The following is a 69655-nucleotide window of genomic DNA, read 5'->3' as shown; positions in this document are numbered from 1 at the left end:
TTTTTTTTTCTTTTATCCATTCTATCATTCTTGGTTTCTTGACCAGTGCATCTAAAACATTTATATCCAGTGTGATTATCAATAGGTATGAATTTACTGCTGTCGTTTTGCTATGCTTTGTGTGTGTGTGTGTGTGTGTGTGTGTGTGTGTGTGTGTGTGTTGTTAACAGTTTCTTTGTTCCGCTTAATTTTCTGTTGAATTCTTTTTATGTATGGGTGGGTTTTTTTTTCCATTTTCTTCATTGCTGTTGATTTGATGTTTGTTGAACCTTTTATATTTTTGCTTCTTTATTTTGTTAGGTTACATTGAGTTGGTTCCCACTCATATTGTCCCTATGCAGAACTGAAGGAAACTCTGTCCTGTCCTGTGTCATCCTCACAATTGTTGTTATGTGTGAGCCCATTGTTGCTGTCACTGTGTCAATCTATCTCATTGGGGGTGGCTTTCTCTTTTTTGCTGACCCTCGACTTTACCAAGCATGATGTCTTTCTCCAGGAACTGGTCCTTGTTGACTACATGTTCAAGTACGTAAAATGAAGTCTTGCCATCCCAGTTTCTAAGGCACGTTCTGGGGATGCTGTCAGATGTCTTCATCTCAGGGTGCTGTGTGATGTCATTGGTTCTCTGTCTGCTGGACTCCCTTTAACATTTCTTGTACAAAGTCCCTCCATTTGTGTTGATCTGAGAATGTCCAAGTTTTGCTATATTTTAAAAGCAATTTTTCTGGCTATATGATCCTTGGTTGGCAATTCTTTTCTTCCAGGTTTTATATATGGCATCCCACGATCTTCAAGCCTACATGGTTTCTGCTGAGAAATCGGAGCTTAGTCCTATTGGTGCCCCTTTGTAGGTGACATTTCATTTTTCCCGAGTTGCTCTCGGAGGTTTTTCTTTGCCTTTGGTTTTGGAAAGTTTTATTATGATATGTCTTGTTGAGTTTCTTTTCGGGTCTATCTTATATGGGGTTTTTTGAGCTGCTCTGACTGAAAACATCTCATCTTTCTGAATATTTTAGAAATTTTTTGCCAGAATTCTCTCTGTGCTTCCCCCGCGCCCTCCGATTCTGGAATTCTAAATCACACATAAATTCTTCTTCTTAATAGTGCCCCATAACACTTACATTGTCTTTTTCATTTTTCTTTTTCCTGATTGTTCCTCAAATAAATTAGTATCAAGGGCTGTATCTCCTGTTCCCTTTGCTCTGTGTTATATTGATTCAATTCTACTGCTCTGTCCTTCTTTTGAGTTTTTATTATTTAGTTATACTTCTATTTTCTTTCTATTTCTGAGATTTCATTGTTGACCTTATGGATTTCTAGTTGTTGTTTTTGATTTTGTCATTTTGTTCTTATGTTGCTTTCTGAAGGCTTCTAAGGGTTTGTCTTTGTTTTCCTTTATCTCTTTGAGGATCCTATATGCAAATCTTTAAATTCCTAGTCCGGTAGTTCTATTGCCACCTACTCCTCAGAAAGGTTTCCTGCCCCTTTATTTTGCTCGCTTGTTTGAGCCATCATACCCTGTTTCTGCATATAATGGTCTCCCAGGACAATAAAAGTCAAAGGCCTTACTGTGGCCAAGAGGTACCCAGTCCCACCAAATCTACTTACTGGTGCCATGCAGGAAACACCTGGTGATATTTTCTGTGAGATAGCAAGAGTCCAGAAACCGTAAGCCTTATGGAGCACACTGGGTTCCTCTAAGTTACGATCGACTTGACAACAACAGATAAAGTCTAAATGGCAGATATTATCATCTTGTCTTTTATATTTGTTGAAAACAATGCCCCCAGCTTGTCATTTGACTTTTCACTATTTTGGTGGTGAGTTTTTTCTCTTTTGGCATGTAGAAATGTTCTATTTTGTGTTGTTAACGTGTGATCTTTCCCTTTAGGATTTCTTCCTTTACTTTTATCATGAAAAAGTCCTTGCCCATTTTGAATCATAATTATTAAATTATATATACACCTCATTTTTGGTTAAAAAGCTGTTTATGTTTAACTGAATTCTATTTAACTTTTGGGATAGGAAGAGAAATGAGGAGGGAAATCATTAACTAGAAACTAGACAGGCATCCTGGTGTAGCTCTGTAGAATAAGCACTGAACTGCTAATCGAAGGTCAGTGGTTCAAACCCACCAGCCACGCTTCAGAAACCCTATACAGGGTCACTGAATTGACAGCACTGAGCCATAACAGAGAGTTGTTGTTGTTGTTAAGTACCGTGGAGTCGGTTCTGACTCATAGTGATCCTGCACAAGGTTTCTGAGGCTGTAAATCTTTACAGGAGCAGAATGCCTCATCTTTCTCCTGTGGAACTGATGGTAGTTTCGAACTGCTGACCTTGAGGTTGGCAGCCCAACTCGTAACCACTATGCTACCAGAGCTCCTTATAACAGGGAGTAGACACATATTAACATGGGTGGAGGGAAAGGCAGGAGGCCCTAAGGGTGAGGTCAGCACAGCCGGACCACTGAAAGATGCACAAGAGATAAAAACGGCAAAGGTACACTATTACACACCATCTGACAATAATAGTGACAACAAACTGTGTCTGTAAGTAAATATGTTAGGTGAACACGCAAATGGAATCTGATTTCTTTCTTCCTTTTTCTTTTTTTGGTGGGGGATGTATAATGTGTATGATGTTCCAATTCAATATTTCCCCTTCAAAAGAGTCAAATTTTCAACCCCATTTGTTTCCAAAAGGCCTTTTAAGCTAGATATGAATTATTCCAAAAATTAGACTGTCTCCTTTCCAATTGGCAATGGGAAATTGGCTAGGATCAATATGGGTTGGAACAAACTCAATGGCACCTAAAAAAATGACTCACCAAAATAAAGACGAAAAATTAGAAAGACATAACAATGAAAGAAATGAAAAGAAAATCTATACATAAACAGAGACCAGTGCAGCTAGACTTAGTGTGGCGCTGTGGGTTAATGCTCAGGACTGCAAAGTCAGTTTGAACTGCAAGGTCGGTGGTTCAAGCTCACCAGTCACTCCTGGGAAACCCAATACAGGGTCGCTGTGGGTCAGAACCGACTTGATGGCAGTTAACAACATGTGGTAGTGGTGTAAATGGTTAACATGCTTAGCTGGTAACCAAAAGGTTGTAGGTTCAAGTCCAGTTAGAGGTGCCTCAGAGGAAAGACTTGGAGGTCTATGCCATTGAAAACCAAGTCTATGGAGCACAATTCTACTGTGACACACTTGGAGGCACCACAAGTTGGAGTTGCACAATGGCAAATGGTTTACGTGGCCACCCAGCTGGGCGAACCTAGAGAGTATGAGGGAGAGCCAGGAGTTTGAAGGGCTGGTAAGAGTATCCAGCTCAACTGAAGGAACAGAAAAGATCTGAAGGAAACGTAGACTCACAGATGTGGACTATATGTCTCTTAGAATGCCTTCTCCTCCTGGGTTGTTGCAAGAGCTCCCTGAAGCTGACCACTCTCACCAGCTCCCAGGATATCCCACTGCAGAGCTTCCTGCTTGGGAAGACCAATTGCCCACCAGCAACTGGGGGCCCCAGACTTAGTCTTAAGAAATTAAAACCAAAACAAAGCAAAAGCAAAACAAGCAACCAACCAATGGTCTCCCCTGAACCCAGGTCGGACTCTATTCCTTTAAACACAGCTGGCTCCCCCGCACGCCAGTGAATGCATAAGAACCAGCTGTCAGTAACAACACCAGCTCTTTCTATTCCCCAGGATCTCCTTTGCATTTGGGGCCCTTGGTTTTCTCATCCTTTGAATCTCTCTGCCCCAAGGTTGTTGACACCTGTTTGTTGCTTTTGCAACTGGGTTAGACTCTCTTCTCACCTCTTGGCTTGACACACCTCTGCTTTCAATGTCTCTGGAGCTTCAGATCAAAGGGAGCCTGGCCACTTCTGTCCCAAGGAACCTTCTTTACCAAGTGTCCGAGTATCCGTTTTGCCAAGAAAGTAGGCATAGAGGTTATAGAAAGACCTGTGTGAGAGTCAAAAACTGGGGTGATTCGCCTGACTTCTGACAGTTCTCCACCCTTCAACTCACCTTGGCCAAGTTACTAAGAAATACTACAGAAGAGAAATCAGATGAGATGCAGGGCATCTCTGTGTGGTGGTCACAGTAGCGCTCATTTTGTCATGGTGGAGGGATGCACAGGAGAAGCATATTTGTCTGACAAGCCAGAGGAATTGTCTCAACCCCAGGGACCAGGGCTTGCCAGATAGGCAGCTAATGCCTTGCAAATCCAGCCCCATCCTCATCGCTGATCTGACATGTGAGAACAAGGTGGGTGTTTCAGGGCACTGGAGTCTACTTTCTACACAAAGAAAATTATAGATCAAAAGTGGCTTAAAGCACTTCAAAGGTCAGACAATATCAAAGTCTTTTTATAAGCCATTATTATATAGGTATGGACATGGTACTGTTCTGTCTGGGATTAGACCCTGAGCAATTTTATAAAACTTAAATTAGAGTGGGTTGTTTCACTGCTCAAAAACCACCTCCCACTACTCGTAAACCCAAGGTCCTTGCTGTGGCTAAGTGGCATCCCAGCCCTCAGTTCTGGTGCTGGCCCTGCCCAGTTCTCTGGCCTCCTCTCCACTAGCCTCCTCCTTTCTCAGTGGCTCTAGCCTCTTGCTCTATTCAAGGTTCTGTCTCAACACCCCAGCTCAGGGCCTTTGCTCCATTTTTGCCCCTGTCTAGAATGTTCTCTCCCTCTTGCTCTTCCCTCGATATACCATCTCTAATGTTATCTCAGAGATACCTTTCCTCGTCACCTGACTTCAGCAGCAGCAGCTTTCTCACTGTTTCCTGCTTGATCTTTCTTCATAGCCTTCAACTCTGACATTTTATTCACACACACACATACACACACACACACACACACACACACACACACCCCAGTTTGTTGTTTCCCCCAGTTGAATGTAAGTTGCATGAAAGGAGAACCATTGATTTGTTCTTCTCTGTTTCTTCTTTAAGGACCTCTGTTAGTGTAGTGGTTACGAGTCGGGCTGCCAACCTCAAGGTCAGCAGTTCGAAACAACCAGCGGTTCCGCGGGAGAAATATGAAGCATTCTGCTCCCGTAAAGATTTACAGCCTCAGAAACCCTGTACAGGGTCACTATGAGTTGGAACTGACTCCACAGTACTTAACAACAACAACAATATTTGCTTCTTTGGAGTCCTGGTGTGGCTTTGCAGGATAATGCTGTGGACCACAAGGTATTTTTTTGAATCACAAGGTCGATGATTCAAACTCACCAGCCGTTCCTCACAAACACTATATAGGGTTGCTATGAGTTGGAACCGACTTGAGGGTACTTAACAACAGCAACATGTTTCTTCCATGGGAGTGCTGTGGCTCTGTAGGAAAAGCACTGAATTGCTAACCACAAGGTCAGAGGTATGAGCCCACCAGCTGCTCCCCAGAAGAAAGATGAGGCTTTCTGCTCCCGTAAAGATTTATAGACTTGGAAACCCTGTACAGGGTTGCTATGACTTGGAATGGGCTCAATGGTACTTAACAACAACGTTTTGTCCAGCGGCAGTGGGGACTCATTGATAGAATTCTCACTTTCCACGTGGGAGACCCAGGTTCAATTCTTGGCCAGTGCATCTCATGGGGTGCCATTGCTCGTCTGTCAGTGGAACCCTGTATATTGCTATGATACCGAGTAGATTTCAGTGGAGTTTCTAGATAAAGACAAGTGAGGAAGAAAGACCAGGTGATCAATTTCTTAAGATTAGCCAATGGACTGGCACTATGGATCACAGCTGGCTGATTTGATCATGGGACTTGGCAGCATTTTGTTCCATTGTGTGTGGGGCCACCATGTTGGAGGCTGACACCAAGGCACATGGTTCCACCATGCTGATCAATTTCTGACATAGAGTAGTTTGTCAACTGACAACTAAAAAATATTCACATGACAAAATTATAGTTTACACAAGTCCAGAGATAAACTCCATCCCAAGATCCCAACTATAATAACTCAAGTTCTGCTGCCTTGGGCTCTATGATTATTACTATAGGAAAATGGTTTTTAACTCAATCTGCAAAGGATTGTATGAGAAGAAAACTTCTGGAACATCAGAGTATTTAACAAGACTTATGTGCTATGGTCCCTGGCTGCCACAAATGGTTTGTCCTAGATTACTACCAGAAGGTTAATGGTTCGGATCCACCCAGCATCAACATGGAAGAAAGACCTGAAGATCTGCTTCTGCAGTGATGACCGCCAAGACACTGGTGGAGCTCAGTTCTGCTGGTAACACATCGGTCTGCCATTTGTCAACTCAAGGCCAAGGCAAGAGATTTTAAAATTTTGTTCCCATGCTAGATTTAAAAATTTTAATCCCATAGATTAGCTGATGAACACTCACCAAAGCGCTTTAGAAAAAACCCTTGCGGTGTAACAGTTGGGTGCTTGACTAACTGAAAGGCCAATGGTTTCAATCCAGCAGCAGTTTGGTGGATGAAAGACTTGGCTAAGCACTGGACTTCAAGGTCGGTTTGAACTACAAGGTTGGTGGTTTCAAAGTCACCAGCCACTCCTTGGAAACCACATACAGGCTCCCTATGAGTTGGAACAGACTTAATGACAACAGTCTTCTTCCATAAGAAAACCCCATGGGGCAGATGCACTGGGTCTCTACAACTCAGAACCACATAACAGCGCATAGAATGACACCACCACCACCACCACCAGGCAGTCACAGATGAAGACATTGGGCCTCTGTGAACTTGTGATTTATGATAATGTGATGCACATTAATGGTGACAGATTTAAGAAGTCACCTCTGACTCCAAATAGCCCAGCTCTGTTATGCTACACTTCTTTTCATGGGAAAGTGGCAGAAAAACGTAACTGAGTAACCTGGCTTTAAGAGCTGTATTTAACTTGTTCCAGGCTCTGCTGATACCCACCCAGCTTATCTATGTTGTTGTTGTTGTTAAGTACCGTGGAGTCGATTCTGACTCTTAGCGACCCTATACAGGGTTTCCGAGGCTGTAAATCTTTACGGGAGCAGAACACCTCATCTTTCTCCCGCGGAACAGCTGGTAGTTTTGAACTACTGACCTTGCGGTTCACAGCCCAGTTCGTAACCACTGCGCTACCAGAGCTTACCTATAGCAGCATAAAACAAATGAAACATAAAAAACCATGAGGCATGTATGCCTTTCCTTACACACTTTTGACTTCTACATCATTCTTTACCACAGGAAAGAGACATATCTGAAGTCTTCTCTTTCAAAGAAGGTGGAAGCTTTACCATTATTGAGAAGAAAACAGCTCCAGACAGGTTCTTATAAAAAACAATATTCACTTGCTCACTTAAATATATATTGAGTGATAGTCAAGGGCTAGATCCTAAGCTAAGTACTGAGGACTACAGTGATGAATAAATAGGGTAGATACTGTCTCTGCTCTCACGAAGTTTACAGACTAGAAAGGATCTCATAGAGCTAGAACTCTGCTGCTATCATAAACTCGGAACACACACTTTCATTCACTCAAGAAATGTTTGACCAGATGCATTGTGGAGGGGTAACTTTCTCATATGCGTGTAAATGCTGAACAATGAATAAAGAACACTGGAGAAGAACAGATACATTTGAATTTTGATGTTCACGAAGAATAGTGAATATACTAGGAACTTACAGAAGAATGAACAAGTGTGTGTTGATAGAAGTAGTAGAATGCTTGTTAGAAGGGAGGATGGTGAGACTTTGTGTTATGTACTTTGGACATCTTATCAGGAGGGGCCAGTATCTGGAAAAGGACATCATGCTTGGTAAAGCAGAGATCCAGTGAAAAAGAGGAAGACCCTCAACAAGATGCATTGGCAGCCACAATGGGCTCAAGCACAACGCTTGTGAAGATGACGCAGAACCGGGCAGTGTTTCCCTCTGCTATGCACTGGGTCGCTATGAGTTGGAACTGACTCAACAGACAGCACCTAACAACCTTTCTGAACTGTCCTTTCCAAACTGCCATCTCCAGTAGTTTAAACCCACAGATTTAAATTCTACCTCTGCTACCTGTCAATTCCTCAGCTATTAAATAAATGGCAATAAAAAATTTCCTTTTTAGCATACTTTATGAATTAAAAGATAACATCTGTGAAGTACTTAGCACTTAATTCATGGCAGATACTCAATACCTTGCTGTTAGTTACCATCAAGTTGGTTCTGACTCTTGGCAACCCCATGGAGAACAAAATGATGCTGGGTTCTATGCTGGTCTCACATCTTTGGTAAGCTTCAGACTTTCATTGCATTTTGAGCGTCTTCCAACCTGGGGGCTCACCTTCCTGCACTACAGCAGACAATATTCTGCTGTGATCCATAAGGTTTTAGGAAGTGGATGGTCAGGACTTTCTTCCTAGTCTATCTGGGTCTGGAAGTGCTGCTGAAACCTGTCTGGGTGACCTGTGCTGGTATTTGAAATATCAGTGGCAAAGCTTCCAGCAACACAGCAATCAGCAATCCCCCACAGTAAGACAAAGTGACAGATGGGTGTTGGGTGTAATAAACAGCTTTTATTGTTGTTAAGTGCTTTTGAGTCGATTCTGACTCATAGCGACCCTGTATAGGGTTTCCGAGGAGCGGCTGGTGAATTTGAACCGCCGACCCTGAGGTCTGGTACTTCTACAGCGTCACACCAGGACTCAGTAATAAATCATGTTGTTGTTGTTAAGTGCCGTCGAGTTGGTTCCGACCCGTAGCGACCCTGTACAGGGTTTCTGAGGGTGTAAATCTTTACGGGAGTAGAAAGCCTCATCTTTCTCCCGCAGAGTAGCTGGTAGTTTCGAACCGCTGACCTTAAGGTTCGCAGCCCGATTCGTAACCACTACGCTACCAGAGAAGCTGTTGTTTATTATCTGTATAACGGAGTCGGTCATAACGCTGGTTACCTCACAGAGATTTGACGATCTGATAAAGACACTTAGTGTAACAGGATGTTGTTGGGCCTTCTCTATTTCTCATGTTAAACGCCACTGTTTTCAGAACTGTTACGAAAGGCCGGCCATTGTATCTTGTGCGGTTGTACCCAAGAGCCTGATGTAGTCCTTTAAAGGCAACCTTTCACTGTTCTCTTTGTTCAGACTGCACGTTTCCCAGCAGGAGATCCCACCCCGCCAACGGCAAGAAAGCCAGTAGGACCGGTATCGAAGACTGACCCAGCCCTCTCCGCCGTGGGCCGGGCAGTGCTCTGCCAAGGGAGCCCGAGCACAGCGCGGCCGGCCAATCAGAACAAGTTTGGCCCTCTGCAGGCGCCGTCCGCTCACTAGGAGGCGCTCGGCCGCCCGCGGCTCGGGGACTGTCACAGGCCGGGTGGTTGGCCGAAGGCGGCGGTGGAGGCTCGTGGCCATGGAGTGGGGCTCAGAGTCTTCGGCCGTGAGACGGCACCGCATCGGAGGGGAGCGTCAAAAAGGCTCGGCGGCGCTGCAGTGCGAGAAGGAGGCCCCGGCGCCGGAGCCCCTGGCAGCCGCTGGGGGCGGCGGCAGCGCAAGGACGCGGAAGCGGAGCCCGGGCAGCGGCGATGCGGGAAGCGGGCTGTCTGAGGCGCGCGCCGCACTGGGGCTCGCGCTCTACCTGCTGGCGCTGCGGGCGCTCGTGCAGCTTTCCCTGCAGCAGCTCGTACTGCGCGGGACCGCGGGGAGCCACGGCGAGTTCGACGCGCGCCACGCCAGGTACCTGCCCGCCTGCGCGCGCCAGTCCGGGGGCGGCGCTGGCCTGGCAGCGGCGCTGTGCGCCTTGCCCTGCGGGACCGCCGGGGCTCGCTGGTCCCCGGCTACACGTGCGGCGGGCTGGCCCTGCACGCCCCTCCGGGGAGCCCCAACGTTCAGGGCGTGAGGCTGGCGTGACCCCCCAAGCGTGGTGTGCATTGGTTCTCCATTCTTTCTGTCCTCCCTGCGCATCGCTGGGTGTTCGCTCTCTCTATCTTTGGGAGCAACTTCCACTTTTTACCAGAGCTAGGCCTTCCTGCGTTTCGAATGAACTGAAGGAGAGTGAAATGTGTTTACCTAGACTTTCATAAATTCACTATTGGGGGCTGCTGGAAGGGGACAGTCTTTAACTTTTAGTGGGGGTGGTGGTGTCTCGGTACCCACATGCGATGCTTTGACATGTCTCCGTCCGGAAAACCTTCCACTCAAAATGTGCACACAATTTTGAGAAGTTTTCAGACCCCTTTAGTTTGCTCATGGCACCTGAATTTTTAACTGTAAGATTTTCCTTTTTTCTGGGGGCAAAGACACTTAAAGCTTGTTAGGAAATGCGATGAAACCAAAGATACTGTAAAGTATTTCAAAGCGTTTACAGTACTAGCAGGAGATTTTCCCCAACAGCCTTTTTTAAACGATTTCTTTGAATACAAAGTGCTGAACGTTTATTTTCTAAGGAATTTCCTGGAACACAGCCTTTCTTCCCTTTCCCCCCCTTAAACCTCTTGTAATTCAGTGAAAAGACAGTGTCGCCATAAAACAAAAGGATTTGTATGCAAAGCAGTAGAGTTCTTTTTAGCCTGAATTGAAGTTTTGGGGCCTGGTGTGCACTCAGTGGGGGTTGGGTCCACTCTTAACAGGCAAAAGTTTTTTCTTTGTATATTTAACCTCTTGATTTAGGTATATGCTTGCTGTCTTCCTCTATAGATACATGCTGTCCATAGAATTGATGAGTCACAGGGCACGTGAAGTTCTAGCCAGTCCTGTCTATAGCAGTCATACATTTTGAATGTGATCCTTCCTTAATTTTCTATTGGTTTGATGTGGGGATTGGGATAAATTCAGAATGGGGTAGATGGGGAAAACTCTGAAGGACTCTACTCTTGGGAGATGCATTGAAAGGATAAGCCGGTTACATGTGGTTTGCATAGGTTACTTGCAATGAGAGGCTGCGCTTATATGTATGAAGCTCCCTGGGTGGCGGAATTCCTTGGTTCCACGGAATAAAGATCTGGTGATCTTCCCTAACAGTTTCAGCCACAGTCAACACGGGGAAGCAGTTCTAATCTGGACCACATGGAGTTGCTATGGGGCAGAATCAACTTGTTGGCAAGGGGTTTGGGATTTATTTGGTTTTGTTCTATTATATTTAAGAGGTTATAGAAATCAACTTTTGGGGTACAGTAAGTAGACAGTTGCTGTGTGTTGAATGTTAATTTTAAGCATAACTGAGCCTTTGCTACTTTTCTTTTGGCTGTGCTCAGGAATTATCTTGAACATATAACATCCATTGGTCCCAGGACAACAGGAAGTCCGGAGAATGAAATTTTGACAGTTCGCTATCTTCTGGAGCAGATTAAAGTAATTGAAGAGCAAAGCAACCGTGTTCACAAGATTACAGTGGATATACAACGGCCTACGGGCTCCTTCAGCATCGATTTCTTGGGAGGTTTCACAAGTTATTATGATAACATCACCAACGTTGTTGTGAAGCTAGAACCCAGAAGGGGAGCCCAGCATGCCGTCCTGGCAAACTGTCATTTTGACTCTGTGCCTAACTCACCAGGTATGTACATGTCTTTTTGAACTTTATGAAGTCATTGCAGTGCAGAGCTTATTAACCCCAGGTTCACTGTGGGGCCCAATTTTGATGGAAGGAGGGAGGGTAGCTGGAATCTTAACCTTGTAGCTGAGGCTCTAACCTTTCAGCCCTCTGTCTGTGCGTTGGTTTCTTTTGCTCTGGTTTTAGCAGGAGCACCAGTGACCTCACAGTGGTGCCCGCATCGTGGGTTCTTGTGGCCTGGAGTCAGCTGCTCCATTTCATGTGCTTTCCTGATAGGTGGCACTTTGGGAATAGCAGGATAAAGGATAGTCGTTGTCCTTGAGGACTGGACACCTCTCCCGGCAGTTTCTGGTGACCTGTAAAGAGAGAATTTGGTCCACTGGGGGTGCCGTACTGTTAGATTACCTTATGGTTAAGAGTACTTCATGAGTCCATACTGCATACTTTGAAAATATTTTGGCAAAATAGAAGACTTGATGCACAGGACAGTGCCTGGCAGAGCAGATGTTGTTGTTAGTGTCATCGAAGCAGTTCCAACTCTTAGAGACCCTGAATAGGGTTTCTGAGGAGCAAATGGTGAATTTGAGCTGCTGACCTTGCGGTTCAGTCCGACTTGTGGTCCAATGCATTACCCCATAGAATCACACCAGGACTCCTCAATTGGACGTGTTGTTATTGTTAAATGCCATCGAGTTGATTCCGACTCATAACAACCTTGTATAGGGTTTCCATAGGGTTTCCAAGGAGCAGCTATTAGGTTTGAACCATCGACCTTGGGGTTGCAATCTTGTGTTTATCTTTGTTATTGTTGTTGCTAAGTGCCGTCAAGTCGGAATCCGACTCATAGCAACCCTGTAAAGGAGGGTCGTGTACAGGGTTTCCGAGGAGCAGCTAGTGAGTTGGAACTGCAGCATTTACAGCCCAACCTGACTTTGCGGTTTACCATATTAACCAGCAGTGCCACACTCACCTTACACCACCACAAATTGAATCAAATTTTTTTTTTACCAAAACATTCCTAGTTAACCAACAAAAAATCCACTACCATTGAGTCAGATCCAACTCATAGCAACCCTATTTAGGATTTCCAAGATTGTAAATCTTTACAGAAATAGACAGCTTTATCATTCTCCTGTAGCTTAGCTAATGGGTTTGAACCGCCAGCCTTGCTGTTAGGGGCCCAGCATTTACCCTACAGAGTCACCAGGGCCCCTTCTCAGTAGTTAAATAGTGGAAGCGCTCAGCATGTTAGAATAAGGGAGCCTTGGGATGGCATCTGGGTCAGCCCCCTCACTTGAAATAGGAACCAAGTGGCTGATGACCACTGAGGAGAGGCAGAAGTGGGACCAAATGCTGGGTTTCCTGGCTTGTCAGTACTTTCAGCTACATTGGAAAGTATGGTGAGTATTAGGGTGCCATTGGTAGAGCACATACACCCTTCAAAAATGTACTGAACCTGAGATTCTCGTCTATAAAATGGGGATCATAATAGTACCTTGGACAAATTATTTGACCTGGGTTTCTCATCTAAGAACTGGGGGTATTAATAGTACCTGATGAGGCTTTCTACTCCCGTAAAGATTTACACCCTCGGAAACCCTGTACACGGTCGCTATGGGTCGGAACCGACTCGACGGCACATAACAACAACAACACAACAACTGGGGTTAGGAAGGGACTATTATTGTCCCTATTTTTAGATGAGAAACTTGGGTTAGATGATTTGTCCAAGGGAACATGCGGGATTGAAATCCTGGTGTGGTGCTGTAGGTTAAGCCCTGGACTACTAACCACAAGGTCAATGGTTAACCTCACCAGCCCCTCCTTGGAAACCCCTACACAGGGTTGCTATGAGTCAGAACTGATTCGATGACAATTAACAACAACAACTACATTGCTATGAATACTAACTGAGGATAAAACATTAGAACAGTGCCTGGCATACACCAAAAATTACACACACACACGTATTTCACTATTAACTTCCTTCATGGTACAACTTCTGGATTGCTTGCACTGAAAACCAGTACCAATATGAAGGCCTGTGGGTGGTGGCTCTGTTGGATAAGCGCTGAACTGTGAATCGCAGGTCGGTGGTTTGAGTCCAGGCTTTCTGCTCCCACAGAGGTTTACAGTCTCAGAAGCACTTTACTGAATCTATGAGTCAAACCAACTCAGTGGCACTTAACAATAGTAACAACAAAAGTTACACAAAATATACAGTAAACCTTACTTGGTTTTTAAAAGGATTCTTAGTAAGATTTCTTTAATTAGAAAGCTTGCCAATTGGTGTTTACAATGCAACTTGGTACACACATCTGTTGTATAAAGTCAGAAAACCCTTCATGTGCTTGGGGGGAAACGGTGGTCTTTTCAAAGTAGTGATGGAATAACGGTCCCGTTCTAGCTTTAGGTTCTGGGACGGGACAAGACCCCAGGCTGCTCCACAGCAGTATCATTATATAAGCAAGATGTTTCTGTGAGGGGCTTCAAAAAGTTTGTGGAAAAAATTCCATTAACTTTTTGTTTCGTTTTTCCACAAGCTTTTTGAAGTCCCCTCATACACATAACGAGGAGACAACAAACAAGCGCCAGATGTTGCCAGTTACATAGCTGGAGCCTGATACAACAGAATGGACTTTCAGTGGGCCGTTGGCGCCCACTTGTCACAAACGAAAATTTCCTTAGTGTAAGCTACACCACCAGTGTCTGTCCTCAATAAACTGTTCACGGTAGTGTTTCACACATTTCTCCGATGAACTGTCACCTTTTAGTAGGCAAACTCACTGAAACATGAGTGGTTTCTCAAAGCTCTGAGCGAAGTATCCAGGACTTGGGAACTGATAGCAGCTAGAAGTAACAGTACCCACAGAAAGGTCTGAAATGTCTGTTTCACTTGCTATGAGGCTGAAGGTTGTTGGCAGAAGACAGGTTGTGTTTTTTGGGGGTGACTCCAATTTCAGGGTTAATTCTAAATGGAAAGGGTGTCATTGTCATTGTTGGTAAGTGCTGTTGAGTTGGTTCCAACTCCTAATGGCCCTGTGTAGGGTTTTTGAGAAGCGACTGGTGAACTTGAACCACCGACCTTGTGATTCAAACCAACCTTGCAGTCCAGCGCATTAACCCACAGTGCCATACCAGGACTCCAGATAGTACCCTCTGCCTGCCTTGCATTTGCTTGTAAGATGCTTGATCCCGCTAAGACACCCGAAAAAGGAAGATGAGGAAAGAGAAGTAGACAGCTAATCTAGCCTCAGTAAATGCATGAGGGGGCTTCCAAAAGTTTGTGGAAAAATGGAATTAAAAGATAATGGAATTTTCCCATGAATTGTTTGAACCCCTGCTATACCTTTCATTTTCCCCTCGTCTCTTACTCTTAATTTATAACATTCATTTTGAATTTGCTTTTTATTTTATAGCAACAGTCTTAACGTTAGGAAGACACATTTGGTTTCTAGGTGAGCGTGGTTACTGATGGCTGTAGTAATTGGACAATGATTGCTTTGTTCCCCCTTGATTACAATTCAATTCTGAAATCACAACAAAGACAAATAGAGCTAATCAAGCGGTTTTCTTCTTTAGCAAGACTGCAGTTGAACAGCCCAGTGATTCAGCTGGCTGCAGAGCCTGCCTCAGGTCTGCAGAAGGAAGGAGCAAGGACCCCGCCCCAGCACCGGGCACTCGCTTGTGCAGTCCTCACAGCAAACCTGCGAGGCTGGTGCCGCTGGCCTGCCTTCTAGAATGGGAAGCATCAGAACACTTAACATGACAGAGTCACCGTGTACTTCCAAGTCTCTCTGGCTCTGGAGCCCACACTAAACACCACAACTGCCGTGTGCACCCAGAATTGCGATCGTCTGAGTCAGGCCTGCACTCTAAGCTTTTGCTGTGGAGAATGTTAAATCACTACAAAAGCAGAAAGGAGTGTTTTAGTGAGCCCTCGTGTGCCTATCGGGAGTCCTGGCATGGTGCTGTAGGATAAGCGCTAAACTACTCAACGCAGGGTCAGCGGGTCAAACCCACCCGCTGCTCTTTGGAAATTATACAGGGTCGCTAAGTAACTCAACGGCATATAACAACAGTATATACCTGTCACCTGGCTTTGCGAGTTACCAACCAGTGCGTGGCCTTATTTCTCTTGTACTTCACCCTTCCATCAGTGCATAGTATTCCAGCCGATGCAGCTACAGGACTTGTTCAACTACATACTCACATCACCAGTCATTCTCTCACCTAAAAGAATGACCGCTAATTCCTTCATATCGCCAAATAGCCTTTAACCGTATCTCAGAGTGCTTTTAAATCGTCAAGGTGCTGAAGTTATCTTTACAGTCACCTTTAATATGTGAAGCTTCAGAATCAAGGAAAGAAGATGGGCTTTGACTAAATCCTCTGCTTTGTTGGTGCTGAGACCAGGGACACTGCTTACGCCCCTTTCCCCTTCCCTGTGTTTGATTAGACTAGGTGTTTTCTTCATACTTTTTAAGCCCATGATCTCCCGGGAGACACCTTGAAAAAACACACCACCATCCAGACCGACCCCTCTGTAGATGCAGTGTGATCTGCAGCCTTGAGGGTGTTGGCAGGAAAACAAGCAGAATGGGAGGAGGCAGTGATGGCAACAGTTGGAAGCTGTTAATTCAGGAGTGAGAAAGTGACAAGGATCAGGAATAAGGATCAGGATTCAGCACATGTCCTTGGGCTGCTGAGATACCAGTGCTTGATACTGTTTTAGGTGCTACATGGTCGATTTAGTGCACAGATATTAACGGAGTGGTTCTGGGCAATCAGAGGACATCACTGAGCAAACCAGAGACCCTGTCCTCACCAGGTGCCCTGCTGGCGGACATCATTGTCACCTGACGCCATTCCTAGCCACTATGGTTCACTGGAGAGACTGTAAAGCTGAGCAGCAAATCTGTGCTTCTCATTTAAAGGTGCCAGTGATGATGCAGTTAGCTGTTCAGTGATGCTAGAAGTCCTCCGGGTCTTGTCGACGTCGCCAGAAGCCTTCCATCATGCCGTCATCTTCCTCTTTAACGGTGCTGAGGAAAACGTCTTACAAGTGAGATTTTACTATTTTAAATGTGAGGCTTGAATGATCATGAGAATAATAATAATAGGATGAATAGCCAGCGTGTATGCTATTGTTTCGTTCTGCTGTGCATGGGGTCGCTATGAGTCGGTTCCAATTCGATGGCACCTGACAACAACAACAACATGCATTCCGATTAGTCGTTTGAGTGACGCGTCCTAAGGTGATAGAAGACACATTGTATCTGGTTGTACTTTAAAAAAATCCATAGCTGCTTACATCAGCTTGCTCCGTATTTGAACATCTCAAATCAAAACGGATGACTTGGCAGTGTTGGATTCCTAAAAGGGCTCTTTGATGGTTTAATTACTCATCTCCTTTTTTTAAGCTTGAGTTTGAGACATTTGGAGGCAGGCATACAACTTGAATGCCCAGCCATCTGAATCTTCCCTCCTCCTCCTCCTCGAGGTTTGCCCTTTCTTTCACACAGCTCCCTACCAAGGACACTGTCTGACACCGTACCCCGTGACTCCCCACTCAGCACTGCACTGAGCCAGTATGCATGGAGAGACACACAGGTTGCTTTGGAAGAAAATGATGAGTTTGGTTTCATTGCCTTCCGCTTCTTCAGGAGCAGATAGATCTGTCTTTAAAGAAAGACTGGTCGTTTAAGACACTCTAACTTGTATTTTCCATTCCTTCTCAATTAGGCCAGCCACGGCTTCATTACTCAGCACCCCTGGGCCAGCTCGATCCGTGCATTTATTAACCTGGAGGCTGCCGGGGTAGGAGGGAAAGAACTTGTGTTCCAAACAGGTATTGTGTTTTAATGTGCATTCTGTTTTAATGCCATTCTGGTTGTTAAAAAAGTGGAAATGTTTGGACCTGAGTAACTTCTCTAATGAAATGAACATTCTTTTTAAAGCTCAAAATGCTTCTTGTTTGTCTTGATCAATTTTTTTTTTTTTTTTTTTAGCAAAATAAAAACATCAATAGTTCTTAACTTTCATATAGAGCTTATTTAGCATGAGGGATAAATACATCTCTTGCCTCCATTTTACAGATGAAGAAAATGAGGCAGGAGAGATTGTAACTTGCCTGAAGTCTCACAGTTGATAAATAGCACAGCAGGATGAGAACATGGGCAGTCCAGCTTTGTAACCACTACCCAGATTGCCGTCTTGGAGCTGAGTTTTCTTTTACCCCTTATGGGTGTTGACAATACAAATGATCTTACAAGATTATCTTTCATGAATGGAAATGAGAACATTTAGGCTTGAAATTCATCAGTGACCTTGTATTTGAATGTCAAAAATGTCCATTCAGTCAGCCAGAGAAATATTTCTACATTCTTAGGATTAAACGTTTCTGAGGATGATGTGCTAAGTCCTCGGGCTGCTCCTGACTCCGGACCCTGTGGGACCGAGTAGAACTGTGTTCCCTGGGGGTTTAATGGCAGATTTTTCAGAATATGATTGTCAGGACTTGCTTCCAAGGTGCCGTTAGGTAAATTCAAACCTGCAGGTGCTTGGTTAGCAATTGAGTCCATTAACTACCACGTACAGATTCCTTCCTAAGGCTGGTGGTGGTGATGTGCCGTGGAGTGAGTTCCAACACAGTGACCCCATATAGGGTGTCTGAGGCTACAAATCTTTACAGGAGCAGAAAGCCTCATCTTTATTCTGTGGAGCACCTGGATTCACAGTTTCTGTGAAACTGTGGTTAGCATCCTCACGTTAATATGTGTCAATGTAATTGCCATTTTCCATAACAGAATTCAAAGCTCATCAATTTGTTCAGTCAGGGCATGCTGAAACCTGACTTTAGAAGTCCCATGCACCTTTCTCCCTCTGTTAGAAATTTGGATAACACTGCTATGCCAGAGACGTAGTATTTGTTAGAAGTTGTAAAAAGGAGAGGTGTGTGTTGGGAGATGAACTCGGCTGGGGAAAGTGAGGCAGGTGATGTGGGAGCTATTTTTAGCACCGTTTGCAGACATGATACTGCTTACGCCATGAAGATACAGCAAGTGCTAAGTGTATCTTTATAATGGAAACCCATGGAAAAGGACCGCAGTGGCTGGTTGTGACTCCTGGCACCCCCATGTGACAGAGTACAGTTGTTCCCCAGGGTTTCCTTGGTTGTAATCTTTACAGAGGCGTATTAGGAGACCCTAATATTCTCCAGTGTGTTTTAAACTTCTGTCCTACCAAATGAACCCTAGTGGCATTGCACTGCTAACTGAAGATCGAAAGTTCAAGCCCACCAACTGCTCCATGGGAGACAGATGAGGCTTTCTGCTCTCACAAACCCTACATTGTTGTTAAGTGTCATGGAGTCTATTCTGACTCATTAGTGACCCTGTATACGGTTTCTGAGCCGCAACTGGTGGGTTTGAACTGCCAACCTTGTGGTTAGCAGTCTGGTGCTTTATCCTACAGCCCCACCTCAGGAGTCCTGGAAAACCTAGAGAGGGTGGTTGTGACTTGGGATCAACTAAATAACAAGGGACTGCTTTACTTCAATCCTTCAAAATAAAGGCTGTTTTTCCTTCTTAAAGAATAAGAATCAAGTGCTTGGTGTCGAATATTTGCAGGAGATAGTAAATTCCCCTCAAGTTTTTGGCAGTCTTAGGATAGGGACACATAACAGCAGATCAGAAATCAGTGAGAGAGTGTTCTGTAGGTAAAGAGGACCGTGCGTTGTCTTTCTGCTTGGGTCGGTCTCAGGACTGGATGTGAGCGGGCAAGTGTCTTTGTGTATGTCACCTGCATGTTGAGTGTCATTATGCCCTGGCTGCCCTTTGTTACTGTAGCACCCTGCGCTGGACTCTACTGCCCCCTTCCTACCACCCCCTTCCTACCACCCGCTTCCTAACGCCCCCTTCCTGAATGGTCTTCGGTATATATATGAATGTATTTTCACAGTTAGAGTCCAGAGAGGGGCCAAACTTAAGGTAGGCCCTGCCAGACCCAAGGTGGATCCTTTCTTCATGGACACTTAGTGAGTTTCCACCTTAGCTAGATCTGGCTGGCCCGCTCCTTTCAAGAAACGTGGGTAAAAAATTCTGAAGTTGTATTCAGTTTTAGAAAGGAGTGCGTTATCGGAAAGGCTGTGAAACTGTTCGTAGTGGTCACTGCTGGATGGTGGGTGTGACTAGAGTGGTGAGTGAGGCGGATGGATAGAACCAGACTGAACTCACACACTGCTTCATGGGTTTAAGAAGACCAGAATTACCATTACTGCTTTACTGAGCATTCCTTAGTGTTTCTGGTAGTGTTTAAGCTTTTGTCATGCGTATGGTTACTTTGATAATTAAGCAGAAACGGGGTTAGGACTGGTTTTTAGCATACACCCATTGGAGAGAAAAAGCCTGTTGCCCTCTAATTGTAATCCTGTGGACAGAGTCGAACTGGACCTCAGAGTTTCTAAGGCTGTGATCTTTACAGATTTCTCCTGCAGAGCGGCTTGTGGGTTCAAACCACCAACCTTTCAGTTAAAAGCTGAGCACTCTAGCCACTGTGCCACCAGCAGCATACAGGGCAGCTCTAAAAAGTTTGTGGACGAATGGAATTTCTCTGCAAACTATTAAAGCCCCCGCTTTGTATATACAATTTAATTGTTTTACACGTTCTAAAATAAAATCCCCATATTTCAAAATTATTTTTTCTTGGGAGGCGCATCCTGCCAAAGAAGTGGAGAGATGATCAGTCCCTTTTCTTGGGGTTTTTAATCAGATTTCTTTACTCTTCTTTATTGATTTGCAGCAATTCTTATGGCTCATTTGCACACCGACATGCTTGCAGACATTTCAGTACTTTTCCCTGTCTCTCTCTCACTCCCAGAGCCTCTGTGTGTGAAAGACAAGCTCTTTTTCACAAAAAGATGGGCTTGGCTCTCACAAAGCTAGTTAATGTTTCCTTCCATGAAGTGGCTGAGGGGGCTAAGGCTCCCCTGGATGTGGGTTCTGTTCGTGCATGTTTGCCAGGCCTCTGTCCTCGCCCTCTCAACAGACCCTCCTTTTTGCTGCACTGTAACACTTGTCCCATCCCAGAAGCCTTTCAGTTAAAACAGTTTGTATTTAGTGTGCTCTGGTCACTTCAGAGAGATGCCCATTGGGGGAGTTTTTAGTAATCTGAAAAACTAGTATCTTCACTATCACACACAAGTAGAATTTTGCTGAAGATAATTAAAAAATGGTCACAGCAATGCATCACCAGGGAGCTGCCAGAAATTTGGGCTGGATTTACTCCGGGGTTGTATCATTTTACCATGCTTATTCAGTCTGTATGCTGAGCAAATAATCTGAGAAGCTGGATTACATGAAGAAGAATGTGGCATCAGGATCGGAGGAAGACTCATCAACAGCTTACAACATGCAGGTGATACAATCTTGCTTGCTGGAAGCAAAGAGCGCTGAAAGTATTTCCTGATGAAGATCAAGGATTACAGTGCTCAGTATGGTTTGCACCTCAGTATAAAGAAAATGGAAATCCTCACAACTCAGTCAGTAAATAACATCATGATAAATAGAGAAAAAATTGAAGTTGTCAAAGTTTCATTTTACTTTGATCCATAATCAACACTGATGAAAGTAGCAGTTAAGAAATCAAATAATGTATTGCATTAGGCAAATACGATCCAAAAAACATCTTTAAAGTGTTAAAAAACAAAGATGTCAAGTTGAGGTTTAAGGTGTACCTGACCTAAACCCATGTTATTTTCAAATGTATCATATGTATGCAAAAGCTGGACAGTGAATAAGGAAGACCATAGAAGAATCAATGCATTTAAATTATGGTGTTGGCAAAGATTATTGAAAGTACCATGGATTGCCAGAAAAACAAACAAACCTGTTTTGGAAGAAGTGCAGTCGGACCGCTCCTTAGTTGCGATGATGATGAAATTTGTCTCTGGTACTTGGTTGGGACATGTTGTCAGGAGGGGCCGGTCCCTGGAGAAGGCCATCATGCTTGGTGAAGTGAAGGGGCAGTGAAAGAAAGGAAGATGCCTCCTGCCCCAGCCTCACTGGTTGACACAGTGGCAGCGAGAATGGGTTCAAACAGAGCAATTTTGAGGATGGTGTTGGACTGAGCACTGCTTCATTCTGTTGTGCATGGGGTCCCTGTGAGTCAGAACACATTCAACGGCACTAAACAACAACAGCAGATACACCGATGCAGACATACGTGTATATACAGGTAGTATTTCTCTGTACAGCCGTTTATTCTACTGGTAATTATGCCATTTACAGAGTCTGACTACTATGATTGGCTCTTCTATGACCCGTCTTGTAAATGTTGCTTCATGGGTGTGGCACAGTTCTCAAATAAATTGCTGAGCATTAGGATATATATTCGAGGGGCTTCCAGAAATTTATGGAAAAATTCCCTTATCTTTGAATCCCCTTCAATGTTTACCTCTGATGGTGGTGGTGAGCTCTAACTCAGCGGCCATTATGTAAACGGATGAAATGCGACCTGAGTGTTGGATTTCAGTGTTGCAACTGTGTGTCAGTCCATGACTGAGTGTTTTCCTCACTGTCATTGGCCCCTACTTTCCCCAGCCTGATGTGCTTTCTAGTGATTGACATCTTTCTTGATGGTGTATCCAAAGTAAGCGAGTCCAAGTCTTACCTCCTCACTTCCCAGGCGCATTCTGATTGTGTTTCTTCTGAGACTGACCTGTTTTCCTGGAAGTGCATGGTGTAGGCAGTAGCCTTGGCCAACACCAGTCTGTATGCATCTGTTTGTTCTTCTGTCTTCCTTATTCTTTATCCAATTTTCGCATGTTTTCCAGAGTCCAGGTAGATGGAAAGTTCTGGGTGCTGCATCTCCTCCTCAGCGCCTGTTTCTTTTTTCCACTGTGTCATTCTGAGAATGGTGCAGAAGTAGCTCATGTTCATTTCTCTGCTGACCAGTCATGGGAAGCACCTTTTCATGTTTGTTGGTTGTTTGAATATCCTCTTGTGAAGTACTTCTTCAAGTCTTTTTCTCATTTATCATACTTTTGTTTTATTGATTTGTTGGACTTCTTAGTTCTTAGCACAAACTGTCCTTTGGCCTGTCTGCCTGTTCAATCTGAACAATTTCTTTTTATGAACAGAAAGCCTTAAATTAAAAAAGGTCACTTTCTTAATCTTTGCATCTGATTTCCTCCAGCTTCACTCTGAGTCTGCCCAAGGCCAGTTCCTGTGAAGCATCCCCCCTGCAGTCCTCTTTGCCTTATTCAGACACGGAACTCTCTGCTTTATGTCTGGGTTCGATAATCCATCATTGCAATGGCCACTCAGAACCACAGACCATAATAATGGGGTTTGGTAGGGAAATGAACCGGGCACAATTTGGAATCAGAAACAACTCGGATTGCAGCAGCTCTCTAGTCAGGAACACTTCCTCTCTGCTGTACGGCAAACATTCCTCCCAATCGTCTTCAGCCTCTCAGCCATGTGGCCCTTCAGCCTCTGCCCTACTCTGACAAGTGTCACAAAGCTCGTTTAGCCTGCCTGTAAATGCCCAAAGGGCACATTCTGCAAGCAAACCAATCCTCTTTTTTTTTTGTTTAAATGCCTTTGCACCATTTTTCCAAGGATCTCACGCTCCACTCTTCTTTCTTGATGGTCCTGGGATCACCTGTTTCTGTATTGGCTCCTTTTAAACCTAGCTGGATGGCAGAATTAAGCAATCCCACCATTATAGAGTCCTGTGCACTCTGTTTGCATGGTCCTACCCAATCATTTGATGGGAGGGAGTTGTGACTTCGATAGAAAAGCCATTTATCAAGTAAACTCATGGCACTACAAAAATATTACCATTTTTGTGTATATATTGTTGAATTCAGTTGGTTAGTATTTTGTTCAGGAAATTTTTGGGAGGAAAATTTGTTTATAATTTTCCTTTTATTGTAAAGTGTGACAGATTTGGTATGAAGGTTTTTATGACTTAACAAAATATGCTCAAACATAATTTTTTTCTGTCTGGGAGAGTTTGTGTAAGATTGGTATTATTTTTTTCTTGTCTGTTTGGGAAGATTCTAGTGAAGACACTTGCTCTGGAATTTTCTTTAGTAGATATAGGACTGTTAACAGTTTCTATTTCTCCTCAGGTCAGTTTATTAAAACTACTTTGTTTTTCGCTATGAGTTGGAACCGACTCCACGGAACATAACAGTAACAACTGTGTTTTTCAGGGAATTTTCTAGTGAAATATTATTCGTATGAAATCGGTATCTAAACTGTTTCGTTTCTGCGGTGTGTGTGTCATTTTTGATGTTGGTTCTTTAGGTCTGTCCTCTTGGTTTTCTTGATCGTCTTTGTCTTTTGTTGTTGTTCTGTGCTGTCAAGTCGGTTTCTGACTCAGAGCAAACCCTGTCCGTCTGCATGACAGAGCAGAACTGCTCCATCGGGTTTTCTTGGCTGCAGTCATCATGGAATCAGTGTGCCAGGTCTGCATCCCACAGAGCCACAGATGAGTAGCTTTGAAGCACCTGGACTCCTTCTAGCCTTGTCTGTTGGTGGTGTTGTTGTTGTTAAGTGCCGGTTCTTTAAGAAGAGCAGTAAAATGAATACATCCTTATCTAGGGATTCATTCATTTTCCTGGTCTTTTTAAAGAACTATTTTTTTTCCCTTGATGCATGTTACTTTCAATTTAATAGTGTCTGCTTTTCCGTTACTACCTTCCTTCTCTGCTCTTTGGAGAGCCCTGGTTATGCAGTGGCTAAGAGCAAGACGGTAACAGAAAGAAAAGTCAGTAGCTCGTATCCACCCACTGGATCTGTGGGAGATAAGATGGCAATATGCTCCCACAAAGACTGGTTGTTGTTAAGTGCCATCAAATCGATGCCAACTCCCGGTGACTCTGTATATGGTTTCTGAGGCTGTACATCTTTGGGGAAGCAGAAAGCCTCATCTTTCTCCCGCAGAGCAGCTGGTGGGTCCAAACCACTGACTTTGTGATTCATAGCCCAGTGCTGATCTTACAGAGCCACTACGCTTTCCCTCCATGAAGATTATGGCCTAGGAAATCCAATGGAGAAGGGCTAGCCTGTAGTAAAGGGTTGCTATGAGTTGGAATCGACCCGACAGTGTACAGCAACAGCAACAGTAGCATCTTCTTTGAAATTTCATTTGCTGGGGTGTAAAAAATGTTTTAGACTAACTTCTTGAGATGGATGCAAAAGTAGAGCAAACATGAGAATCGCCTAGAGAGGTTGTTAGAACACATTGCTGAGCCGCACCCATGGAGTTTCTGATTCAGATCAGAGATGGGGCCTGAGAAACTGCGTTTTAGCACGTTCCCAGGTGTGATGCTCTTGCTGCTGCTGTACCCTGGGGACAGCAGTTTGAGAACCACTGGCTTAAATCATGGCTTCTCAGCTTACCATTGCTTTCTATTCTTAGTGCCGTCAAGTCAGTTCCAACTCACAGCGAACCCCGTAGAGGGTTTCCAAGGAGCGGCTGGTGAGTTTCAGCTGCCGACCTTGTAATTCAGACCGATCTTGACGCCCAGTGCTTTATCCCACAGCACCACACCAGGACCCCTTTTTTCTAATGTGCATTTTTATTATCTTTCCAAGCACTGCTTTTGCTGTGTCCCAGAGGTTTGTATAGGTCCCAATTCATGATCATTCAATTCAAAACATTTTCTAATTTTCCTTGCGTTTTCTTCTTTGATCCATCATTTTTTGAGACGTGTAAGACTTAATTTTTAAGCATTTAAGGATTGTTTAGTTAGCTTTTTGTTACTGATTTCTAGTTTTTAATTCCACTGTGTTTGGAGAACGTGCTTTATACTATTTGGATTCTTTGGAATTGGTTACTGGTACTGTTTTAGGTACCAGTACTGTGGGTTAATGCAGAGTTGGTTTAAACCACAAGGTCACTAGTCGCTCCTCGGTAACCCTATCCAGTGTCGCTTTCAGCCGAAACCAACTCAGTGGCACACAACAACAACAACAACTCCTCACTTAATGGCTATCTCATTATCTGACATTTTGATTTTAGGAAAACTTTGAAAAAAATTCTTAGGTGGTGCCTCCAGTGCCCAGGCCCCATGTGGGGCCGTAGCTGAGTCCTGGGCACCTTCAGGTCACCCCGAATGATATACCTGAGGCCCCAGTGATGATGGGCCACTCACAGGATGCCTTCTCCCATTTGCCCAAGGAGGCCAGTGAAGTTGGTGAGGGGAGACAGGCAGGGGAGGGGGCCAGGAGTGGCTGCAAGGCTGACGCCGACAGAGACTGAGCAGGGTCCCTGCCCAGAGCTGGAGATGGTGGTGAGCTATACCTGACTCCCACTCCTCCAACCTTCTGGGCTCCACCGTGGGGGATGAGGCATGACGCACATCTTGGGATGTACCAGGGGTGGGGGGTGGGGTGGTGAGCCCTGGGTGTGACAACTGCCTCCCATGGCCCTGACTTCATCTGATGACCTGGTTTTTGGATTCTTGCCGTGTTGGTGAGTGAAGAGTGCATGCATTAAGAAATAGGCATGTTAAAATGGCCAGATGAACCCTGTTCTGTGGTGTCATGTTTCATTTCAGGCCCTGAAAACCCTTGGTTGGTCCAGGCGTATGTGTCAGCAGCCAAACACCCCTTTGCTTCTGTGGTGGCTCAGGAGGTGTTTCAGAGCGGCATCATTCCTTCCGATACAGACTTCCGTATCTTCAGGGACTTTGGGAACATTCCAGGTATGTTGTCAGTGGTTTTATGGGCTGATTGTGCGGCACTGATTTACGAAAACAAAGCTTTGCCTTTGGAATTTATATGTGAGTGAGATTTTCTCAGAAGATCCTATGAGAGCTCTGCTTTCGGACTCCACAGTCCCCCTCATGTTTTCCCTGTGTGTATGCACCACACTGTGGTCACTGCTTGCCTCCTCTAGAATACACCCTCTTGCCTGTAGGGTGACCACCAGACAGCAGGAGCTGCTTAGCACTCATCTCCAAACGGTGGTTGTTACTTGGCTTTGCCAACTCTCTTTGCAACTTGTCCTGTGTTATTTGAAACTGAACTTTAGCTCTTACTTGGCGCGGCTGTAGGTGGTAAGCTTTGGATGACCACCAGTGCTCCACATGCCTAGCCCTTGCTGTGTACATCCATCGTCAGTACGTCTTGGGCTGGGCCCTGCAGCTGTGGGTTCTCTAAGACTTTGGAAGACGGTCCTGTCACTGAACCAAGAATAAATAAGCCCAGAGCAAAGTTGATGTTTAATGCAAAATCCCTTTGTTTGTTCCCTGTTTATGTTGTAGGAATTGACTTAGCTTTTATCGAGAATGGATACATTTATCACACCAAGTATGACACGGCAGACAGGATACAGACAGATTCCATTCAGCGAGCAGGTTGGTTCCCATTTAGACTTTGATACACAGTAAAGCTACGTACGAGACAGTGTAGGGTGTGAATGAACCAGGGCTGTGGAGTTGGGGGTGGGGTGGATGTTAGCCTGCCATCTGCTGGTCCAGCTAAGAGCACTGGGGAGCGAGCTGACCCGAGTTGTGCTGGGCTTGCTGAGCATTGAGAAGGGCGGCCCAACTGAAGACCGTCTTCTCTTCACACACGTTTGAACAACTTCCTCCAGTCTAGAAGGAAAGGAAACCATGTTGACCCAGGTTAGGTGGTGAGGGTAAGTGACGTGGCTATTGGGCAGGTGATGAAGGAGGACAGTAGGACAAGGAAGTTAGAGGTGCTTTCCAGAGAGATCTGAAATAGTCTAAGGACGTGCATGGTTATCACTCCACACAAGAGCATTAGCAGGGGTGTGTGTGTGTGTATGTGACGTAAGTTGCATTTTCAGAAATACAGGGAATTGGGGAAAAGGAATGGGCAGAGACAACCATAGAAGGCTTTGCTGCTCTGGGAACTAGGTCTGCGTGCATGCATGGGTGAAGTAGGCACGATGGTTTTGAACTCTGTTTGTCTGGTGCTGCCGTGGGGGGTGGGGGGGGCTATAGGAGGGCCAGGAGGCAGGGCAGGTCTGGACACTCCCGCAGTGATCAGAACTAGCCCAGCGATACCAGTAGGTGGACAGGAAAGGGAGCCAGTGGTGGAGGAGACATACCTGGCTGTACGTCTAGGAGGACCTGTGATGTGAACCCACTGGCGTGAGTGTAAGGACCACTGACCATGGTGGTTGTGGAGACCGTGGACTCCGGTGGACTCACCCAGATGAGCATGAGTGTGCTTCTTGGCCGCCTGCACATGCAGGCTTAGCCCTCCTCTAGAAGACACGTAAGGGCCTCGGCTGCAGAATGGAGGTGGATGTTGCCAGAGTGAAGGGAAGGAAAAGGCTTAAGACTGAGCAGATGGAGACACCGTGGAAGAGGCAGGGCAGAAGGCCATGTGGTATCTTAGAAGGCAAAGGAAGAGAAAGTCAAGGATGGCTGAGCATCAGGAAGAAATGCACATCGGCCCAGGCTTCCAAGGTACTCATTCCTTGATTGACGTAGCGTGTCTGCCTGGCATGGCTCTGCACGTCCTTCCAGCTTCAGTGCTGGCATGTTCTTATCCAGGACTTTTCTCTTCCTGAGTCGTGTTCTCACCGTCCACAGCCTCTGTCCATACAGTTGTTTCAGACCACAACTCAGTATGGCTGGTGTCTACTCATCCCTTAGTTATTGATATCACTCCTTAAGGGGTGCCTCCCGACTCCTCTGCCTCCATTAGTTCCCTGCCTCACTGTGCTAACTCCGCACACTTGGAGCTTCATTGAAGGCTGTTGTCTCAGCTCACCACTGACTGGAGTGTCTACAGCAGTGCCTGCCACCATCGCGGTATATGGCACTGAGTTTCTCAGTGGGGAGTTGTACTTATCATAGGCAGTGATTCTAGAGGAGGGAAAAGGGCCGAGGCTGTGCTTACACATGGCGAGGCAGTTAATACTGAGCACAGGCCTTACTGAAGACATTAGGAAGTAAAGGAGGAAGCTAGGAAGCTGTTGTCTGTATGGAAACAGAGGCTGGCTTCTTTCTGCTCTAAGTAGTGGGACCTGTTCAGACTGCTCCGATCATTCACTGGCTGGTGTTGTCTGCCTTTTCTGTACCAATAGGTGATAACATTTTAGCGGTTCTTAAATACCTAGCTACGTCCGACATGCTGGCCTCTTCCTCCAAGTACCAACATGGAAACATGGTCTTCTTCGATGTCTTCGGCCTCTTCGTCATTGCCTACCCCTCCCGTGTTGGCTCGATAATTAACTACATGGTGGTCATGGCTGCTGTACTCTACCTGGGCAAAAAATTGCTGCAGCCCAGACGTAAGAGTAAGTATTGCGCTCTGCAGCTGTAGGTGCCGGCCTGGGTAGGGGATTTCCCTGAAGTTGCTAAGTCATTCTGCTTCTACCATTGCAAATGAAACCCAAACCCACTGCCAGGTGGGTTTGAACCACTGATCTTGCAGTTAGCAGCCTAACGTTTAACCCATAGTGCCACCAGCGCGCCTTTGTATCATTTCAAAAAGTTAAGAATCTGAAAACATAGCATTTGACTTGTAGTTCTGAGAAATGTCTGAGTGACTATCAGGAATGGACGTCCCAGTGTGAGGCTGTAGGAGAGCGCACTGGACCTCAAGGGCGGCTTGAGCCACAAGGTCGGTGGTTCAAACTCATCAGCTGCTCCTTGGAAACATTCTGCAGGGTCGCTATGGGTCACAACCGACTCGACAGCACGTAACTATCCAATAAAGATGCTCATTATGCTTTGGTCTTAGTGGAAGCAGGTGATTTTTATGTGCTTACACACGCCGTAGGCGTACTGCACAGGAGTTACTGAAACATGGACTGTACAGATTTCTAAGGAAAAGTCCCTATAAAAAGTCCCATCCATGCTACAGACTAATAGCACCTTGGAGTGTAAGTGAACAGCTTTTGATAGAACTGTTTTAATCGTTCTCCTTGAAATGTTTCATCGTCTTCGTTAACATCTCTGTTACAAGATAAAATACTTAGCAGTGATTTAAATAATCCTCTTCCCTCATGATTTTCCTATGCTCCTTTCTCTTTCTGTGTTGGCTTCTTTTGACAAAGTGGTACCTGGGACTTTACCTTCTGTTCTTGCTGATACTTTAATACAGAAGGCACACTCCAAGGTTGGTGTGCTTAAGACCACCACTGTGCTTGCCAGAAGTGAGTCTGAGCCATTTCTGCAAGCAGGGTGTCCTTACTGTAGACATCCACGCAGTCAGTACTGCTCACGGATGCGCTTTGATACCTTCCCTGCGGCCTCTGCTAGAGAACCCTAGGAAGAGATGTACTCCAATCAATTTGGAAATCTAGAAGAGATGGATACAGTTTTAGAAACGTACCCATCAACATTTCTAGAAGCTGCATCCATGTCAGCACTGGTAGGTTTCAGTTTATTCAATTGATGAATTTCCAGTTGATGTTTGTTGTGTTGATTCTACTGACTTAATCAGAGATTTCCTAGGATTCCTGCTGACACAGTGGACTAAGTATCGGGCTGCTAACCCTGGGGTGACCGGTTCGAGCCCAATACCTGTCTACGGGAGAGCGATGAGGCTGTCTGTCCTCATAAAGAGTTGCAGCCCTGGGAACCTTGGGGAGCAGTTTGACTCTGCTCTGCAGATCCCTGTAAATTAGAATCCACTCAACCGACGGCAGTGGGTCTGGGGTTGGTTTTGGTAGTCCAGTGGTTAAGAGCTAACCAAAAGGTTGGCAGTTGAGACTCCCAGGAGAAAATTGGGGCAGTCTGCTTGCATAAAGACTTACAGCCTTGTCCACGCTGTGAGCGGGATGGACCACAGGGCTGTGGGTTTGGCTCTGGTCTGCCCCATGTGACTGACTGCATGAAGGTAGTGATGGCAGCTTTTGTCTTCTTTTCATCAGCGGCTCACTACACGAAGGACTTCGTCTGTGGGCTCGGCATCACGCTGACAAGCTGGTTCACCAGCCTCATCACCGTTCTCATCCTAGCTGTACTCGTCTCTCTTACCGGACAGTCTCTCTCATGGTACAGCCACTTCTATGTGTCCGTTTGTCTCTATGGAACTGCAGCTGCAGCCAAAATCATATTTATACACACCCTCGCAAAAAGATTTTATTACGTGGTAAGTGGGAGACACGTCTGTGGATTTCCAATGCTGCTTCAAGGATTGAAGACAGACTCCAGACGGAGTCACTGCATTTGGCCTTTGGAGCCCTCTAAGCTTGATCTCTGGTAGCGTAGTGGTTATGAATTGAGCTGCTAACCGCCACGTCGACAGTCCAAAACTACCAGCTGTTCCGCGGGAGAAAGATGAGGCTTTCTGCTCCCATAAAAATTTACAACCTCGGAAACCCTATACAGGGTCACTATGAGTCGGAACCGACTCCACGGCACATAACAACAACAAGAAGCTTGATCTGCCTGGCTACAGAACACTGGCTCCCAGGGCCGAGTTGGTGTTCTGGAAGGTGGCTTGTGGGGTGGCTTGGGTGCCAGCACTGGAAGGAGGTGGAATGAGTTTGCTGGCTGTAGGCAGAGTTGGCAGCGGTGGCAGCTTCCGGCAGCTATTCCATCTGCTGTCTCTGTGGTGGTACCCCACACCCACCCTGGGTCACCCAGGAATTGATGTCGTTTTAACATCTTCATTCCCTACTGGACAGTAAGCTCCCTGAGGCAAAGCTCGTTTTGTTCGTAGCTGTTCTCCCCCTGTGCTCAGGCACGTCTGACTCACAGCACGAGTGCAGGGGCCAGTTTCTGCCTGAAACAACCTTGCGCTGACAGGATTTTCTCTTGGGTTTTCCTTCATGTTTTCTTTATACGTGCACGAGGGGCTTCAAACAAGGTGTAGGAAAATTCCATTATCTTTTCATTCTATTTCCCACAAACTCGTTGAAGCTCCCTCATTGCAGATTCTGACCCTGTGCACTCATTGCTAAAGAAAAAAGCAGGAAAGGAGATAGGGTTTCAAAATGAAGTACCAGTGCCCATTTACAGACTACTGCCTTGGAATGACTTCTACTGTGTAAGTTTGCTTCTTGTTGTTAGCTGCCATTGAGTCGGTACCAACTCATAGCAACCCTGTGTAGGGATAATAGGACTAAAACAAAAAGAGAGAAAATTACAGTGCAAGAGAGAGCCTTGGTTTCCGAGCTTACAGGCAAGCAAGTTGAAGGGTTTATCTTTTTTAGTGGCATTACTTTCCAAACAGGCCATGTCTACTGGCTTGTTCGCTGGCTTCGCACAGGCTATGAGGAAGACCCGGACCGCTAACCCACTAAGAGCATTTTCCACAGGATGGCTTTGGTTCCCAGACCTGGCCATGGCTTTCATTTATGTTGGGGTGTCTGCATTCCCTTCCTGGTTCGCAGGCCCAATGGAAGAAAGGCTTCCTGGGGCTGCTCACCCTGCTTGTGATTGAGCTAATACTTTAATCCCGGTGCCTTCAGTCTCTAGAGGAATTAGCCCACGGGGCTCAATTTCACATGCTTATTCTCCAAGCATCTGGATGTAAACCGAGGGCGACTGATGACTCTGACCAATACTAAGAACGCAGTCATAAAGCCTCGTGCTGAAAGCAGCCTTGAAAGAGGAGCGTGTTGGATGTCCAGTGCCTCAGTCACGGGGCCCTTAGGGACTGCAGAGTTCCCGAGGGAATGAGGCAGGGTCGAAGGTGCACAGTGTGGGGGCATACAGAGTCAGGGAGGCTTCATAAAGGGGGTGGTGATTCCTGAACTGAAGCAAGCTGGCCAGATGGAGAACATGCCTGTCTGGACACCTTTCCCCAGGTTGCCTCCTGTCCTGAGGAGAGAAGGTACAGGCTCCGTATAAGCGCTGTTCTTGCTCCATTCCAAGGTAGGAAAGTGTAAAACTAGGGCCTCAGTGGCAGAGACACACAGCTGGAGAAGTCGGGCAGGACCAGGTGGGAGCTGGATGATGAGCTGGATTCCACAAGACGCTGCCAGCCCTGGGGACAGATGGGAAGTCGGGTTAGGAATGTTCTATCCAGAGTAAGAGCCCCGGCGCTGTGGATTAGGTGTGGGGCTGCTCAGAGATTTAAGGTGTCGGAAACCGTATACGGGGACGCTATGAGCTGGAGTCGACTTGATGGTAGTAGATGCATCTTAGAGTAGGAGACCTAGTGCTTAGTGGTTAAGGATTCAACAGCAAGTTGACTGCACTACTGTTACACCAGCACCCCACAGGAGGAAGATGAGGTAGTTGCTTCTATAAATATAGTGGTTGTAGTGGTTATGTGCTGTGGAGTGGGTTCCAGCTCATGGTGACTATGTACAGGGTTTCCGAGGCTGTAAATCTTTTGGGAGCAGAAAGCCTCACCTTTCTCCCATGGAACAGCTGGTGGTTTTGAACTGCTGACCTTGAGGTTAGCAGCTCGACTCGTAACCACTACGCTACCAAATGACAGCCTCGGAAACAGTGAGGCATTTCTACTCTGCCCTGCAGGGTCGAGATGTGAGTCAGTCAACTCAGTAGCAAGAGTTGTACTTGTGTGTATATATTTATGTAAAACGTTGTCAGTTGTTACAGTTTTCATGGTTGAAATCTTCGTTTTTAAATGTCAGAGTGGTGTTCCACTTCTAATTGACTCTGAAGAATTCATTTCTCCTTTGAAAAAACCAAGTTTCCGGGTCCACAGTCTGTTAAATATACTAATGTCATCGTCCTAGGGAGGTTGGTCAGGCAAACTTGAGCTTGTTTTGAAACCGTGAGCACAGCACTCTTGTAACACACATGCCCTAGGGCCACGAAGGCAGGGGAGAGGAAAGCACCAGTATTCCTATTTCACTTATGGTATTTCTGGGCTGAAATTGTGGGTTACACGTTTGCATGAATGAGGCATTCGTGCAGATGTTAAAATGTAGTTCGTTCACAGAGCTGCTCTCCTCTGCGAGCCCAAGGCATTGCACAGCAACCCTCAAACTTCAAGTCTTAGGATTGTCCAAATTTTATAATGTGTGAGTTCCAGGGATACCCATTGGGTGGAGCCCATGCCAACTCATGGCGACCCCAGAGCACAGAGGAGGACTGTCCCAGGAAGTTTACAAGGCTGTCATCTTTACCAAAGCAGACTGCCTGTCTTTCTCCTGTGGTGAGGCTGGTGGGTACGAACCACTGACCTTTCAGTTAGCAGCTAGGCACTTAACCACTGTGCCACCAGGGCGCCTCTCTAGGAATACAGGGAGGTGTAAAGGTGTGCTACAAAGTTGGGGGCAGAAAAAACCCAGAGCTAAACCCACTGCCATCAGGTTGATTTTAACTCATAGCAACCTGGTGTAGAGTTTCCAAGGCCACAGACTTTACAGGAGCAGACAGCCTCGTTTCCCTCCCTTGGAGTGGCTGCTTGGTTTGAACTGCTGACCTAGCCCAGTGCCTAACCAAGCCAAATTGCCTGCCATGTGCCCTGGAGGCCCTGTGTTTTCCCAGGGTGCTGTGGCTGGGAACATGCTTTCCAGGGCCATTTCCCAGCATGCTCCACAAACTACAGAGATGAACGCCTTTAGGAGAGGCATGTGGTTTTTAATTGGTCTTTTTTCTTATTTTAGAACATTTCCAAAGGTTACTTTTAGTCCTCTGGAGGAGAGGCACAAATGGAATGCGAGCGATGGCATGGTTTTTATATTCCCCCTTGCTAACGTGGACTTAGGTTGGTTTGGGTTTACTTGAAAAGTGTGACGAGTAGCTCTTAGATCTAAACAAAGCACAGCTTTCCTATGTGATGGCAATCAGACAGCGGCGGCGGCAGGTCCGTCTGAATGCCCTGTGAACCAGACTGTTTGTTCTTTCTTCCAGAACTCCAGCAGTCAGTACCTGGGCGAACTGTACTTTGACATCTCGCTGTCTGTGCACTGTGCTTCCCTGATCATGCTCACGAGCCAAGGCCTCTGCTTGGCGTTCATCAGTGCTGTCTGGGTGGGCTTCCCACTACTCACGAAGCTCTTGGTTCACAAGCATTTTCAGCAGCATGGTAGGACGTTCATTGGTGCTTTTCATACAAAGGGGAAACGTCTTTAACATATTTTTAGGTAGCGCTTCCACGGATGATTTGTTGGGTGCATTTCCTATACTCCTGGGTTTTTCTGTTTTACTTTCGTTTTCAGACCACAAAGACTTTTCTCTCATACCTCATGCTGTATTCCTTTTTCATGTTTGATCTGTTCATTCATGTGTGTAGTTGTATACAGATTCACATCGTATTTACAAGTGGAAGTGTCTTATCTCCTGAGGGGATGTGTACCAAAAGGACAAATGTCCCCGTCTCACCTTTTAATTTTTCTAACTTGTTTCAATTGAGACTGCACACAGTAGAGCATGTGTCAGTTTAGTGATGGTGACGTGTACGAGTCGGTGACACCAATGACATTTTTTGGTGTGTGCCACCATTCTCACCTCCTTTTCTGAGTTGCTCCTCCCTGGGGAAACAAGCTCCCTGTCCGCTAACCTTCCTGTGGCATCTTCCCAGTGGCTGTGGTCACTCTCATCCCATAGAGGTCGTTCTGAAAAACACACAGCGCTGGGGCAGATGTCTTCTATAAGTTATGCTGAACTGATGTTTTATTGGGGCTGCTGGTGTGGTGTTGTAGGGTCAGCAGTTCAAATCTACCAGTTGCTCCTCAGAAACCCTGTACAGGGTCTTTCTGAGATGGAGTCGACTCGACGATACTTAACAACAATGACAACTGTTGATTTTAAGATGACTTCAGGGGCTATGCCTGGTTTAAAGGGTTAGAGAGTATCTCAGGGCCATAATTTTGGGGGTTCAGCCAGCTTCTGTGGCTCCAGAGTCTGAGTTCCATGAGAGTTGATACCTCTGTTCTATATTTTGTTCCTGTGGTCAGGAGCAGCTAATACAGGGTGTCCTAGCTACCAAGGTGCACGAGGCTTTTAGGACTCTGTGCACAACTGTAGAATTTCATGTGTGTGTTTCCTCTTCCCTAGGTGCTGGAGGAAAATTCCTGGTGGTTTACCTTTTGGGGATGTTTATCCCTTACCTGTACACGTTATATCTCATCTGGGCAGTGTTTGAGATGTTCACCCCCATCCTCGGAAGGAGTGGCTCGCAAATCCCACCTGACGTGGTGCTGGCTTCCATTCTGGCCGGGTGTATAATGGTCCTCTCTTCCTTTTTTGTAAGGAAAATGGTTTCTTCTTTATGTTTAGATGTGATGGTGAAGTAACTGTATGCCTCCTCCACCACGACTCATGGACACTGAGTCCATTCCGATCCCAGCGACCCTACAGGACGGGGTAGAACTGCCCCCTAGGACTTCTGAGACTCTCAGTCTCTATGGGAGCAGACAGCCTCATCTTTCTCCCAAGGAGTGGCTGGTGGGTTTGAACCGCTGACCTTGTGGTTAGAAGCCTCTCGTGTCACCAGGGTTCCTTTTAACCAGACTAGGGTCAAACCCACCGGCTGCTGTGCAGGAGGAAGATGTGCAGCCTTGGAAACGCTGTCTCTGGACACTTGGAGTGGGAATGGACTGGACAGCGTGAGAGGGAGGGTCTGTGAAGCAGCGCTGCCGTTCCCTTACCTACAGGCTCTGAAGTCAGAGATGCCGGGGAGAGTGGGGGGCAATCTGGTGACAAAATGTCGACTGGGCCTTGTGGTTCCTGGGTTGGTTTTTTTCTTTCACTTTTTATTGTGAATTGAGTGAAGGTTTACAGACAAGCTCATCAGTTTTATAGTCTACCAATCATACCCTTGGTTTCATCTCAATGATTACAGTCCCCTCCCTGCAACAGCTCCTATCCCACTTCCTCCCAGTGCTTCCTAGTCCAGTCCACCCTCCTCCCAGCCCTTCTCACTTTTGTCCTTAGCTCAGTGGTGCCCTCTCGATTCTGAATAACTGACCATTCCATGGTGAGCAGCCCTTACTAGTGATGTTGTCCCCCTTTATAAACCTCTCTACTGTTGGCTGAAAAGTGGGCTCTGAGGGTGTTTCTTTCCAGATCTGAAGGGTGGTCGAGGGGCATAGTCTCAGGTGCCTCCAGTCTCCTTCTGACCAGTAAGCCCAGTCTTCTTTCATAACTTGAGCTTTGTTCCACATTTTCTCTCACTCTATCTGGGGCCGTCTCATGTGATCCCTTTCAGAGCAGTTGTTGGTGGTAGGTAGCTGGGAACTGTCTAGTTCTGCTGGTCTGAGGTTGTAGAGATTGATGCTCACGTGGTCGGTTAGGGAGCGCTGAGCGTCAGGGGAGGGTGATGGTGTGATTGGGGAGTGGATAAGGGTGGTGGGGAAACAACAAATGAGCAGGATTCGTGTCCCTACTGATTGTGTCAGTGACACGTGGTTTGTTACATACGTGTTTACCTCAGTAACAAGACAGTGAGTAAGGACACCACACCTGGTCAACAATACCCACGAAAATCCCTTCAGCAGCCTGCCAGCCCCGTGTGCACTGAGCTCGGTGGTCATCTTCTGCCCACTGCTGTGTGGGTTCTGCTGACCGTGGCCTGCAGTTGGGATGTCCCAGCAGGTTACCTCTCAGAGAAGGATGAAGTCTTAATGGTATGTCCAGGGCTGAATGGAGAATTCTTACATGTTCCCTCTTGCCTGCAGGGTGTGTTTCTCCTGCCTCTATGTTAGCATTAAAGCCTTGGCAGGAGCTCTGCTAGCCATCTGGTAGCGTAGTGGTTACGAGTTGGGCTGCGAACCTCAGGGTCAGCAGTTCGAAACTACCAGCTGCTCCACAAGAGAAAGATGAGGTAGTCTGCTCCTGTAAAGATTTATAGCCTTGGAAACCCTGTACAGGGTCGCTGTGAGTCGGAACCGACTCCACGGCACATAACCACAACCTTCTATATATGTAAACAGGTAGGTGTCCCAGCGCCTGTAGGTTAGGTTCTGATCTAAAAGTCAGTTGAGGTAGAACTGGGTCCCCCAGCGTACATACTAATTGAAGTCAGTGAATGGACACTCTGAATGCCCACGAAAAATGACCATGACATGAGATGTTTCTAGTCGATCCCATGATCATGTGGACGGGACAACACTGGGCGCTTGCTCTGTGGACACTGAAAATGTCTCCAAAACGTGAAGGCCCTGTACACCTGAAGGAGGATGCTGCTCTGGGAAGCGTTTTGGAGAGAGTGCGTCTCGGGGACCTGGGAGAGCCTTGTGGACCTCTCATTGTCACCTGAGTGGCTCTGCTGCCCTTAGTGCTTGTGGACGTCTCCACATCGTCCCCCTACTGATGGTGGAACCACAGCACATTGTCTCAGTTCTCGGGGGCTGATCAACTACCTGCTAGAAAGCAGTTAAATTCTTGTCAGTGGTCAGCTCAATGGTACCACTAGTAGGAGCAGCACCTAATTCAAACCCACCCACCACTGCATGGGAGAAAGAGGTGACAGTCTGCTTCTGTAAAGACGACAGCCTTGGAAACACTCTGGGGCAGTTCTGCTCTGTCCTGGAGTCGGAATTGGACTCAGCTGTCGTGGGTTTGGTCTGGTCTTACATTAGTGGCCGCCTTGATGCCCTACAGCTGGGCCACCGTTGCACACCCTCTGCTGTGCACAGGTAACTAGGCCTTGATTGGGTCGCAAGGAAAACTAGGTAGTGGTTGTGGCTGGCTTGCTCACTTTCCCTTGGCTCCACGGCCAGCTGCCAGGCAGACAAGGCACTGCCTGGGCAGGTCAGAGGCATTGTTATCGAGGCGCAGGTGTGGGCAGTCCACTGTAATGGGGGGTGTTGACGAGTGTCGGAACAACCTAATGCATTCCTTCATAGTCTGTTAGGTGATACTTGTAACAACGCAGGCAGGCACTTCTTCAGAGAGCTGTCTTCCCCTGCCATGTTTCCGTCTCTGTTTTGTGTTTTAGATTAACTTCATCTACCTTGTCAAAAGCACAAAAAGGACCATGGTGACTTTGACTTTGGTGTGTGCGGTGACCTTCCTGCTGGTTTGCAAGGGAACATTTTTCCCTTACAGCTCCGATCCTGCTAGTCCAAAGCCAAAGAGGGTGTTCCTGCAGGTAAGAGCATCTTTGCGATTCGGGACAGGAAACCTGTGTGTGTTGAACGTCACGAGTTAACAGGAAACCCAGAGGACTTTTCGACTGCTGACCTTCCTTGCTGAGTTTCTCTGTGGCTGTGTGTGCAGTGATGAGGGAAGGACAAGACTGGCTGCCATGAGGCATTTTTACCAGCTACACAGCCATCTCCCAAGAGGCAGACTCAGAAGGTGCCCCTTGTTGGTTTTTTTTTTTTTTTTTAAATGTTTTTATTTTGGATTGAGTGAAAGTTTACAGGGCACATCATCAGCTTCATATTCAACCATTCATATAGCTTGTTTCATTACATTGATTATTATCCCCTCCATATATCATCAGTGTACAGTGTTTCTCTCTATCCTCTTTAGCTTTTTTTTTTTTTTTTTCATGGGGCGGGACTTTGCCTTTTTGGAATTTACAGTCTCAGCTTTTAGGGAAGGTTTTTACATTTGTCTGTGGATATCCAGGGCTCATGTATGAGATTACTAACAAGCATTACTGAATAATCAGATGAGGGACAGTTTGCTATGTCTGCTAGGTGGCTAGAGTCTGATCCTCAGAGCCTATGGTTTGGACGGTCAACAACGCTTGTGCCCTGCCCCTTGTTTTTGTTACCATCCAAGTTAAAAGAATGTACCTGGGAAACTAAGCACAAATAGGCATGCGTTGTCGTGGTTGTTTAGGAAGACAGGTGTAACAATACCTGTAGGCCGAGCGGGAAACCAGAACCCCACCAATGGGCAAAGTGAGGCAGGGCATTCAGTGTTCACAAAGCTGACCTTAGCTGCGATACTGTGTCACAGTGGAAAAGGTAGTGCAGAAATGAGGTCTAGAGCTTTCTCTAGATTTCAGACTTTGCACCAAATGGGCTCCAGCCTGTGCTGTCCAGTCATCTCAGGTAGACGAGATGGAGCGGCCAAAGAGAAAAGTCAAAGGAGCACCGGTTAACTGGTCCCAGAAAGTGGGTTATCATCAAACCTAACTTAAATACCAGGAGGTTGTGAACAAGGGCCGACGTCTATGCATGGATAGTTTTAAAAGACAAACGGATCGCTTTTTAGATTTTTAAGGTGAAAATCTAGACAATTTTCACACAGTGCATGGTTCCAGCTGTGCCAACATTCTCATTGTTTCCATTCGGTTTGCTCTGTTTCCTTTGATCTAACTTCCCTTCCCCTTTGCCTTCTCATCTTTGCTTTTGGGTAAATGTTGACTGTTTGTGGGAGCCCATTTCTTGTGGGTGACATTGTTTATTTTAGAAGCCAGTTTGTCATTTGGTTGATAGATGACCAGAAGAAATACCCTCAGTTCCAAGTACAAAGGGCATCTTAGGGTGATAGTCTCTGGGGTGGGGAACGTGGAAGACCCTCAGAATAATTTGATCTGGCCCTGCCAAGGCAGCCTCAGTTCCAGCCATCATGTTGTTGTCAAGTGCTGTCGAGTCAGTTCTGACTCATAGCCACCCTGTGTAGGGTTTCTGACGAGTGACCTGGTGAGCATGAACCACTAACATTGTGGTCCAAACCAACCTTCCAGTCCAGTGCATTAGCCCGCAGCTCCACACCAGGACTCCAGCCATCATGTTGTTGTTGTTGTTAAGTGCATTCGAGTTGGTGCCGGCCCAAAGCGAACCTGTATCTATTAGGGGTGAGGTACTTAAATGTTTGACTAAAATGTAGCAGGCTAATTTTTTTTTTTAAGGTTTTTATTGTGGATTGAGTAAAAGCTCACAGGGCAGATCATCAGTTTTACATTCAACAAATCATACACCTTGTTTCATTACAATGATTATAATCTCTTCCATGTACCATCAGTTAACAGTATTTCTCTTTATTCACTTTAGGTTTTTGTTTTTTTTTTAAAGAAACAACAAAATACTCAGGCATATATAGTAATTCACAGCTCCAAAGGGCACGTTCTGCAAGTCTGCCTCCTGGCCACCAGCTCTTAGTCCCTCTCTTCCTATGAATCTAGAGTCCTCAGCCACTCCCCCTCTCCAGAACCCCATCTCTGCCTCCGTCTGTGGCATCGAGCAGCAGGTTAATTTTTACGTTGATCATTGGGTGTGGCCTTCAAAGGATGCTATACATTATGGTAGCAGCAAGGTGCTCCACTCCTGCACTCTTCTGCGGTTTCGGACCAGTAAGCCTGGCCTCTTTTCGGAATTTGAGTTTTGTTTTATATTTTTCTCCCAATCCACGCAGGCTTTATTGTGTCCCTGGTAAGGACATTACGGTAGTGAGTGGTAGCTGGCATCGTCTGGTTCCGAGCTCCTGGTGAGGACGTTACAGTAGTTACTGGTAGCTGGCATCGTCTGGTTCCGAGCTCCTGGTGAGGACGTTACAGTAGTTACTGGTAGCTGGCATCGTCTGGTTCCGAGCTCCTGGTGAGGACGTTACAGTAGTTACTGGTAGCTGGCATCATCTGGTTCCGAGCTCCTGGTGAGGACGTTACAGTAGTTACTGGTAGCTGGCATCATCTGGTTCCGAGCTCTGATTAGAGGAGGCTGTGGTCCGTGTAGGCCATTAGTCCTATTACTGTTACTATTTTTTGAGCCGTTGATTGCCTTCATTCTCTGTTGCTCCGTACAGGTAGAGCCCAATAACTGTATCTTACATGCCCGCTCACAAGCTTTTAGGACTCCAGACGCTACTCATCAAACTGGGACATAGGACATTATCTTTGAAATGTGTTAAGATGCCAGTCAATTGAGTTGTCCCTTGAGACAAAGTGTGAGGCATTATTATGTTAGAGATTTTACAGCTTGCCAAACTTAGTGAGGCAGTTAGGTTACAGGAAGTTCTTTGTGTTTTAAGTGACTGTCTCATGTTTATGTCAGGAGATTTTCAGTCTTAAAAAAAGTCCTTTTCTTGTGCTATATTTGGGGTGCTCTTCTTCCTCTAGGCCAAGAGTTGGCAAATGTTTCCTCTAAAGGGTCAGCCGGTTACTCTTCAGGTGTTACGCTCAGCAGTCTTCTGTTGAAGCTGCTACTTTTGGAGTTAAATTAATGAGTGTGGCTGTGTTCCAAGAAAACTTTATAAAAATAGACAGGGTCCAGACCAGGCTTGTGGGCTATAGGTTGTCAGCTCTTGCCTGTGCGAGTCTTTCTTTCTTCTTTGTTTTTTTCTGTCTGATATTCTGATTTCTGCTATGAATAAAGTGATTCCAAACGGACCAACCGCGTCCCCTTTTCATAGACTCCTGGTAGACACTCGCCTGCCACCTAGTGGTGAGCTGTGATTCCTGTTTCTCTGTGCACATTTAACACACTGAAAGATGAATGTCTGTGTATTTAGGAGGTTGGGGTTTTTTTTTAATCCTCATCTAAAAATAGTAGGGTATTCATTTTTGTTACATGAAGTATAAATATAGTTGTGAAAAGCAATACGACAAAACCTCTGTGTATCCTTTATCCAAGTTAAAACTTCGGAAGGCAGAGTGTACACTCCATCCCAGCTCTCTGTCCGCCTCAGACCCCAAACTCTGCAAGAAGTCGTCACTGTCTTGAAGTTTGGGTACCACACCGTGTCGTCTACAACATCGTGCAGTTCTGCCTGCTTTTGAACTGCTTACAGAAGGGACCAAACATAAATACTCGTTTGAAGTTTTACTGCACAGTGTGTGAGAACCACTCACACTGGATTGTGTTCATTATTTGTGGCGCTGTGGATTAATGTGCTGGACTGCAAGGGCGGTTTGAACCACAAGGTCAGTAGTGGTTCATGCTCACCAGCCGCTCCTCGGAAACCCTACACAGGGTCTCTGTGGGTCAGAACTGACTCGACAGCACTTAACAACAACAACAATAGACTTTGGCTGTAGGACGCTGCCCCATTGTGTCATCTACTTTTAGTGGACACTTAAGGAGCCCTGGTGACGTAGCGGGCTAAGCATTGGGTTGCTAACTACAAGGTTGGTGGTTCAAACCCCCCAGCCGATCTGCAGGAGACACATGAGGTCCTGTGCTCCTGTAATGAGTCACAGTCTCAGAAACACCCTGGGGGCAGTTTTACTGTGTCCAGAACACACCAGGTGGCTCTGAGGTGGAACTAGCTCGATGGCACTGGGTGGGATGGTCAGCTGGCTGGGTTCTCGTCGCTCTGTGTCAGCATGCGTGCCCTTGGGGAGGGTTTCCCCAGGCTCTGTGCTCAGGAGAAGACTTCTGGCTGCAGAGCGGGGGATGCCCCACAGCTTGTGCCTGCAGCTGTCCATACACAGCCTTCCTGGGTCTTGTCAGATGGACGCTTTTTCACTAGTCTCGGGTGGGGAGGTGAGCAAAATGGTGGAAATGTCAATTCTTACCTCATCAGTCTTGTACTGAGAGTCCTGGTGTGGCCCTGTGGGTTAATGCACTGGACCACAAAATCAGTTTTAATTGCAAGTTGGTGGGTCAAGCTCACCAATTGCTCCTAGGAAGCCCTATACAATGTCGCTATGGGTCAGAACCGAGTCGACAGCACTTAACAAGTCTGTTCTGAATTTCAGCATGTGACTAGAACGTTTCATGGCTTGGATGGAAATGTGGCCAAACGGGACTCTGGCATATGGATCAATGGATTTGATTACACTGGAATGTCTCACATAACTCCACACGTGCCTGAGATCAACGACACCATCCAAGCTTACTGCGAGGAGACAGCGCCCCTGTGTGGTTTCCCGTGGTACCTCCCCGTGCACTTTCTCATCAAGTGGGTTCTCAAGTTCCCATCATTAGATCAGTACTGTATTGTTTCAACTGCTATCTTAGTGCAGAAGTCAGGTGCCCTGGGCAGAAGTGTGTTCGATCACCACAAAAGTTGTAGTTCTCTAGTGGACCCAAACCCTCACCAGAGTAGCTTTGCTTTTTTCATTTTGCAACTTTCTTCAGAATTTTGTGGCTTAGATAGGGTGGTACTTCAGACAAATCTAATAGGCATCAGTTAAGCATCGTTCTCAAGGAGCCCTGGTGGTACCATGGGATAAGCACTGGACTGCGAGCTGTCAGGGAGAAAATGAGTCTTCCTGTTCCCATGAAGTGTTATAACTCCAGAGACCCCATCCTGGGTCACTGTGAGTCGGAACACACTCGCTGGCAGTGGTCTTGTGGGGCGAGCTAACTCTTCAGCTGGCTTCTTTCTGGGACGTCTTTATGGTGCTGTTAAGGCCTGAGGGAGTAGGTGGGTAAGCGGTTGGCTGCAAAGCAGGGGGTTGGTGGTTCAGACCCAGCAGCTGCTCCATAGCAGAAAGATGTAGTGGTCAGCGTCTGTAAAGATTCACAGCCTCGGAAACTGGGCAGTTCTCTGTTCTACGTGGGCACTAGGTCACTATGAGCTGGAATCAACTCGGTGGCAGTGGTGGGCTGTTTTCATCATTTGGTTTTTTCGAGTGAAGAGCTGCTAAGCTCAGAGATTGGCTGTTTGATCCCAGCCAGGGACTCCTGGGGAGAAAGCCTAACGACCTGTCAAGACCCTGAGGTGCGGTGCTGCTGTGTCGTTGGGGTGAGAGTGTGTCAGCAGCACCCCAGAGCAGCAGGCGAATCGCAGTCCCCTGGGTTGTAACTTTGAGAAGGCTTTCTGCGAGCTTCCGAGGAATGTCATATCCCAGACTGTCATAAACGGTCTGTGTGTGTGTGATAGATAGGTATCAGCTAATGAAGCCTCCGTACTATCGAAGCTCCTTTCCCAACAGGACCAACTGGTACCTTCCTGCTTCGGAAGTTTCTCCGCGAGCCCGGCCTCAGCTCAGACTCACGTCCAAGGAGCAGACCCCCTGGGATGCTATAAGGTTGACCTTTGAAGCAACAGGTAAGTCCCAGGACAGCTTAGGCAGCTCTCCTTCACTTCTTTTTAAAAATCTTTGTACATTAAATGGCTTTCTTGGTCTCAGAATTCACTGTAGTAACCAGCAACTTAGGAGGAGTTTACAGTGTTTTGTTTTTTTTTAACTCTTTATTGTGACTCGAATGAAGGTTCCCAGAGCAGTTCATCAGTTTTACATTTAGCAGCTCCTGCATTGGTTTCAGTCCCCACCATGCACCCCACTGACCCCGGCTGACGGGGCCTGAAAGCCCTAGAGGCTGCCTCTGGTTGGTCAGGGCCTCGTGGACGAGCTCAGTGTCAGGTTCCGAAGTTCATTTGGTCTGACATCAGTCGGCGTGCCCAGCCTTAACCTTGCTTGACATCTTTTATGACACTTCCTCTCTCTTCTGAATGAATTTGTGTAATACTGACGTTTCTTTCTAAAATACTTGTTAAAATTCACGGAGAAGCCATCTTAGCCTGGACTTTGCTTTGTAGGAAAGTTTTAAATTACAGTTATGATATATAACAAGCATAGGGCAATATGGACGTTGTATATGTTGTGGGGACAAATTTAGTAAATGTTTTTCAAGGGCCTTTGCTCTTCTGTGGTTGGGGCTGGGAAGGAGTGAGGAGTTAAGAGGGTGGGGTTGGGACTATTACTGGGTCTAGGCTAGGCCTAGGGCTTCATTCATTATTAGGGTTACGGTCGGACTAGGATTCATGTGCTGTCTGACAGGGTTCCACTGCTACTTGTAAGGTTTCCAGGGGCTAAACATTCCAAAGTCGTCAGCCTCTCCTCCTTCCTAGTCTGCTAGTCTGGAAGCTCAGCTGAAACCTATCCATCGTGAGTGTCCCTGCTGGTAATTTAAATACCGGCGACATTGCTTCCAGCAACACAGTAACACACAAGTCAGCACAATACGACCCACTAACAGGTGAGTGACCAAAAGGGATGTCAGAAGAGACTCTGCAATGTGCTCTCCAATGGAAGAAAGGAGGAAATGAAAAAAACTGAACAGAAAATTTCAAAGGGGCAGCTCAAGACAAAGTCAAATATTAGAATGAAATGGGCAAAGATCTAGAGGTAGAAAATCAGACAGGAAGAACACGTTCAGCATTTCTTAAGCTGAAAGAACTGAATAAAAACTCAAGCTTTGATCTGCAATATTGAAGGATTCTGTGGACAAAATACAGAAAGCGCAGAAAGCATAGTCATGACACAGAGTCACTATACCAAAAAGAAATGGATGATAGTCAACCGTTTTAGCATGTGATCAAGGGCCAGTGATAATGAAGCAAGAAGTCCAAGGTGCACTGAAGGCATTGGCAAAGAACAAGGTTCCAGGAATTGATGGAATACCAATTGAAATCTTTAAACAAACTGATGAAGAACTGTAGGTACTCACTCATCTAGGCCAAGAAATTTGGAAGGCCGCTACCTAGCCAGCTGACTAGAAGAGATCCATATTTGTGTCCATTCCAAAGAGAGGTGACCCAACAATGCAGAAATCACCATTAGTATCACATGTAAGTAAAATATGGGCTAAAGATAATTCAACAATGGGCTGGAACAGTCTACTGACGGAGAGCTGCCAGAGGTTCATGCCGGATTCAGAAGAAGACATGGAACAAGGAGGAGAGAGGACTGTCACTTCTGATGTCTGATGGATCTTGGCTGAAAGCAGAGAATACCAGAGAGATGTTTTCCTGTGCTCTGTTGACTGTAAAAGCTTTTTTGTCGGACCTGGGCCTGGTCTGCTCCGCCTCTTTACTTGGCCTTGTCCTCACTCACGGAGCTCAGACTGTCAGCCGTTGGCGGTGCCGAGTCAAGCTCTCCACAGTGATGCCACGCATGAACTGCTGCAGTCGGGTTTAGGTCAGGAGTTTGTCACATAACCACACGCTTTTCCTCTTGTTGTGCAGGACCAAGCCACATATCGCTCTACATCCGAACCCACAAAGGGTCGACGCTCACCCAGTGGTCTTTCGGCAACGGTACCCCAGTTACGAGCAAAGGCGGTGACTACTTTGTGTTTTACTCGCATGGACTCCAGGCCTCCGCGTGGCGGTTCTGGATCGAAGTACAGGTGGGTTGTTGGCACTGCCTATGCCACTGGCCCAGGTCCTTGGGGGAGAGTGAACAAGAGTCTGTGGGGCTATCTTGCCACTGGAGGGAATGAGGCTTTTCTCACTCTAACTGGTTTTCTTTGCCAGGTTGCAGAAGAGCAGCCAGAAGGTCTGGTCACCATGGCCCTGGCTGCCCACTATTTCTCTGGGGAAGACAAGCGTTCGCCCCAGCTGGATGCACTGAAGGACAAGTTCCCCAACTGGACATTTCCCTCTGCTTGGGTGTGCACCTACGACCTCTTTGTGTTTTAACCTGTGGACTATTTTCACGTGCGTGCTGAGCGGGGCAGTCACGGGACCTGCTTTCTCTGTGTGGGGTGTGGGCGTTTGTGACTCACGTCTGTGCATCTTAATGTGGTCATCTGTGTGGGTTGACGCTTGAGGGCCAAGTTCTCCGAGCGTGACGCTGTGGGCAGCAGTGTGTGCATGGCCTTCTATGCGCCTTTGCACGTGTGGATGCCACCCACCGACATCACTGTACACGACCAAGGCCAGAAACCAGTCACCTCAGGATCATGACAGCTGTCCTGGGTACTGAGTGTGAAATTGTCACTTCCCATTCAAGGCCAGGACCATTGGCTATGTCAGTGAGTGATGGTCAAATACTGTCCACTGACCGTGAGCCCCCTGAGACCGACCCCCGGGGCTGTTGAGAGGACCGCACTGCAAACGGGCCGGAGCCACGGGCTTCTTCACTGCCCTGGAGAGCCCCGTGTCTCTGATAGGCCCCACGGCGACTCCCTGCGGCCCTCCTCACGCGGCTCTCCAGTGCTTCTCGATGCCTTGTTTCCCTCGGACACGGCTCCACTCCCCTGGGAGGTTGAGAAGTGGAGCATTGTCCTCGGGGTGTTCCGTCTTGTGCAGGCTGCCTGGCCTTCCTCAGCACACAGTCACCTGCTTGGCTGTTCGGGGCGGTGCTTGGGAGGGGCCGGGCAGGTGAGCCCTATTTATTCTCTCTCCGTTGTTTCGGAGGCATCTCTGCCCTCTGGTCCTTTATTTGCGTCTGGTTTTTAGCCAGCCAGTTGAACAGACGAGTGTCTTGGTAGCTTCCTGGCCGGTGGGGCTGGTTCTCCTGAGACAGGCTGTGGCATGGATGTGGGTGGGGCCAGGGTGCTGGTCCCAAAGCCACAGTGGCGCCTGGGATGCTGGGAGGTTTTTCCCCATGAGCATGCGGGGAAAGCGAGACACGTTTTGAGTTTGGAAAACAGGTCAAAAGAACATTTTGAGGAAATGTTTTTGTTTTTTCTAAAAAATGAGCTCATGTTTGCGATAAGAAGAGGGCTACTTCTTGAAAAGCCGCATCATCCGCCTGACAGACAGCACGTCTTTGTCAGGCTCCGTGTGCCAGCCCAGCCTGTGACCCCCAGTGAACCCGTCTGCTCCTGGCCTCGGGGAGGCCTCACAGGCCTGGCTTGGTGGGGCCAGCACCTTTATTGCCAGGCTTATGTGGAGGGAAAGCTAGGAATGGAAATATCTCAGTGCCCTTCAAAATGTGACCTTTTTCTTTCATCCCTGTAGTTTATCAGAAGGAGATTACTAAAAGAATATTATGGAGGAGAAAACAAAATCTCAACTGTTGAGGACCTTGTAAGAAAAATGGTTCCCTGTGATTTCTGACCCCTTTGCTGAGGATGCTGGTAATTTTTCCTTCTCAGGAGTAATCATGGCTGTTTTCTTGCTGCTACGGTTTTCCTTAGTGCTGGGAACCTTTAATCTGGTACACTGTCCCTGGTAGGCTGCCTGTGGGCGCCAGGCTCACTGTGTGGGAAAGAGCTTTCCCGTCAAGTCAGTAGAGGCGGCACCTGACTGCAGTGCGCACCCTTATGTCCCATCCACAGCTCTGAGCTTTTCGGTAAAGGAGATCCCATCACTGGATTCTCATTCTGAAAGCATGTTTTTAGACCTTACCAAACTCCCTCACAGTGGCATTATTTTCTACAGAATTTGGTTGTAAGCACAGCACTGCGTACTCGGGGCAAGGGTGGAGAACTGCGGTGTCAAAATCATTCTGTCTCAGAGTCCGCCTTGCGTCCGACCCAAGGATGACTGTTTCCAGTGAAGCAGGATGCGTGTGGCACGTGGGGCTCCCTGAGCGTGCTGCCATGAAGGCCTGAGCCCGTCTGCCCACTAGGAAGCCTGAGCTGGAGGAAGAACGAGGTCTGTCCGTCTCTTTTCTCTGGCACATAGACTTGTCAAGGGTTAATTGTTGCCTGACAATGTTACTGGAATATCATTGGTTGATGTCTTTGATCAGAACAATAGATCTTTTGTAACTGCCCCTGTTCCTCTGTATCCCCCATATTGTGAGGGTTGTTTCAAACCCACAACCTATTAAAGCCTTAAAAAAAGGATTTGCTTTACAAGATTGGGGTTGCTCGTGGAGACACACTGCTGCTCTTGTGAGTGATGTGAACAGAGAACCCAGCCTGGGGGTGTAGTTTACTACAGCTGGAATGCCTTTACCTTGGAAAGAAATGATACCTTCAAAGTTTGCAGAAATTAACCAATGACCTATTATTTGGGTAAAAGTTAAGCTGCAACCGATTTACAAGTTTTAAACCACCTCCACTGGCAAAGCAAATCATCCAGGGGCCAATAAAGAAGGATGCTCATTTATGAATGGGGGTTGGGGGGTGGGAGTATCAGGGAGGGGAGAAGGAATTGCTTTTCTCCCAAGGGGTGGCCTGTGTGTCCTAATGTCCATGTAAGGATAGGTACTACCACGCCCCTCTCTCCGAGGCCCCCTTGTGGACCAGAGCTCGCTGTGAGTCAGGGGGCCCGCTCAGGTCCCTGGTGCCTCTCCCTCTGCTCCAGTAGAGCCGAGAGATACTGTTTTCATGGACCCGCTCGGGAATTTGTGGGTGCATCAATGCGGTGCTCTTTGCTCTTTGATACCACCACTTCCTTCTTTGGTTTGCCTCAAATATATATAGCATGTTGATCATGTCTCATCTCCAAGTTTGCCTTTCTTAAAACCACCATGAACTGACTGGTGAATCTCAGACAGATCATTTCTCAGGAGTAAGATTTGATGGGCAAATTAAATTTTACTGAGACCAAGTTATCAATAAAATAGTCACATAGAATATGGCAAAATATAAAAAAGGGTTATACGCCATAACCAAGTGGGATTGCTCTAGCAAGGCAAGGTCTGTTTACCATCCCGTGCCATACACCATAGTCAGTAACAGGAAGCACAGGGTCACCTCAATCGCTGTGCACACACGCGTGCACACACACACACAGACACAATCTGAAAAACGCCAACATCCTTTTATGATAAAAACACTCAACAAATTTAACACAGAACTTCTTCCGCCATGACAAAAGCATCTATAAAACCCTAAACTTACATCATATTTAATGGTGAAAGACTGATAGCATCCCCGTAAAGATCAGGAACAAGGTAAGCATGCCGTCTCCATGCTTCTAGTCAGTGTTTTACTGGGGATTCTAACCAGGCCAGTGAGGCAAGAAAAATGATATTAAAAGCATCCTGATCAGAAGAAAGAAACCTCTAGTTGCACATGACATGGTCTTATATATAGAAAATCTCAAGGAATCATCACACAAAAAACTATTGTTTGGTGCCATCAAGTTGGTTCCCACTCACCATCACCTGAATGCACAACAGAATGAAGCATTGCCCGGTCCTTCACCAGCCTCATCATCGTAAACATGAGCCTATTGCTGCCACCATGTGCCAGTCCTTTCTCCCTCTTTTTCGCTGACCCTCCACTTTACCAAGAATGGTGCCCTTACCCAAGACCTGGTCCCTTCTGGTAGGTACGAAGTATGGGAGAAACAGCAGTACGATTCTGACTGTGCTGCTGCCTACACAGATTTGCTTTGTTGGTAACTGATGTTACACCAGAACTCAAATGCATCAGTTCTTCTGTGGCTAACCTTATTCATTGTCTGACTTTCGCATGCATATGAGGTTACTGAACATACCATGGCTTGGGTCAGGTGCACCTTAGTCCTCAAGCTGACATCTTCACTCTTCAACACTTTAATAAAAGAGTGCAGCAGATTTGCCTAATGCTATACGTCCTTTGATTGCTTGACTGCTGCTTCCATGAATGTTGATAGTGGATCCAAGCAAAATGAAGTCTACGACAACTTCAATCTAGTCTCCATTCATCACGATGTTATTTATTGATCCAGTGGTGAGAATTATTTTTTTCTGTATATTGATGTGTAACCCATACTAAAGGCTGTGGTCTTTGATCTTCATCAGTATTTTAAGTCCTCTTTCAGCAAGTAAGATAGTATCATCTGCATATTACAGGTGGTTAATGAGCCTTCCTCCAATCCTGATGCCACATTCTTCATATAATCTATTGTCTCAGATTATGTGTTCAGCATATAGATGGAATAAGATGGTGAAAGAATACAGCTGTGGCACCCACCTTTCCAGGTTTCCAGTCAGTCAGTGTCTCCTTGTTCTGTACAAATGACTGCCTCTTGTTCTATGTACAGTTCTTCGTGAGCACCATTAAGTGTTCTGGAACACCCATCCTCTGCAATAGTGTCCATAGTTTGTCATACAGTCGAACATGTTAGCATAATCAGTAAAGCACAGGTAAACATTTTTCTGGTATTCTCTGCCTTTAGCCAAGATCCACTTGATGTCAGCATGATGCCCCTCATGCCACGTCCTTCTGAATCCAGCTTGAGCCTCTGGCAGTTTCCTGCCAATAGTGTTGCGGCCATCTTTGAATTCCCTTTAGAAAGGTTGTCCTGGCATGTGATAGGAATGGTATGTTTAGCTTATCTCCACAGTCATTTGGACCACTTCTCTGAAATGGGCATAGATACGGATCTCTACCAGTCAGCTGGCCAGGTGGCTGTCTTCCAAATTTCTTGGCACAGATGACTGAGTGCCTCCCTTCAATATTACAAGTTGAGGCTTGAATTTTTTTTTCAGTTCTTTCAACTTGAGAAAACTGTTATCACTAGTAAGTTCAGTAACGGGATATGATCATTCTATTTCTATACATTAACAATGAATAATTGAAATAATTTCAGTAGCATCAACAATACTACTTACAATAGCATCAAAAACACTAAAACAAATACCTAGGGGCCACCAAGAAGGGAACCCCTACCCTCTCGTAGAGATGTGTACCTCCCCCCAAGAGATGATGGCTATTCTACTAAAGACAGCTATTCAAGCAGAGATTACCCAAGTTCTCGTGATACAAGAGACTGTGCACCACCACCAAGAGATTATACTTACCGTGATTATGGTCATTCCAGTTCACGTGATGACTATCCATCCAGAGGCTATAGTGATAGAGATGCTATGGTCGTGATCATGACTATTCAGACCATGCAAGTGGAGGCTCCTACAGAGATTCCTGTGAGAGCTATGGTAACTCACGTAGTGCTCCACCGACATGAGGGCTCCCGCCATCTTATGGTGGAAGCGGTCGCTATGATGATTACAGCAGCTCACGAGACGGATATGGTGGAAGTCGTGACAATTACTCAAGCAGCCGAAGTGATCTCTACTCAAGTGGTCGTGATCGGGTTGGCAGACAAGAAAGAGGGCTTCCCCCTTCTATGGAAAGGGGGTACCTGCCTCCACGTGATTCCTACAGCAGTTCAAGCCGCGGAGCACCAAGAGGTGGTGGCCGTGGAGGAAGCCGATCTGATAGAGGGGGAGGCAGAAGAAGATAACTAAAAACAAACGACTTTGGACCAAAATCCCTGTTCAAACAAACAAACAAAAAGTGGAACCTATTCTGTCATAACTACCCAAGGACTCTTAAAAGGAAAAATTGTGTTACTTAAAAAAAAATTTCCTGTTAAGTACTCCTCCATAATTTTTATATTTCTTGTGAGGAAAAAGTAAAGTAAAACCTGTTTAATTTTATTTGATTTTATGACATTGTTTTCAATAAGCAAATGTTAAATGTGTAAGACTTGACTTGTGTACTAGTGTTGTAATTCTCTTAAGTGTCCCTGAAGGCCACTTCCTATTCGATTTTTTCCCAGTAAGTGAGGCAAGCATTACTAAGATCTTCCACAAACATCTAGCCATCTAAAATGGAGAGATGAATCATTCTGCCTATATAAACTAGATGTTAGAAGGGTGGTGTTGGGTTTGCTACTCATAGATTTCAGGGTGTCTTCAAACTGAAATCTCAATATTCTCAGTGTGCAAAACCTGAGCTAGATAGATGCTTAAGTAAGGAAAGTGCTAGTCACCCAGTAAACCCAAAATAAAAGGGTAATGCTGGCCATATACTGCCTTTCTGACATTTCCTTGGGATTCTGCAAGAGCCTCCCCTTTTCCCCTTCCCCCATTAAGACCATTTAAGTGTGTGTTAAACAACTACAGAATACTAAATAAAAAGTTTGGCCAAAACTAAACAAACAAACAAACAAACAAATACCTAGGAATAAATTGAACAAAAGAAGTGTGTGACTTAACATGTTTAAAATGAAAACATCCTAAGGGAAAACCTAAAAAAACCATGGTCAGCGACTGGAAGATTATTAAAGTGGTAGTACTTCCCAAACTGGCCTGCAGGTTAAATGCAACCCCTACCAAACCCCACCGTCAGGAGGTGTTGACACACTGACTAGAAAATTCAGTGAGAAATGGAACAAATCTAAGGGTAGCCCAAACAGTTTGGGAAACCAAGGAGGACTGAACCCTTTCAAAACTTACTCTAAAGCGCAGTAATCAAAGCTGAGCAATACCAATGTAAGGACAGATCGAGAGTGTGTGAAGGACTCTGGGAAGTGAACGCGCCCAATTGTGGTCAGCTGATGTTGATGAGCATGTGAAAAAGACTCAGTGTGGGGAAACAATCCTCTCCAACCAGGGCTTTGAAACGGTTCCTTCTGGTTCGACTCCCTGCTGATCATTTGCTTTTCTGTCCCAGATAGAATAAATCAGAATCTACCTTTTAAAAAGATCTACAGGTTTTAACAAGATTAAACAAGAGTCACCTGAGGATCTTGCTAGAAATGTTTTTATCATAGAAAGTGCAGTTAAGGCTGTCAAGTCAATTCCGATGCATAGCGACCCTGTATAGGGTTTCCAAGGAGCAGCTGGTGAGCTTGAACCACCTACCTTGCAGTTCAAACAACTTTGCAGTCTGATGCATTAACCCACAGCACCACACCAGGACTCCAGAAAGTGCAGTGAAGGCAGATTCTCAGCAGGCTGTTCAGTGGATGGTTCAAAATCCCATTTTGAACAAATGGATAGTCACATGCAAAATGATGTTGGACCCATGCTGAATACCAAAATAGAAAATTTAACTCAAAATAGATTAAAAACCTAACTGTTAAGAGCTGAAACTATAACAATCTCCAGGGAAAAGGCACCACAAACCTTTGTAACCTTGGATACAACACTAAATCTACAAAGGTTTGGGGGGGGGAAAAAGTAGACAAATGGAGTTCTATCCAAATGAAAAACTTTTGTGCATCAAAGAAAGGACTTTATCACCAAAGAGAAGAGATAGTCTACAGAATGGGAGAAAATATTTGGTAATCATATGTCTGATAAGGGTTTAATAGCCAGAATACAATAACTACAACTTAAAAGAACAGCCCAGTCGAACCTTGGACAATAGAACTGAATCGATACTTCACCAAAGAGGGTATACAGATGGATAGCTAACAAACACAAAAGGCAACATTAATCATTAGGAAATTTACAATTACGTCACAAGGAACCACACTCTCTAGACTGACTACGACCCGAGAAAACGTGTTGGCAATGTGGAGAGAATGGAACCCTCATCCCTGCTGCGGGTTTCAAATGGGGCAGCCACTGTGGAAAGCAGTTGGGTGGCTCCCCGAAAAGTTAAAATTATGAGACCCAGCAACCGCAATCCTAGGTGTAAATCGGAAGCAGGGATGTAAACTGAAACTTGAACTCCAATGTCCATTACAGCTTAGTTCACAGAAGCGAAAACGAGGAAACAAGCGAAAAAGAGCCTAAATGTCCACCAGGTGAAAGAATGCATAAAATGTTGTTTGCTGCTAAGTGTCATCGAGTTGGTTCCAACTAACCTAGACCCAATATAAAGTTTCTGAGGAATGACTGGGTTTGAACCACTACTTTGCTGTTCAAATAGACTTTGCAGTCCAGTGCTTATCCTAAGCCAAAAGAACCAAACCCACTACCACTGAGTCGATTCTGACTCATAGCAAACCTACAGCACAATAAAACTACCCCAGAGGGTTTCCATGGTTGTAATCTATGGTCCTGGTGTGGCGCTGGAGGCTAGGCCCTTGACAAGCTACACATGAGGCTGGCTGGCCACTCCTTGGAAACCCTGTACGGGATCACTATGCGTCAGAGCCAACTCGAGGGCAGTGGAAGCACTTGGCCACAGATTTCTGCTGCAGAACAAAAGGTGGGTTCAAATCACTGACCTTTCAGTTAATGGGTGAGTGTTTAACCACTGTGCCACGAGGGCACCTTGGTATACACAAGGGGGCTTCAAAAAGTTCTGGAAAAATGAACTGAAAATAGAATTTTTTTAGCAGCTTTGAAAGCTCCCTTCATATTTACTGTAGGATAAGCACTGGACCGCAAGGTCGTTTGAACTGCAAGGTTGGCGGTTCAAACTTCCCAGTCACTCCTTGGAAATATTATATAGGGACACTGAGAATCAGAACTGACTTGCCAGCACTTAATAAAACAAACATACACATAATGATGGATTATTAGCCCAAAAGAGAAATGAAGTTCTGATCCATGCAACAACATAGGTGCATCTTGAAAACGTGGCGTGAAATGGTATTCACAAAGGGAAGAATACTGCATGGTCCTACTACTGTGGCTTTATTTCCTACACAAAGGCTTTCGATTGTGTGGATCATGACAAGCTATGGACAGCATTGCGAAGTATGAGTATTCCGGAACACAATTTAATTGTGCCCATGAGGAACCTGTACACGGACCAAGAGATAGTTGTTTGAAGAGAACTAGGGAACACCGAGTAGTTTAAAATTAGGAAATGTGTCTGCCAGGGTCGTATTCATTCACCATACTTATTTAGTCTGTATGCTGAGAAAATAATTCAAGAATCTGGATTATGATACAACCTTGCTTGTTGAAAGTGAAGAGGACTTAAAATACTTGCTGATGAAAATCAAAGATCACAGCCTTCATCATGGGTTGCTCTTCAACTTAAAGAAAACAAAAATCTTCACCACTGGACCAATAAATAACATCCATATAAATGGAGAAAAGATTGAAGTTGTCAAAGACTTTATTTTGCTCGGATCAACCGTCAACCGTCAGCAGTGAAATTAAACATTAGTTAAATCTGCTACATAAGACCTATTTGAAGTGTTCAAGAGCAAAGATTCAGTTTGAGGACCAAGGTGCCCCTGCCCCAAGCCATGGTGTTTTCAATAACCTCATTTGCATGCGAAAGCTGGGCAGTGAATAAGGAAGCCCGTAGAAGAATTGATGCATATGAGTTATGGTGTTGGAGGAGAATATTGAAAGTGCCATGGGCTGCCAAAAGAACCAACAGATCCGTGTTGGAAGAAGTGCAGCCAGAGTGCTCCTTGGAGGCCAGGATGGCCAGACTTGGTGAGGCTTCGGAAAGATTGTCAGGAGGCAGCAGTCCCTGGAGAAAGACATCATGTTTGGTAAGGTGGAGGGTCAGAGATAAAGAGAAAGACCCCCAGCCAAGTGGCAGAAGCGGTGAACTCAAATGTTGGAACAATTGTGGGGTTGATTTAGGACCAGGTCGTGTTTCGTTCTGTTGTGCATAGGGTCACTATGAGTTGGTACTGATTTGATGGCACCTCCCAACAACACTGTTGTGGCGCTGTAGGATAAAACACTCAACCAAAAGGTTGGTTTGAACCACAAGGTTTGCGGTTCTGTTCTTTGGAAACCCAATACAGAGTCACTATGAGTTGGAACCGACTAGACAGCAGTTAAAAAACAATGTATATGAGACACAGGTAAATGTATAGACCAAAGTTGTTTTTGTGGCTACCAGGAGTGGGAAACAGGCGTGTGCTTGGAGGGCCCTGAGTTCTAGGAGTGGTGGGGAATCATTTGGAAAAGGTTGGTTGTGGCAGTTGTTCAGCCTTGTGTGTACCATCTCTGCCGTGTTGATATGGTCTGTAGTCTGAAGAGACACCTGAGGTCAATGAGTAAGGGCTGACCACCTACCTAGGGGATCACCTGGGGGCCCTATGCTAACTAAGCTTGATGCCCCTGGGGAGACCAATCTCAGTGTGGAAGCCACAACCTCATGGGAGCTTCCAGGGCTGGGGAGTGAACATGTGGCTGTGGAGGGAGGGATGAGCACGTCCCGGGGGACAGGAAAGCTCTGTGCTGAAAAGCCTCCCTTCCCTCCTCGCCATCCTAGAGTAGAAATGCCAGCCTGGGGAATAAGACTGGAAATTCACCGGTAGAAACCTTAAACCTGATAAAAACCAGGAAAAGTTATGCTAGAGTCAATTTGTCAGAAGCATGGATCAGCCAATGTTCTGTGGATTTGTACTACAAGAAAACAGCTTAAAATGTATGCTGAAAAAGCCAAATGCAAAAAGCCACCCATATTGTATGATTCCATTTTTAGGAAGTGTCCAGAACAGCACAGCCATGGAGCCAGAAGGCAGATTGGTGGTTGTCAGGGCCTGCGGGGAGAAATGGAACACTTACTAATGGGTATAGGTCTACTTGGGAGATGTGAATGTTTTGGAATTCCAGCACTGTGAAAATGCCTCCCACTGAATTCTACAATATTAAAAAGGACGGGTTTTGTGGCATAAGAATTATCTTACTTAAAATTACTTGTGATGGCGTGGAACTTCTACTTTGCTTTGCTTCATGAAGTTTTGAAGCAGCGAGTTTTATACTCATCATGGTGTTATGTAAGGATGGTCCAGGACTGGCTGTGGTTGTAGTGGCTTCTACTGGGTGTCCATGCTCGCCACCCCTGTAGGAATTGCTTCTCCCTGCCTCACCCCACAAGCTGGTTCCTGAGGAGCCCACTTGCTGATGCTCCGCTGGCTCAGGCAGCTCCTCTGAGTGACTGGCCTGAAAGCCAAGTGCTGGCAAAAGGTCCGCAATCCAAAAACCCTAGAGCTCCAAGGTGATCATTTTAGAAAGTCTTTTGTTCCTTGGTGCCCATTTCTCATTATGAAAGAATACATAGTAGTTGCGGAGTATATATTTGGAAAATACGGGAAATTATCTATTGCCATCGAGTTGAATGAGTCATAGTGTAGTTATCGGACAGTCCACCTGCTCCTTAGGGTTTCTGAGTCTGTCAGTATCTTCATGGGAGCAGTCAGCCTCATCTGCCTCTGGGAAAGCAGCTGGGGGTTTGAAACTCAACCTTGGGATTAGCAACTCAACACTTAATCAATGCATGGCACCACTAGGGTTTCCTAATGAAAGTCGGCAGAAGTCCCCGCAGGCTCAGCGATACACCTGTTCTCCTTCACCCTTGTCTATACACTTGTTGGCAGGTGGAGATAGTAAGGTATGCCTCCTCAGGCTGGGACTAGTCTCATGCCAGCGCTTCTCGGCAGTTTTACTGTGTGAGTCCTGTTTGGCTGCCCCAGCCCTCTGCAGTTAGGCATTTAGGAAACGGTTAACTCTTGATGTGCTCATTTTAAGTAACTCGGCGTATAAATCGACATTTAAATCCATTTCTCTTTCTAGCTATTTGATAAGGAAAATTCTGAGAGAATTTTAAAATAGAAAGGATATTTTCATTTTTGTGTTGTTTTTGATACATTTACTGTTTACTATTGTCAGCTCTAAGGTGATGAATAAACAAAAGTTCATGTAATCATTTTATTTTCCTTACAGAGATGAGCACCAATTGGGGGGGGGGGGTAATTCACCACAGAAGTTGCAGCAACTTTAATTACACACAAAAGTTGAGTTTACTCCCAAAATGACTTCCTGTCTTGGTATCAGCAAAATAATTTAAATGTAGTTAGTAAACTTCAAACATACCAGGGGTTGAAATCCACTGGGTAATATAATGGCTTAAACAGTTGATATGTGAACCAAACAACAAAGCAAAATGTAAATTTGCAGTTTTAAAGATGATAGAAAACACAGGAGAAAAAACAACAAAACCCAGATGATCAGAGAGGACTTTTCTATAATCCTGACCATTTTTCCCCACGTGGCCACCTGTTTTATTAGTTGGAGAAGAACCCAGTGTGTATTATGAAGACAAGATTGACCAGTGGTCATCCTGCAGATAGTTACCACACGAGGGCCCTGCTTAGAGAACCTGGCACAAAGCTATCTGGGATGATTTGAAAGGATTGTGGCTGTGTACAGCGATGGCAAACGATTTTTATTGACTCAATAGTCACACCAAACACTGCCACTATGCTGGCTTTTCTCCCTGGTGGGCCAGGACAGGCAAGTTCAGCTTCGTTTGTGCTGGGCGGCATGTACCCCCATGGGGACCATTCTCTAACTTTAAGAAGCTTGGAAAGGTGGTTTGGAAACAAACACTAAATACAAGGAGCACCAGAAGGACCAAGTACCAACAATTACATGTTCCACCCACTGGAAACTTTTATTCTGTGAAATTATTGCACTTGTAAAAAGTAAAACGATAATAAATTACCAAACTCAATTTTAAGTACAGTTTGATAAAGTTTGAACTAAAGATTTCTAAATGCTTTTGAGTGTCCTTGTGAAAGAAACTTGGTTTGAAAACGACATGTAGGCAATGACGTCAGAAAGCAAGCACAGAAGCTGGTTCTAGTTCTAAGTATGACTGCACTCTGAGAGAAGAGACCATTTTACATAGTGGTAGGAATTTGGTCCACATCAAATACATCGTTATTATAAAAATAAGTTTTGTTTTTGTAAAAAATAACATTGCATTCCTTTGTTCAAATTGCACAGTACAAACAAGCTACCTAAATGAATACTGTTGTTAAGGTCATTAGAATTACATACAGCGAATATATAAGTTCTGCCTGAAAGCAATTAAGGAATACGCAGTTATGTTTCCTTAATGTATGGAAACGAAAATTTTTAGTCATATCTAGAAATACATAAAATAGCTTAAAAGTTACAATGAAGAACACTTTGTTTACATACTAATTTTTAGTAGCCGTGATAATACAGGATTCAGCAGTCTATTTACATAAAAGCCCATTTTTATTCAATTTACAAAAAGCAATAAATAAGAAACTACGTGAATTTGCACAAAACCTGTTTCGTTTCATGATCAGTGTGACCATTAATGATAACCTACAGCCAGCCAGGCTCCGAAGCCCGTCCTGATGAGGCCGCTTCAGACCCGGGGAAGCTGTCTACCAGCGGGAGGCTCTGGTGCTGGGCAGAGTCCAGCGGGCAGCCCGGCAAGCTCTCGAATACAAACCCTGCCGGCGGGATGGAACCTCTGGGTGTGTGTACACGAGGTTAGTATTCACATAAAGTAACACTTCTTGGACACAGAACAGTCCGTGGTGTCTAACGGCTCATCGGAGGACTGGGCCTAACCTGGCCAGACGGGCAGGTAGCTGGCACGCAGCCTCCCAGTGGGCTTGGGCTAGCAGACCCCATCGGGGGCATCCAGGACTGTCCAGGGGAGCGGACAGGTAGCTTCCGTCCTCAGGAGCTACAGCCAGCACCTTCGCGTTTATAAAAGAAGCTGTCTGGACACCCCAGGAATCAGGCAAGAGGCTGAAAAGGGAGGAAGTCCATCGGTGTGGGGCCACGCCATCCCTAGGGCTGCCAGCCTATAAGAATACAACCGAAATCTTCGCATGTATGTCTGCACAACTGCAGCTGAAAACTTTTCCAGGAAAGCTGACTGACAGCACGTTTGTCTGGAGTCACTAGAAATCCCTCAGCAGTCTCTGCGTGGCGCCCTCTCCCATCTGAACCGTGATGAGGGCCCCTGGGGTCCCGGCGCACGCGCACTGCTGCTCCTCAGCATGGCTCGCAGGGAGGCTGCCCCCCGCTGTCAGGACACGGAACAGTCAAAAGTCCCATCCGGAAAGGTCTCCTGGTCATCAGCACAGGCCGCAGCCTCCTCCGTGCGGCCAGCCACACTGCTGGCCCCGACCTCACCAGGGGCTGCGCCGCTATGGCCCGCACAGGCCCTGCTCTCCTCGGCCCGCGGGCTTGTCTGCTCGGGGGTCTTCCCTAGCGCCGCTGGCTGGAAGGCTTCAGGCTGGACCTGCTCCTCCGTTATCTCACTCAGCTTCTGCAGCTGTGGCTTAATGATGTTTAGAAATGGCTTATATCCGGGGCTGGGAGGAGGAAAGGGAAAACAGCTGGCTGCCATCATCCACAGGTATCCTGTTCACACGTCACACCTGGGCGCCAAAGGCCAGTGCTAGGAACCCGGGAGGGTGGTCCCTGTCTGAGCACTGGGAGCGAGGATGAACATGGGCCAGTTTTACAATGAAAATTCATATTCTAACATCAAAGGCCCAAATGAATTTTAGAATTGAAAAGGGGTCTCTTCAAAGAACACGTAACCTGGAAGCATTTGACAATTAAGGAAAACCAGAGCCTAGAAGTGAAGGCACAGGCTCTGTGTGCTTAGAGACAGGCCTAAAATCCAAGGTGTCGAACCCTTGTCTGCCAACTGCATGGGATGCCAGGTTCAGCCAGGCCGCCCACGTCCCAGCTCTGGGACTGAGCTGTCTGTGTTAGAGCCATCAGCGCCACACAATGATAGACCTCATCTCCAGGCCGAGATCACACGTACTGCGGGCTTCCCACCGCAGCAACAACTGTCCCAGGGAGAAGTGAGAACAGCACTGAAGGTGGACTCACGTGCTCCTGGACACAGGAAGGCAGTTTTCCTTCCGCCCAGCATCTGTACAGCCCAACTAAGCCTCCTGTGCATGGCCAGGCTCTAGGCAGGACAGCCCACAAACAGCGGTACTCACCAGTCTGTGGAGGCCCATCTGTCCACAGCACGCAGCCCCGCCTTTATGTTCTGTAACATCTCTCTGTCCACCTCAGACGACTGCACAGCAGCCAGTGTTCGGGTGATGACTGAGGACTCTCGAAGAATCAAGCCAATGACAACGCACCAGTCCAGACAGCCAGCCTCCATGAAGACGTGCAGGAGGTACCTGGAGAGGGCAGACACGGTGACACACGGTGACAGAGGCTGCAGAGATGGACAGGGGAGGGGGCCTCCAGACGTCCCTGCTGCCAGACAGCCAAGGCACTCACCGGAGCTGGACCTGGGACTTGTGGGGCCCTTTACTGGCCAGCTCCATGGAGATGTGCTCCAGCTCCGACTGCGTCAGGCTGAGCGTGGAGAAGTTCTCGTCCACCACTGTCCAGTCCCCGTCCACCACTGAGCTGCTCTCTGTCAAGTCTGTGGCTGAACCGATACTACACTCGTCACCTGAGGAAGAGGTGACAAGCTATGAACTGGCTCCGTGCAGAACCTGTGATTCCCGTTATCGGGAACGACCCACAAGAACCCTAGCCAGACATTAGGCGGCTGCCTCCGGGGGTGTGGGTGGGGGTAGGGGCAGTGACTGCCCAGCTCTGTCCCAGTCCCCTGGTTTTTGAGAGCATAAAGCAGCAGTAGCTATTTCTGGATGATGCTCAGCTCTAGTCTAGTCAAGGGCCCAGTTTCTCTTCGTCTGGGGAATGTTTTCCTTTCCTACAAAAGAGGCATGTGAGACGCAGGCTCTTCCCCGCAGGTGGCAGTCAATCCCTGGTCCCCAAGCCATGTCCATGTGAAATAAGAACGTCCAGGTACAGGCCAGGCTCCCATTTCCTGATCTAGTGCTGGCCCCTCTCCAGCAGAGAGGGACCAGGAATCCACAAGGGCCCATGGTGAGAGCAAAGAGTGAACTCCTCTCTCAGACGTGCTGCTGTCTTCCAAAGGCTAACGAAGAGCAAGACTGCAAATGGTACTCACCTTTATTAACCAGAGGGGACAGGAAGGCTTCTTGCATATGCGCTCCGTAGGACGAGGCCAAGTCTACTTCATGATGGGTAGGGCTGAGGTTGTCAAGCCAGCTCTGACTTCGCTGGATGACAGAGACGCCAGCGTCCATCTCAAGGTTTAAAAAGGGTCCAGCTGATTGAGACTTTACCAGCTGCTCTCCTACTTGGGAGTGGGGAGGACAAAAGCAGACAAGAACAACCACCACTGAGGAGAGAAAGTCCGGATGCCATTTCCATTACAGTCCCAGCAGGTTCTCCCACCCCAAATGCTGACTCTTCAATGAGGGATAAGAGATGGCTACTAAACGGAGGGGGAGCGCAGATGCGCCAAATAATCACCTTCCAGCTTTGTGGCACTGTAGGATATGCGCTCGACTATACGGTTGGTTAAAACCGCAAGGTTAGTGGTTCAAACTCACCAGCCGCCCCTCGGAAACCCTATACAAGGTTGCTATGAGTCGGAAATGACTTGACGGCACTTTAACAACAACACTCTTACTACAACTAGGTGAAGCCGTACTCGGGTCTTCTTCATAGTACTCACCTGGGTTTGTAAGGTAAGAAACGGCATACTGATAGGGTTTTATTTTAATTTTCTTCCACAATAGAATTTAGCAAAGCTTTCTTTACATTTTCTTTCAACAAAACATGCTGCTTCACTAGGTCCTCTGCTAGCTTAGAAAATGAGCAAAGGTCATAAAGATTACTGGCTCCCCGTAAGACTGCCATCTATGGTCCCCAGACACCTTCCACAATGATACACGCTAGGAGCCTTTATATTCAGCCAGTTCACAACTGGAGTCCTGGTGTGATGCTGTAGGATAAGCACTGGACTGCTAACTACAAGGTAGCTGGTTCAAACCTACCAGCCGCTCCCTGGAAGCCCTATACAGGGTCGTTATGAGTCAGAACTGACTCAACAGCACGATTAACAAAAGTGGTTCACAATGAGCTGATGAGCTGTGATCACAGCTGCTGGGCCTTCAGGAGGGAGACTTTGCAGTCACATGACTTGGAGCCATTACCTGTTTGGAACTTTCCATTTTTGAAGGGAGAACTGATGGAGGCAGCTGGAATGATGGGCAGTGGCCACAAGAAATCTTTGTGGAGTCTCTTCAGGGCTACCACAAAGTTGTCCACCCGGGCAGCCCGAGTCCGCTCCTTGCAAAGCCAGCTGATGAGCTCAAAGCCCAGCTGGGCAGCGAAGCAGCCGAGGTCCCTGAGCCGCACTTCCTCCAAGAGGCGCCGGGCGTGTCTCCAGAGCATCATGTCGATGTACATGTTCTCAGCACAGTCACTGTCTCGGCTCCACCTGCAGGGGAGTGAGCAGAGCTTCAGGCCACCATCCCAAGGGGACCTGCCATAGTCACACAGCAGCCGAATTCCAGATTTACACACTGACTGGAGAGAGGCCAGGGCATCTCCCATAGCATGAACGGCATCCTGGCAAACACACCGAAGCCCAGCAGACTCAAAGACTGTAAAAAGAGTGCACGGAACAGGGCAAAGAGAGGGCCAAGCAGCCAGGCCAAGGAGAGGGAGTGTGACTGGCTGAGGGAAAGGGAGCAAATCAATGTATTTGAAAAGAGGACAGGAGATCAGATTTAAGACACTAAGGACAGAAACACAAAGTGAAGAGAAACCTCTCAATCTGAGTTAGGTACTTCCATGAAAATTCAACCAACTTTTTCAACTCAGTAGGTGATGGCCTTTTCTGTAACTAGAGGAGCTGATATGCACACTGTGCCTTCGGGTGAGGGTAGGAGAGGGCAGTGGCAAGCCATCCTCTCTGTGATAATGCCGGCATCTGCCTGACGCTTGTGATGAGGATGAAGCGAGTGATCAGTACCTGACACTCAGGGTGAAGAGCTCTGTACCTGCTAACTGGGCCGAGCCTTCCACAGCTGCATCTTGCCTTGTATGTGGCTCAGGACTCTGTATGTATGTATGTATATATGTATGTATGGCGGGTGTATGTATGTATATATGTATGTATGGCGGGTATATGTATGTATATATGTATGTATGGCGGGTGTATGTATGTATGTATATATGTATGTATGGCGGGTGTATGTATGTATGTATGTATGTATATATGTATGTATGGTGGGTGTATTTATGTATGTATATATGTATATATGGCTGGTGAGTGCTGGTGGTGACCAGGGGTAGAGGTGGTCATGGAGGTGGACATTGTAAAAGAGGTAGTGACGGTGGCGGTGGTGAAGGACCAACAGCCAGTGACTGAGGAAACAGTGAAACATCACAGTAAGAAAAATGTCATTCTAGCTCTTACTGTGTGCCCAGCACTATACTGAGAACACAGAGCGAATAAGAAAACAAGGACCAGGGAAGTGGAAAAACAAGGTTCAAGAGCATGTAACAACACAGGCAGGAATACAGGGCCCTTATAAACCAGAGGAGAGTCTTCTTCACGGTCCGTTTGAGTTCAGTCACCCCTCAGGGGAGAGAACCCACCTGTGGACCCTGGAGTTCCATCTCCAGGATTCGCATCTTCTCGGCTCTCCCGCTGTTCAACGACCCCTCCAATCAAAGGAGTCATGGGAGAGTCCGGTGCACGAACACTAAAGGCTGCTTTGTCAAGAAGCATGGTTGGCAAGCAGGGTGAAACAGTTTGATTGCTCTTCCTTATTAGAAAGTTAGTTGCTCTGAGAAGAGGTACACCAGCTGTACTCTAGTGCTCAGGCCCAAAAGACAGAAGTGAACTTTGTTGTTGTTAAGTGCCGTGGAGTCGGTTCTGACTCATAGCGACCCTGTACAGGGTTTCTGAGGCTGTAAATCTTTACAGGAGCAGAAAGCCTCATCTTTCTCCTGCAAACAGCTGGTAGTTTTGAACTGCTGACCTTAAGGTTCGCAGCCCAATTCGTGGCCACTATGCTACCAGAGCTTAGAGAAGGGGAAAAGTGGGGCATTCTGGTCTCTCCGCCTTTTGAGATCGGAGGCACTGCAATTGGATCCCACAGCTGTTTCCAGAAGAGCCAGTTTTACAGTGTCTCAGAACACCCCGACAGCTGCAGTCGAGCGCTCCCCGCTTACCTCTTCCCAGAAGGCCCAGTCGGCATGCTCAGGGTTTTCTGTAAGCTGAATTTACTTGCAGGCACATTCTCAGCTGACTGGGATAAGCTGATGCTGCGATTCCTGAAGAACTCGAATCCACCCCCTGAGCTGGGCTCCTGTGATGGATCACACACAGTGTGCAGTGCACTGAGCCAGATGCCGCAGCACGGGGGCTCGGCCCACCCACTCTCTCCAGAGTGCAACTGACCTGAGCTGTGGGCGTGGACGGAGGAGTCTCTGATTCTCCAGAGCCAATGGCTTTAAGAAAGCGGATCATGTGCCTGCAGAGTCCCCACTTGCCTTGTTCCAGCGCTGTGTTGAAGAGCAGGGTGGCGTGTTGCCTGCTTACAGCCGGGACTTCCATATTCTACAAAAGAGTGCACATGCCTGGGGCTAAAGGCACAATTCTTCTCTCTACAGGGACTGGAGCCAGAGGAGGAAGCAGCAGCTAGAGTGCTATAGGGATTAGGAAGACGAGCCCCACACCAAGTACGCTGCTGGTGACGCAGACTCGGCCACTGAGCTCCCACTCTGTACCCGTCCCATGCTCAGTCCCTTACACACGTGATTTCATTCATTCTCACAGCGCCTGCAATCGGCATGGTATCCAGAGGACCCGGAGCTAAGTCACTGGTGAAGGTCAGCACAAACACAAGACTCAACCCAGGTCTGCCTGAGTCTACAGCGGAACTTCTGTCTGCTGAGGATGTGACAATAAGACTTCGGCTTTTGGAACTGGGAAGGGAACTGCTCTACTCTCAGCATGCTCGATAATCTCCCCCAATCAGCTCCAGGACAGGGGCCATGCAGACACGTCTCCCAGGATCGAGTAGCTGAGAGCCCTTCTACCCTCAAGGTGCTTCTAGCTCAGAGACCCTAAGGGCAGTGCACACCTGACTCCCAAGGTTTGTACAGAAGCACATTGCCTCATCTGTCTCCTATGGAGAAGCTGGTATGCTGCAACTGCCCACCTTTCAGCTTGCATCCGGGCACTGTCACTGGTAAGGAGCCCACCGACAGCTCGGGAGGAACCTGACAGATGGCAGTTAGATTGATTTCAATTCCCTTTCTAGAACTTGGTCTGCTGGTTTCATTCAGCTCTCAGGAAGCAAGGGAGTGGAGAGGCACTGTGCTCGTGGCAGTTTCAAGCTGCGTGGTCAGTCGGTTTATTACCGTTAGCTTCTTACAGCAAGTGAACCACTTGGCCGAGTTAGAAGGGCCCGTTCGTCAGGTGCACCCTATCAAATCCACGTTAGACCGAGAGCGCTTCTGTCAAGTATATAATAAAATTAAATTTCAGGACTCTCCAAGAACCATTATTGGGAGGGAAAGCACGTGCTAACAGAGGTCCCGCTGTGGCAGCTTGGGCCTCCTCCCCTTCTCTGAGGGGCCTGAAAAGGTGCTCTTCTGACTCCAGCTCTCTCCAGAAGTCCCCAACAACCCCACACTACAATTCAACACCCCTAGTCCCGCGGGAGCCCGGACCAACCCTCAGACATCAAAGCCAGGCTTCTCCTTTCACTCAGAGCTGGTACCTCTGCATTGGGCCTCTCCCAAGGGGGCAGTGGACAAGCCCTGCACTGCTCCTTTGTGGTGCCCAGGGAAACCTGCTGCCAACACTGGACAAGACTGAGGTCCCCAAAGGCGAGCCAGCGTACCCCGCCCCCGCCTGCCGCCCTGACTGGATCTTGTCCTGAGCTCAGTCCTGGTGCTGACGTGGGACGCCACTCTTCCGAGGTCCCGGCTCCCTCACTCTGGCCCTCCTCTAGGAAGGCGCCGTTACCTGTAAGATAAGAAGGTAAGAGGCGGCAGTGTCCAAATCCTGAGCCATCAGACATTCCTCAAACAAGTCCTTGGGGTTGCCCACGGCTGCGAAAAGGTAGTTCCACAGGGCATACTCGGTCTTGCGGGCACAGTGGACGACAGTCTGCAGGAAGAGGGGGAACTCGGTGATGAACTTGGCCACGGTGGGAAGCAGAGGGTCGGGAATGGGCTCCCGTGAGGTAGCTTCCTCCTCCAGCACTTCGTGCAGCATGAGCTCCAGCACGTGAGGGAAGTAGGGGAGCGTGGCGCAGGACTGAGCCAGCAGGAGGGCCTGCTCCCCGAGGTTCCTGACCAGCAGCTGCCGCAGAATGTGGTGGAGGTAGATCTGCGAGGTTCTCTCCACGACGCAGAAGGGGAACAGCCCCTCCGGCTGCTCCTGTGCGCTGCTCCGAGCGCACAGAGAGTCGTAGAGCAGCGTGTCGTTGACAGCACCAAGGACCAACGCATCTTCAAACAGAACGGCCAGGGGGTAAATGTCCAGGTGGAAAGGCAGCATGATCCGTTGGGACAGGAAGGAGTGGGGCTTGCGGTGATCCCGAGGGAAGAGCGGCAGCCAGACCTTCATGCCCGAGCCGCCGCAGCTCAGCCACAGAGCCTCCAGCAGGTGGCGCTTCTGTTTGTTAGCACGGCTGCTGGTCCACACGTTCTCCACCGACTGGGCCAACACCACCGGGGCGCAGAAGGGCAGCTGCAGGGCAGAGAAAAGACCCAGTCATTCGCCACAGCTGGGAAGAACGAGGGGCAATCACAGTACCCCGCCTCTCAAAATACGGCGGGAAATCCCAGATCTTCTCACTCCGCTGTTGCACACACTTTTGAAGCCCCCTCATACGTACACTGAACTCTAAAAGCCAAGACCCAACCCCACCAATGCAGCCTTATCCTGCCAGGAGAACTGGCAAACATCAATGTGTAACAGTTCCAGCTGGAGTGAGTGAGGGACATCGCATTACCTGAGGGGTGTGGGGGGGGGGCGCCCTCCTCCCTCCTTCCCTTTTAACAAAGTCACCCTCAAACCTGCAGGCGGGAGGCTAATTTTATGGACATTTATCAGGCTCCAGATCACATTTCATTCAGTCATTCATTCATTCACTGTTCCTCCAGACCCCACCCCCCAGTGTTCTGCACGGACTCACAAGCTTCCTCTGGTTGGGCTTGCTCTCCTTCTCCCGGATTTGGGGGCCAGATCTGTCCCTCTGCATCATGATCAGTTGTCCCGCGAGATTAAGCATGATGCTCTCTGCGTCCCGAGCCTGAAGGAAAAAGACAGCCTGTGTATCCTCATCTGTAGTGAAGCTTCCGGCACTGACCCCTCAGTACCCAGCTCTGTGGGAATATAAGGAGCTTTCTGGCCCAGGTGGACAAAAAAACTGGGCAGAGCGGAATTTTACTGAAAAACTATGAGGACTTGAGACGTTTATAAACATGAGAGATTTCGGAACGTTGGCACAACGAGGGACATCTGAGAGGGTGAGGTGGGACTTGATGGATGAGGAAGCCAGAGGTGGTGAAGGGCCTCCACGTGAAGAACGCAGTGTGCGGAAGCAAGAGCAGGCCCACCAGATCGGTGACAACAATCTGGTTAGTCTTAGATGTTCCAGGAGGGCCTGGGAAGCAGGAGAAGACAAGAGCAGGGAAGAAAGCCACTCCTACTAGGTCCTGAATAAAACAGTGATTAAACAACCCGAGTTAATCAGGATGGACTGCTGAGGAGAGACCTCCAATCCCAGCTGTTGAGAAAGACACGGTCTGCCTTTTTGTTATGGAAATTTTCAAACTCCAAAGTAGTGAACCTAGTCTGATGACTGCCTACTGTAGGCTGTCACCCAGTTTAAACAACTATATGCATGAAAGTTTGAGAAGCATTGGTTTAAAGTGAATCACCTACAAAGAGGAAGACACTTTTGATTTTAAAAAAAGACAACCATGAGAACTTCCTGACATCCAGGTAAGAAGGGTATAGGAAAAGCAAAGTCGAAGCTACTTCACAGTGTGGGATCTAGCTGAGATGTTGGAGAAGCTAGGGTTAGCACAGACAGACACATTATCAGCATCACATGTCATGAAACTTACAATCATTCCTTGGTGGCATGTCTATTTAAATATTCCCAAGGGCTCCTGGTGTGGCACTATGGGATTAGCACTGGATCACTAAGCACAAGGTCAGCAGTTCAAACTCACCAGATGCTTCTTGGAAACCCTATATAGGGTCCTTATGAATCAGAACTGGCTCAACAGCACTTATCAATAATAGGAATTGCTTCAATTCTCTGGTCCCCCGAGTAGCTGACTTGTTGCAGCTGTCCTATAGGAGGGCCCATATTCTGCTTCCTTGTGGTGTCAACCAGGCTGGACCTCTGCCTTGTGTCTCCTGTGAATGGAAGATGACTCTAGAAGCCTGACCCCATCCAGGTTGGCATTCTCCACAAGCGCTCTGTGGG

General features: G+C 46.8%; 2 protein-coding genes across 3 annotated transcripts in view; one reads left to right on the top strand and one right to left on the bottom strand.

Annotated features, from left to right (window-relative positions):
• The first annotated feature begins 9363 nt into the window (after positions 1–9363).
• On the top strand, positions 9364–46645 carry ERMP1 (endoplasmic reticulum metallopeptidase 1). The gene is made up of 15 exons (XM_006863757.1): positions 9364–9686; positions 11204–11505; positions 16440–16567; positions 17248–17353; positions 26078–26224; positions 26786–26878; positions 28585–28797; positions 30379–30599; positions 34286–34460; positions 35432–35622; positions 38316–38468; positions 42972–43174; positions 44154–44269; positions 46190–46353; positions 46481–46645. The coding sequence occupies exons 1-15, from the start codon at positions 9364–9366 to the stop codon at positions 46643–46645; spliced, it is 2700 nt and encodes an 899-aa protein (XP_006863819.1).
• Positions 46646–60351: 13706 nt separating this feature from the next.
• Positions 60352–69655, bottom strand: part of KIAA1432 (KIAA1432 ortholog) — a 95468-nt gene continuing 86164 nt past the window's right edge. For both annotated transcript variants that reach the window (XM_006863755.1, XM_006863756.1), the window contains 9 exons: positions 68351–68467; positions 67174–67902; positions 65599–65757; positions 65370–65506; positions 63338–63624; positions 62284–62475; positions 61581–61758; positions 61289–61477; positions 60352–60640 (listed from right to left, as the gene is read on the bottom strand). In XM_006863755.1, coding sequence (XP_006863817.1) covers positions 60352–60640; positions 61289–61477; positions 61581–61758; positions 62284–62475; positions 63338–63624; positions 65370–65506; positions 65599–65757; positions 67174–67902; positions 68351–68467 — 2277 coding nt within the window. The remainder of the gene's footprint in view (positions 60641–61288; positions 61478–61580; positions 61759–62283; positions 62476–63337; positions 63625–65369; positions 65507–65598; positions 65758–67173; positions 67903–68350; positions 68468–69655) is intronic.

This window comes from Chrysochloris asiatica, unplaced genomic scaffold (genome assembly GCF_000296735.1).
Source record: "Chrysochloris asiatica unplaced genomic scaffold, ChrAsi1.0 scaffold00056, whole genome shotgun sequence".
In the NCBI taxonomy this organism is placed as follows: Eukaryota; Metazoa; Chordata; class Mammalia; order Afrosoricida; family Chrysochloridae; genus Chrysochloris; species Chrysochloris asiatica.
This window is presented reverse-complemented; position numbering and strand designations above follow the sequence as displayed.

What these genes read in the sequence shown, in the direction of transcription:
- ERMP1 (XM_006863757.1), top strand. Translation starts at nt 9,364, where the DNA reads ATGGAGTGGGGCTCAGAGTCTTCGGCCGTGAGACGGCACCGCATCGGA. An exon ending in CAAAAAGATTTTATTACGTG is followed by an intron (nt 30,600 to 34,285) that starts GTAAGTGGGAGA and finishes TCTTTCTTCCAG; the next exon opens with AACTCCAGCAGTCAGTACCT. An exon ending in CAAAGAGGGTGTTCCTGCAG is followed by an intron (nt 38,469 to 42,971) that starts GTAAGAGCATCT and finishes TCTGAATTTCAG; the next exon opens with CATGTGACTAGAACGTTTCA.